Source organism: Vespula pensylvanica, chromosome 7, assembly GCF_014466175.1.
Source record: "Vespula pensylvanica isolate Volc-1 chromosome 7, ASM1446617v1, whole genome shotgun sequence".
NCBI classification, from domain to species: Eukaryota; Metazoa; Arthropoda; class Insecta; order Hymenoptera; family Vespidae; genus Vespula; species Vespula pensylvanica.
The window spans coordinates 4454879-4526967 of NC_057691.1; the positions used below are offsets into that span (position 1 = coordinate 4454879).

General features: G+C 35.2%; 3 protein-coding genes across 6 annotated transcripts in view; 2 read left to right on the forward strand and 1 right to left on the reverse strand.

Moving 5' to 3' along the window:
* The window catches only part of LOC122630428 (homeobox protein dve-1), a 47192-nt gene extending 31193 nt beyond the window's left edge, over positions 1-15999 (forward strand). Inside the window, exons 3-7 of the mRNA XM_043814906.1 lie at positions 9489-9631; positions 9903-10205; positions 13684-14229; positions 14674-15054; positions 15516-15999. Coding sequence (XP_043670841.1) covers positions 9489-9631; positions 9903-10205; positions 13684-14229; positions 14674-15054; positions 15516-15692 — 1550 coding nt within the window. The 3' untranslated portion in view covers positions 15693-15999. The remainder of the gene's footprint in view (positions 1-9488; positions 9632-9902; positions 10206-13683; positions 14230-14673; positions 15055-15515) is intronic.
* A 15057-nt stretch (positions 16000-31056) lies between these two features.
* Positions 31057-34322, forward strand: LOC122630308 (protein artichoke). Its single transcript, XM_043814668.1, has 6 exons — positions 31057-31466; positions 31622-31925; positions 32000-32228; positions 32292-32887; positions 32981-33398; positions 33621-34322. The coding sequence occupies exons 1-6, from the start codon at positions 31281-31283 to the stop codon at positions 34243-34245; spliced, it is 2358 nt and encodes a 785-aa protein (XP_043670603.1). The 5' UTR covers positions 31057-31280; the 3' UTR covers positions 34246-34322.
* A 1117-nt stretch (positions 34323-35439) lies between these two features.
* On the reverse strand, positions 35440-57485 carry LOC122630309 (protein windpipe). 4 transcript variants are annotated; one of them, XM_043814671.1, is made up of 4 exons: positions 57092-57484; positions 55404-55517; positions 41310-41356; positions 35440-39382 (listed from the first exon to the last, which is right to left on the reverse strand). In XM_043814671.1, exon 4 carries the CDS (start codon positions 39363-39365, stop codon positions 37296-37298), a length of 2070 nt encoding a protein of 689 aa, XP_043670606.1. In that variant the 5' UTR covers positions 39366-39382; positions 41310-41356; positions 55404-55517; positions 57092-57484; the 3' UTR covers positions 35440-37295. The 4 variants fall into 4 exon arrangements, with proteins under 4 accessions (XP_043670606.1, XP_043670605.1, XP_043670607.1 ...); XM_043814670.1 differs by lacking the exon at positions 55404-55517; XM_043814672.1 differs by lacking the exons at positions 55404-55517; positions 57092-57484 and adding an exon at positions 54186-54582.
* Between the last annotated feature and the right edge of the window lie 14604 nt (positions 57486-72089).

The following is a 72089-nucleotide window of genomic DNA, read 5'->3' on the forward strand; positions in this document are numbered from 1 at the left end:
GAGAATTAAGATTAATCGTTCCGATCCTATTTGTATTGTTTTATTTTATTTAATTTTCTTTTTTTCCTTTTTTTACTTTTTTCAATTCTATTATAAATATAGCATATCCTTAAATAATTTGTCATCCGCGTTCTGAATTAATTATAACGAAATAATTGTCACGATAATTATAAAACTCATCTAAATCGCGTGTATATTTATTCCGAGAGATAATTACATCAGCATGAAAGCAAAGTACAATAGTTAATTAACACAATTTTTTTTCTCTTTTTTATATTTCAATAGATATCTCTCTATAAATATCTTTTGCGCTTTAATAAATATAATATCATATGATACTTTTAATTTCAAATTCTATACATCGAAAACAATTTAACACCGTCTCGTAATTCGCATAACCACGAAGTATTCTGCCCTGTTCTTCCATGTAAGTTCCCAAGCAGGAGCGAATAAGATTTAGAAAGAAGTTATCCAAGGTGAGAGAGTGAAAGATAGAGAAACGTAGAAAGACAAGACAGGAAAGGGATAGAGCGATCCAAGGATGGTAGGAGTAAGTGGTGGTTTTGGCAAGGGGATGCTCTGATGCGATTTCACGCTGGATTTGCTTAAGATCTCCGCTAAGGAGCCCTTTAACCCTCCCCTTTTACCCTTCCCCCTGGCCTTTACCCTTCCATCGCGCTATCTACGCATTCGTGGCTGCCTTCACCTTTACTTACTTCGGTCACTCCTCTATAATTCTCCTTCTTCATTCAAAATGCCACAATAGAGTAACATCATTATCGATTAAATCGTTCATTAATAATTGCAATGATCGTTAAAAATATAACTCAATTTATATATATATATTAACAAAAACTATATACCCAAATGCATTTGATATGTTAACATAACTTTTTGAGATTATCGATGAAGATCTGAAAGATCTTTGTTTCAAAGATATCCCGTAGCATCGTAGAACATTCTCTCCAGATTCAAGGATAATCCTTGAGAGCTCACCTTCTCCTTCAGAGCTCCACCTACTCCTCCTTTGAACTCAAAGTTCCGTACGCAAGTCGGCCTTCGATCTCCCTAAATATTTGAGATCCGTCCGAGCAAGTGGAATAGCTAAATCCGACGTATTTCTTGGACGGATGGACGATAGGGAGAGTGCCGTCGGAGGGGTTGCGTCTGGGGGATGAGGTGGTTCAGGTTTTGCGTTGGAAGCCCTCGCGGATTAGAAGCGTTCGTATTGCGCACGTATATCCGTGTTTTAAGGATGCTCGCGCATACACACGGCTGTATGCAAACCCTTATGGCTTAAGCTAAGGCTAAGGCTCTCCCTTGAGATTACTACGTCATTCTACAGGACTCTCTAGTCGCCGGAAGGATCAGCCTTCTCTCTCTCTCTATATATATATATATATATACATCTTCTTCCTTCTAAGGATTTCGTCGTTCCTAAATCAGGTTGTCAAGCCACGATCCCGACTCACGTGCGCCGATCTAGAAAGACGTCGTCCAACCTCCGAAGCTTCTTCGATTTCTTCAAGAAAAGGATCGTGTCCTGCGCTTTCAGGATACAAACAAGGACGCGCTACGTTCGATGAATAATCCGTGCTATCTCTTTGGACGAACGATGAACTAATGGACGTCGTAGCTGTCCTCTACCTACCACCCTCCTGCACCCCACCCTCTCACCTCCCCCATGCTTCCTTCTTCCTTCTCGTCTCTTACCATCTCTAAATCATCCCCCGACAACGAGTTCGCGTTCGCAATAACTCGTTACCGAAAATCCAAATTAAGCTTCTTAGCCGAGAAATTTACGAGACGTTCGTTCTCCCTCTTCTTCTTCCTATCTTCTCTATACCTCTTTCACTCTCTCTCTCTCTCTCTCTCTCTCTCTCTCTCTATCTCTTCGAGACGTAACCCTTTTCCTCCTTATATCGTTCCTTCGCGAACGCAGTTTACCAAAGTAATTTTAATCTTCGATGCGTATGGGACGCGCGAACGCTTCACGATCTATATCTACATCGAACAGCTGTTGTGAATGTGTGTGAGTGTGTTTATATATATATGGGTAGACGCGTTCACGTTTTCGATAAGGAAGAGAAAAGAGAAGGAGTGAGAGAGAGAAAGAGAGAGAGAGAGAAAGGTGCGTCCTCCTTCTCGCTTTTCCTTTCTCTCTCTCTCTCTCTCTCTCTCTCTCTCTCTCTCTCTCTCTCTCTCTCTCTCTCTTTGTCTCTTATTCTCTGCCTTGTATAAGAGCTTACTCTCTAAGCGTCTTAGGGCAAGTTTTCACCCTTGCTACTCTCCTACGCGCTCGAATGCGCGCGTTCTTATGAAAGCACGAGCGTGAGCGATCTCGGAAATCAAGTAAATCATAGGCGAGCATACCTCTCGGAGGATTTCAAAGTATTTAGCCTCTAAGACATTTCGATGGATAGGGATAATAACGTTTCTTATCTTCTTCATATGTATACAAACAAACGGCCGTATACACAAACACACTCATAAACGAGAGGATGGATCGATAATATGAAGTATATTAATCATTTTCAATATACATTAGATCTATTTCAGAATATATGTATGTACATGTATATTCGTGCATATTTTTCAATAACAGATCATTTACAATACGAAGATCGAATAAAATCTTTTCGTATTAACGAGAGTGATAAATTTGTCGACACACGTTTTCTCCGTTAATTACATTAATTTTTTATCCGATGAAATGTTTTAATCTCATTTATAATTTTTCAATGAGAAAATATTAAATAATATTATATTCATTTGGACGATACGATAATCCCCGTACTAATTGTTAATTCAATTTAATTACAAAGAAAAAAAAAGGAAAAAATAAAAAAAAAAGATAAACGATCGCGTAAAAGTTCGTAATATACAAACGACGAGTGCGCTTAACTTTTTCAATAATATTATATATATAAGTGAACTTTTATTGGAATAATATAGATATAATAAATTAAAATAAATAAGTTTGGAAACGAGGAAGATAAATTTGTTCCCCGCGATGCGTGATTATGTCGCTAAGAATGGGCTAATGCTCGGATTTAGAAGGTTTCGTCGCGTGGCCGGTGATCTTATAAGTTACACCGGCTGTAATGTTATCTCATTAGGTACGTCTTATCTAGTGCTTTCGTCCGCGCTCGAGCTTAGCTCCTCTACCCGGGCGGAGCTTAAATCGCACGCGAGCTTAACGGGACGACCATTGGACGCACGCGAACGTAACACGAAGCGAGTTTCCTCGCGTCATCCTGAATCAATCCTGAGTTGTGTGTTAACTCGATATCAACGAAATGAATACAACGACTCTAACATCGAGCTCTTTGATTATATCCAACCACTTCGTCATTGAAAATACCCATCTCGATCGTATCTACTATTATTTCGAGTAACAATCATGTGAATAACAATACGATCAAAATAATATTTTGTTGGCATATATCGATATGATTTTAATCTATTGTACAGTAACGCTCGATAAAAGTATATAATGAATTAACAATTTTTCCTACTTTCTCTCTTTACGTATATCTTTAAATAATATTTTTTTAATAATATAAAAAAGAATATATATATCTTTTTTCTTTTGAATATTCTATTAATGCTTATATAAAATAGAATAATATCACAAACCTATGATACATCTTTTTATTATTCTGCCAGTGTTGTATAATTAATTAAATTTTATTTTGCACATTGTGTTTTATAATATTTCTAATTGATATTTAGAAAAAAAAATTCTTTTAATACATTTGATAAAATGATAATATATTTTTTATTATGACTTTTCATTTTTTATTAATCATCTAATATATTTTAATATCATATAATTCGTTAGACGTTATTACATCTACGCTTTTATGATTCATCATACGCTTTTATGATCTGATTTCATATTACGTGTTTGATTAATATAAGGAAAAATTTAACCGAAAGTATCATTCAGGAACGGTAGCGGGAAGGGAACATGGGGTACAGATACGATTGATAAAAATAAGATCAGATATAGTTATCAGAGCTATTGCATATCGTTAGATGAGGTTTCATCGGTTTAGCGATAACGATTCAACATACAAGTAATAATCCATTGGAGATTATCTTGCTTCAATTAATCGAGCTTTCAGACGCGCATTTACTTTTTTTTTTTGACAGAGTATTAGATCGTCTAGTTTATAATATATCTATATATGTATAATAGATTAAAGTTTTTTATACCCAAATATATAAGATGTATTATTTTTTATCAATCCAATTTCATAAATGGATTGGACGGAAAATAAAAATGATCTTATACGATTCATACAAACGTATTTTCCATTTAATTTCCACTTTTTTTAAATTCTAATTGAAAATTAAGTATCCTAGAAACGTCGGAAATTTGTTGAAAAATAAGAAATTGTACGAGATCAATACTTATTTTTACCATTATCTATATGTTAGGATTTTTAGAATAAAAAAGAGAAACGAAGAATAGCTCGTTAGGAAACACATAGGAACATATGTTAATGTAACGAACGATGAAAAGGGGAAATCATTGAGAAGGAAAGAGATGTAGAACACACATGCAAAAGAGAGAGAGAGAGAGAAAGAGAAAGAGAGAAAGAGAGAGAGAGAGAGAGAGAGAGAGAGAGAGAGAACACGAGGCAGATAAACGCGTCGAAAGAGTTGGGTCCTTATCTGTAAAGGCCGACATCCGCCGGATCAGCCCGAGATACCGAAACCACCCACACTTTCCTTCTTCTTCATACACCCTTCCTTCTCCTCTATACACTTCATATTTGATGCTTTAATTAATCTCTTAATTTCTTTCATCGATGAACATATGTATTCAATATGTTTACATATCTCCAAGTTTATTCTCGAAAAATAAAAATAATGTATAATGTCAAAATTGTTGAAAAAATTTCAATACTAGCAATAATAAATTTCTGAATTAATATCGAATTTAGATATATATATTTTTTAATTACAATATAAATAACAATAATGAGATGATCATAAGGATATCAATAATAATGATCATTTTAACGATAGTATTCGAGAAAGATGAAAAATGAAATTTGACATATGAATTGATCATTGAACTGAAAGCAAAAAGAGATATCGATAAAAAGGAAGAGTATGGCTAATGTCTCGTCTTGGGCTGAGGCTTCGTTATACCGACCGGCTGATTCGATTTCGAGAGATTATAGCTGGTATCGTCTTGGATTACCGAGTCACGAAGACGAAGAAGAAACCTTAGGATCGAGGTCCCGCGCGTACTGTGTCTATCTCTCTTTCCCTTTCTCTCTCTCTCTCTCTCTCTCTCTCTCTCTCTCTCTCTCTCTCTCTCTCTTTCTCTTTCTTTTACTCATTTGCATGACACTTTTCCTCATTCGGAACAACGTCCGGTCAGGAACGAGAACTTGCACGAATGATCCAATCGATTGAATTAGTTATAACCACTCATTAAAATAATAAATCCAAATCATTTAAGCATGAATATATAAAATCAATAATAAGTTGATGTGTCATCGATTATACTTTGTATAAATAATATATCGAAATGTGACGACAAATTAAAAAGATATTTAAATATAATAATTAATGAAAATATATTTATAAATAAATAAAGAAAATATAATATAGAAATAAAAATAAAAGATAGAAGATGAGAAATAATCGATACACGTATGAATATATGTATGATCTACACGTTTGACTATTTCACAATCTTGCTTCCATCTCTCCGTCTCTCCCTCTCTACATTTTTCATCATCGTCATCATCTGAGAATCGATCTTTTACATAATCTCCGTTATTAACCAGCCATGAAAGTCCAACTAATCCCTAACAGTATCGCCCGTTTGAGAGATAAGCTCGTTCAAAGCATGTATGCTATATTAATTCTATAAATAACACTTACTAGTAGTCATACGTCGGTAGATAATCATGCTAACTTCAACGTTATTCCCAATCGAATTTTCCTTCTTTTCTTCTTATGATTTAGGAAGACTACGAACTAATCTGACCGATAAAAGAAATCATCTGCCTTATGCGGAAACGATGCTCGAAGACACAGAAAGAAAAATATTCTCAGAAAGTATCTTCCACTTCACTTTCTCTTTCTCTCTCACCCTTCCTTTCTCACCCCTCTCTCTCTCTCTCTCTCTCTTTTTCTCTATCTGTATCTCTTCTGCATTCACTCGTTCACATTAAAAAGAAGAAGCCATTATCGTTGGGGATGGCCCACCGCGAACTCGGACGCGGGGTTGTCGAAAAATATGTTCCAACTTTTTTATCTCACATCCGTGAAGCACCGAGAACTGAAAGCGAGCAGGGAGCCGTTAATTTATCAGCGAAAGAGTGGAAGAGAGAAAGAGAGACAGAGAGAAAGAGAGAGAAGAGAGAGAGAGAGAGAGAGAAAGAAAGAAAAAGAGAGACAGCATTTAAAGAGTCACTCGTTCTTTCGACGAATCGGCACGAATTTCTTCCATTTCCCGTTCATCGAGTAAAAGAAGAAGAAAAAAAAGAAAAAGAAAAAGATGAAAGAAAAAGGAAAAAATGTAGCGAAAGAAGTCTCGATGGAGAATCGATTAGTTTTGCTGTTACTCTCTTTCTCGTCCTGTTCCTCTCTTTCTCTTTCCCTCTCGTTCTCTCTCTCTCTCTCTCTCTCTCTCTCTCTCTCTCTCTCTCTCTCTCTCTTCCTCTCACTCTTAACCGGAAGTGCGTGTTTGAAAATAATGCGACCGTTTCGCGGTTTTAATTGAATATTTAATAAATCGCAAATATAGCGCACGATGCGCGCGGAGATTTAATTAAATTTTAATCGCCTTAATTAATTCCATTACAAAATTATGCGCGCGCTTTCCCTCCTCCCTTCCGTTCCTTCTACTACCCCTCTCCCTTTCATCGTTTCTCTCCCCGTCTTCTCTTCTCACATCCTCACCTATTCGTACTCCTCTCCTACCGATCACGGCCCGTACACGGATAATTCCCTAATTTTGCGTTATGCTCGTCGCTTGGAACACATGCCAATGCGATATTCTACAGGGATTTTCTGTATTTTCGAACGTTCCTTTCCCATTCTTTTCGTTATCTCGTTGTCATTAAAGTTTCGAGTTCCCCGATGGACAAGAGAAAGAGAGAGAGAGAGAGAGAGAGAAAATTACATTTTACAAAACTGATGTTTCATAAATGTAAATTAATAATGAATGATTAAAAAGAAAAAAATATCGAATACGGATACTATTGAATAGTTATTATAAAAAAGGAAAGTATGAACTTAATATGGGTTTAAAATGTAATCGAAATTATTAGTAGCAACTAGTAATTAATAACCTGTTTGACTGGTAGATAAAATACGTAAAATTGATAGAATAAAAGATTACCAAAAAGTTGAATTGTAAAAAGTAATCATCTGATGAATAAAAATTTGCATAATATAGAATAAAATAAAAATTTAAATTTATATAATTTCAAGACAAGAAAATTAATTTTGCAGATGTCAAGATTAAAGTAGTGAAAAAGAATAAATAGTAGAATAAATGAGTGAAATAAAACAGAAAAAGAAAAAGAAATTACAAACGCTTATAACTCTAGCAAAAACTCGATCTTAATAATTGACCCAGAAAAAGGGAAAAAAAAAAATATATTATCGCCTTCTCAAACTCGGTCTTGTTTCGATCTCTTCTTCTTCTTCTTCTTCTTCTTCTTCCTTCGAGGGTCCTTCCGATGAATCTTATCATCCAGCGAGAACTGTCAAAGACGAGAAGCTTGCTTGACGCTTCTTCCGACGTGCCAGTTCCTTCCTCTCAGTTTGCGAGGCGAACGGGGAGATAACCGGAAGTTAGATAGGACCTGCACCAGAAATGAGAAATGTCTTTGCCGTTGCAGAGATTAAAGATTTCGCGGATGAGTTAGCTGCCACTTTCTTTCCATCTTCGCCCTCTTTTTGGACTTTCCTTTTCATGTTTCTGTCATTCGTCTTTTAAGACAACAACTTTTTAGATAATTCGACTTTGTTCCTCATTTATATACTGTATCATAAATTTACATAATCGATCAGCTTACTGATATAACTTATAAATAAATATTTAAATTTATCTCTGCATGAACCAGAAAAAAAGAGAGAAAGAGAGCAAGAAAGAAATATTATATAACAACAATGATTCGAATGTGCAAGATTTCATTGGTCGTTATTGCATTGCATCATATAAACGAATTGGCAAAAGTTAAATACTCATTCAAGCAACTTCTCATTCTTAGCAATGCCTTTCTTAACTAGGTAACCACGTTGAGAATAAAGCTACAAAGATCGTTCTTTAACAGGACGAGTCACGTGGCACGGTGAATCGTAAGATACGAAACGTTGCTAATAAACAGACCGCGTAATACGGTCTACCGCGACTAAACCCTGTGGCGTAAAAGCCCACCTTAAACCAGCTGATCCCGGTACAAAGACGACGCAAGGACCGGGCACCTTAATGAAAACTGTACGTCCCTGGATTAAGGTGGCCACCGGTCAGCCTACAACATCCCTCTAGGTACGACCTGTCTTATGCAACGTAGGGTGTAGATGAGAGAGAGAGAGAGAAGACCTTCTCTATGATGTCCGACCGTATTAGATGGAAGTTTAGAGGCATTAATATCTAATATAGTGGTGCCAGGTAGTAAATCCTTTCTCGGTTATCTTCACTGGAGACTTAACACCTTGCATCGAGGAGCCATTGGCCATCAATCCAGCCGTCTCGAGCTCTCTGGTCTCTTTATACATTGACATTTGGCGTTTAATATTGATTATAAATAAATTATTAAATAAACGTACACGTATACAAAAAAAGAGGAAAGAAAAAGAAAAGAAAGAAAGAAAGAAAGATATGCTTCTTCGTTGATCGTAAGAAAAGAATAGTTAAGGGGTAATAAATTCGGCGTTTAAAAAGCATTTAAGATAATCAAAATCCGTGGACATTGAAAGCGTACTCTGAGAGATTTGGTATTATGCGAATTGGACCTGGTAAAGCACTATTTTCTCTCTCTTCTTCCTTTTCATCCTTCCTCTCTCTCTCTCTCTCTCTCTCTCTCTCTCTCTCTCTCTCTCTCTGTCTTTCTCTCTCTTTCTCCATTTTCTCGGTTTCGGAGAAATCTGGGATTATGATCTGAAGTGGGATAGAGACTCTGGGACTTAAGTCAGGGTTACACAAGGATCGTAGCTATTGTGCCATCGCCCAGCTTCCATTGTCTCGGGTTAGACGAGTGGATCTGCATATGCTTAACATCGGAGTTAGACATCTCTTGGCGATCTTCAACTCCGCGAATCATCTCAAATATCACGATTCTCCAATGTCGATGTCGATGCCCATTGTACTGGTGAAAACGTCTTGGTGTCAGGGTAGCCAACGCGAATTACGAAAGCGGCTTTTCCTTTCGGTCCTTTTCAGTTATCCCTTTGTTGTCTTAATTTTTTTCCAGTTCTCATCGATTTTTCAATTTTCTTTGTTGCAGCGAAAAATCTTCCGGTTCATTGCGTCGTCGAGACTATTCATAACATCGTCGAGAGTCATGCGAGCAATGCACGTGAAAATTGGCGAAGACCTCAGATCGAGACCGATTCTTATGTAATCATACCGGTTGCGATGCCCTTTCAGGTAATTTTTCTTAAAAGATGGTTACTTATGAAAAATTAATTAAATCTTTGTTAAAGTTTAATAGTAATAATTAAAATCATTTAGAGATAATGAAAACATTGTTTGTTTCGCAAGATTCGTTCGATTGTCATAATATATTTTAAATCGAAATTTGCTATGCACTAAATTATCATCTCTCGTCTTAATTGCTTTAAAAATGACGTGGTCAGCGTTAAAATCAACGTTTAAAAAGATAGTTAAATAAGATCGACGTTGATATTTATTGTTTTAGGATTTAGTCGGCGAGGCATTGGTCCGGCTGGGTTACTCGAGCGATTTGATACCCAGCGCAAGAGGTAGCATAGTGATAAGAAACTGGAAACCTCTGCCGATGGAAAAAGTAGCTGAAGGTCCACTTTTAACCGTTGGCGATATCCTTGCGGAACTTACTTCGGTAGCAACCTTGAAGATTCAGGTTTACAGATCGAGACCACCACCTCCTAGTCCAGCAGCCGAAGTCAGAAATAAATTGCTCAGGCTGCTTTTACTTCATAGCCACGCACTTCTCGTATCCGCAGGATGTCCTTTGGACGAGGTAAGGAATCTAAGTCTCTTTCATTAAATAAAATCTTGAAAAATAGGGAGGAACAAAAAGAGAGAGACAGAGAGAGAATGAGAGAAAGAAAGAGACAAAACGATTCTCAAGGTCGACTTGTAAAGAGCCACCACGAGGAGCACTTAAAAATGTATAAAATGTAAATCTAGCCCGAAGAGTGTTTGCCTTCGTGGCGCTTTAATCTCATTAAGAAGTCCTCCTCTTTGGTACTCTTGTTCCTCCTTGGTAGAACCACGCTGGTAATCTTCGCCGTTGGAGTCTCGCACCGGCTGATCCTCGCCTTAAATAAATGTTCTCTTGGTTCCGTGTCGCCGATCGAAAATTCGTCTCGATAAAAGGCCCTGACCCTCTTTTCTTTTTTCTTTTTCCTCTCTCTCTCTCTCTCTTTCTCTCTCTCTCTCTCTTTTTTCGTTATCTTTTTTTTTCTTTTTCTTTCTTTCGAAAGAATAACGATCGCGAGTACTTCTGCAAGCTATTGAATATACATGGATCTTTTGCAAGAGTTATCTTCCCAAGAGAAAGAAGGTTGAAATTCTAAGAAGTCGAGGTTAGATCGATACCAAAGAAAATTGTCTTTTCGAGTTCTTTCTTTTCTTTTTCTTTTTTTTCTTTTTTTTCTCTTCTTTTTTTTTCTTTTCCTTTCCATCCTTTTTCCAGCAACGAAAGCGATCATCCACAATACGTCAACCGGAAAAGGAGAACGCTTCGCGATCGTGCTTTCTCGACAGTAGAAGATCTTATAGCGTGTGATAGGATTACCCTTTACTCAACCAAATTCGCAGCCTTCATCAAAAGCCCCTTCGATATCGGCACAGGGTAGCCACCCTTCTACCACCCTTCTCTCTCTCTCTCTCTCTCTCTCTCTCTCTCCCTTTCTCTCTCTCTCTCTCTCTCTCTCTCTCGCTTACTCGACGAACCGGTATTATCTAAGTGCACTCTCTTTGAAGATCCTGCTACCCACCCATCCCCGAACTTTAATGCCGCTCGCGGTGGTCTATGATTACCAATTTTCCCTGGCAGACGTTACCCGCTCGTATTTCGGCCCGTTGGTTAATGGCGAACGACCGTGATGGAGAACCTTCGTCTCTTATAGATTTGCTTTAATCTGACAACGATTCCTACTCGAGGATTCATCGAGTAAAAGACGTTAGACTCTATTTCGAATTTCAACGTAATAATTTTACTAAAGTAGAATGCATTGAGAAGACTGATGATTAACTTTTTTCTTGGAGGAAAAAAAAGAAAAAATAATACTCTGTAATACTAGGCTTCATTGATACTTAACTAAAAAAAAATTGATATTCTTGGCGAAATCTAACATCGTTTTCAAGCACATCATTTCCTAAGTTTCCTATTATATTTTATTATACATATCTACGATCGAGTCGTTTGATAAATTTATTTTTCATATCGTTCATATCGCCCAACGTCAAAATTTTATTCAAACGTATTGTCTCCAGTAAATTTTCCACCTACTTTCGTAAGCCTTCACCATCGCCGCCTGGAGTAATCGCGTTAGCCCTCTGGTGATACCTATTGTTGACAAAATCACGAATTCGTTCTTCGTACGTGTGTTTGTTCTCGGATTTAAAGGCGATTGATTTACTACTGGCCCGTACCTCGACGGGATCAGCTGACAGACATCACCAACTGCGTCATCCTTCGCGAATAATAAATACGTGTAAATCAGGCTCGAAGAGAAGCGCAGCTACTCGTATAGTCTCAGATAAGCCACTTGCTACGTTTTTGAACAACGACGACAACGACGACGACGACGACGACGAAGACGAAGAACGACGATGACTGTTTACCGAACGATTTCTCAAATCTTCTGAGAAGAAGTCTACGACGACTGTCTGGCCAATGACGCCTTTACCAATCTACACTGCTTTAACCTGACTGAATGATTAAGTGCGCCGTTGTAAAACTCATGGATGAAGATTCAATGTTTTGCTGTCAGTTTGTAATAATGGATTAAAGACGTGTCGTTTGGCGTCTATTTTAATTACAAGGTTAATTGGTAGTCTTTCATCATTTTCTTTTTTTTTTCTTTTGAGCAAACAGAGGCTACCAACAAACATTTCATGATGACTCGTGATACATACATATATATATATATATATATATATATATATATAATTTAAATCTTTCTTAAAAATTTACTTTAAGTAATAAATATTCCTAAGTATATACTCTTAGGTAATTGCAATAGATCTGATTAAAGGTAATCTTATCGTTGCTATTGCTAGTACATTAAATAACAAGACTTTCTCGAGAATATTTGTTATTTTTCGTTTTCGTCATCGTTGGAATTTATGACAAACAATCCGTAATTCGAAGAATTCTCCTAAGTATCCAATTGATATCGTATATCTACACGAAATACGAAGAGAATTTTACAAATTCGCTGTGAAAAAGTCGCTTGAAATTATGACCCTCATATTACGCAATTTTCATATCGCGAATGTAAACTTGAAGACGTTGTACTTAGACGAATAGTTCATACCGAACGAAGCAAGGCCATGCACAATTCTTAGCTGCTTGATTGATATATCAATCCGACGTTAAGTGTTCGCTCGAAGATATATCGCTGAATCATATCGAAAAAACAAGCGTTGTATAAATCACATTCAACATGCACGGTTTTAAATAATACTTATTTACGTTATGTTACATTCTATGCTTGTAGTATTTTTGAGAGAGGAAAGAAAAAAAAAATAAAAAGAAATTTGCCTGTTTGATGATCATAAAATATTTCAATTTAAGATCAATTCGATCGTTATGATTTGTAAAATAACGGCACGATGCGTCAGGAATACGGAATGGATTACCTCGTTTATTAAGACTTCGTCGAGTTGCTTGATCCTCACCTCGCGGAGCCTGTTTGTTCTTATAAATCATCCCACAGATAAGGCACACTCTCCGTACTACTTCCTACGACTCCGAACTTTTCCATAATCTGACTACTTAATGCCCGATGACGATGAGCGCCGTTCTCGGGGACGGCTATCGGCGTCGTGCAACGCCCACTTGTGTCAACACGATTAAAAGAAGTCGCGCGTGCCAGGATCTTACGCGATTCACCTCCCTCTCAATCACACTTATACGTCCTTGCATAACGACCGGTTAAAAAAAAAGAAAAAGAAAAAAAATCCTTATGCAATTATGAAATTGTTTTTTTTTTTTCATTGTATCATGTCATCGTTACTTTAGTAATTAATAATTTTCTTATCTCGCACGATTTTCACTTTTATAATTCTTCGAATTAATTAATAAAATCAAAGTTAAAATTTTCTTAAGATGAAGTGTCTAGATGCGATAGAAATTATTAATACACATATATTTCAAGTATTTAAATACGACGAATGATATACTTAGGAGTCTAATCTTGCACTCGTTTAATCCAAGTAAAGCAGGAATAGCAGGTAATTTCAAGAGGATTCCCATTTTGCCGTAGATGACACTGTTGTCGCTCTGTAGAGGCGGCAACGATCTATCGGAGGAGACCAAGAGGAATTTTGAGTCTTGGCTACAGCAACAACAATTGGGTCTTGGTCTGAATCCGATCGTACCATCCTCGAATCATCATCATCACACTCAAAGTCCTCAACCAGATGGTAGCGGACCGATCGGTGCTGGAAGTGGTGCGATTGGACCACCACATCCAGCTCTTTTACATTACTCTCATAAAACACGTATGAGAACTAGCTTCGATCCAGAACTCGAGTTACCACGACTTCAACGTTGGTTCGGTGAGAATCAGCATCCAACTCGACAACAAATACAACATTACGTGACGGAATTAAATTCGTTGGAGTCGCGACGGGGTAGGAAACCATTGGACGTGAACAACGTCGTTTATTGGTTTAAGAACGCAAGGGCTGCTCAAAAGAGAGCTGAGACCAGGGGTGTCAACGGTTACAGTCCACCAGGACTGAGTCCAAGAGGCGCTAGTATCGTTAGTGAAGATTGTTCCGACGAGGAGGAGGACTCTAGGCATCAGGTATAATATTCTAATTATATATTCTTTATATAAGGGATCGCAACAGCTGAACGAATTATTTCTACCCTTTTAGGACATATGTGTATATAATCAGATATACATAATAAGTAATTTTAATACAACCGTTTGATCGAGACTTACTCTTTGAACCAATTTAATTACGCGAACAAAATTTATTTCCGAATTGATTCTCTTTTATCAATTTATAATTATTTAGACATCTTTGTTCCTGATGATTATCGTGAATTACTACAACCTCACGTCGGTGAACGAGATTTTTTTTTTTTTTTTAGACTCGTAGTTAACAATCCTTAGCTTCTATAATGAATTAGCTCGGCCCAGGCCTGGTCGGTTGCTTTTGAAACGATGAATTTACGATCATTTCGAATAGCCTCTATTAAAAGTCGGCTTCTCAGACACTCTCGTCTCGTCCATTTGCTTCAGTCGACGTCACCGTTGCCCTGCCCACCTAGTAGCCCACCGGTCGGTCCATTGTCCTTGACTACTCGACCAGAGGATCAACAACCGCCACCTTCGACGCCATCTTTGGTCAAACAAGAGGACACCAGAGTATCATCTGGTTCCGAGGACGAAGAAGCTAGACCGACTGGTCCTCTTCCACCAGGATTTTCATTAGTACCCAGTCCAATGTTTGGACACGGCATTATGTACATGTCACATTATTTGCCACCACGTGGACCAGCTGGATGTCCGACGAGTATGCTCGACGAAAGGAGAAAGAGAAACCGGACGTTCATTGATCCCGTAACGGAAGTACCCAGGCTCGAGACTTGGTTTACTCACAATACTCATCCGAGCCATGCGGTACGTTTCGACATTTCATTTTATTATCATCGATGATATTGATATATTTTTCACATTCAAAAATAATATGAATCTCTAAATGTTCCGTTGATTAAATTTTTTTAACAGTCTTCAATATCCTTCAAACAATTCATTCATTTCGAGCAACTGAAACAAATAGGGACGTTGGAAAGATCTTTCATTAATTAGATCGAAAATTTGAAATATACTCAGGCAGTTTAAACACTCTTAACTTTCTTGTTACGTTTTTCACCTGTACAATGAGAACAATTTATAATACTTAATTTTAATCAAAGTATGCATTAATCTTTAATAATTTAAAAACGATCCAATCAACAGATTAATCAACACGTCTTTTTATCTTCAAATAAAGCTAATAAATAGATATATTAAAGAGAGAAATCTCAAATTGTCAAAATGTCTTGATGATATTAAAAGAGTTCATCATGATCGATTCGCAGCTCATTCTCAAGTACACGGAGGAGTTAAATCGAATGCCCTATCGTCAGAAATTTCCACGATTGGAGCCGAAGAACGTGCAGTTTTGGTTCAAGAATCGTAGGGCCAAGTGCAAGCGATTGAAAATGGCCCTGTTCGAAGGCGAGTCACCTCAACAACATCCATACCACGCAGATTAGTTCCTTTTATCTTAATCGCATTAAACTAGAGACACTCAGCTCAACTCTACTGAAGAAGAAGAAGAAGGAGGAGGAAGAGGAAGAGAAGGAAGAGAAGAAAGGAATCGTGAAGAACCTCAAACGAATGCGAATCGTGTTGTTATAAGAAAAAAAAAGCCGAATACTCGAATGCACTATTACTTTGATCGCATCGACATACTGTCGGCCATCTTTATTGTAATTATATCGCGTAATGATTAATATAATTATCATGGAATTTGATCAATGTAAATACGAGAACGATGTCGAATAAACCTGTATGTCACGATCGATCGTCTTCTTTCAGTGACATTTCTATCACATATTCCGTTAAAAAGTTTTTATCACAAGCTGGAGATTCAAGGATTAGATAGAGTAAGTACATCATTAAAAAAATAATTACACTTGTTATTCCACGAGATCAATATTCAATTAACAATACCCAGACGTTATTCTTATAAATTATATAAGTAAATTAAATAAATCGAATATGATTTTTTTATTTCAAATTTAAATATTACAGATTTATCTATCTTATTCTCTTTCGAAAAATTTTTTTTATTCGATATAATTTTTAACGATCAAATAAAATATAGAGATAATAATAAAGGATGATGAAAGACAATTGATAGATATGTATATAGAGACTTGTACTTACAACAGATAACTTTCAAAGTTGAGAAATTGTTAAGATCGCTCTCATAAGTTATTACATTTGCCTAACTTTGAACCAATGCGAAGAGAGACGTATGCACGTATGTATGCATATATATATATATATATATATATATATATATATATCTTTACACAAATAGGTACGTGTCGATACTGTCTTCAAGTTTGTCCTCGCACAAAGGACAACCACCGACCGAAATCTCGTCCCTAAGAGATAAGACAACGAAGCTGTCATCGAAACAACCCTAACTCAAGCGTCACGACGATCAATGAATACTTCTCTACAAACGGGAATCAGAGAATGTTTCTATCGATATAACCACGTTCAACTTATTACACATATACATCGTACGAGAATTTCACGATAGTAAGAGACTATTTCCTACGTTGCTTTGTTGTGTCATTCTAAATTCTTCAATATTTTCCGTTTATAAGTATATCAATACTTAAATATTTCAATGAAGTAGAAGATAACAAAATAAAAGAAGATATTTGAAAGAGATAAATAAAACTTTACTTCTATTGGAAAAATTCAATGTTATAAAATATAAAAAGGATTATACAAATGACCTATTTATCGAAGTTTCAATAAATCGATAATAATCGACATATTATTTTTGTACTTTCTTTTTGTATTTTGCCGACTTCGTCGGATTTCTGATATTATTTTATTTCCAATGATCTTCTTATAAAGAGGAAGACAAGATCGAGAACAGAGTAAATCTCTTTCTTATCTGTCAATAGATGAATAGATTCGTTCTAACTTTTCACTTCGTTCAAGTGGATAGTGACGCACAAAGATGACGAAAGGGATATCGTCGTCAACGACGACTATGATATATACTCACAGAGGATAGGTCTTTCTGGATGCTAGTTGAGAGCGTCCCAGATTTAATGAACGTAGGCGGATTTGTCCAATTAAAACGTCTTACAAGGATCCATTTGGAACCGAGGCTCGTTCCATTCGCAAAACATCGAATCACGACTTCACCACGACCCGCCTCTTCTTATCCCTCGACTATGCAGGTATTATATATAATACATTTGACGGTTATCCCCCTTGTTATCGTTATCGAGTCTCCGCTTTTCGTAGTATCCAAGAATATTATCGAGAGGAACGGAAGAATCGTTTCCTTAAAAATATATAGAAACGTTTATGAAAACGAAACTCTCATTAGATATTTCGATTTCTTAGTTTTATCCTTACATTTTTCTTTTCTTCTTTCTTTCATTTCATCGCATTTGCTTTCACTAATTGCATGTTCATCGATATGTTCCTTGATCTAATCTTCCTTACGATTCCTTACGATTGTAAAAATACAAAGATATAATAAATAAGTCCTAATCTTGATACTATATCTTCGTGAAAGTTCATTGGTTTCTAATACGAATTTAAAACTCTGATCTCAGATGACGGTTAAACAATATATCAAACATTTAATAAAGAAAATCTTATCTGAGAATTTCTAAAGACGAAGTTCACCTAACTCAACTCTGACAGGTAATCGAGAAAAAAGAAATAAAAAGAAAAAAAGGAAAAGAAAGGTAAAGGAAAACGAGAGACAGTGAAATCTTAATCCCATCGAAATAAGAGGGAAGATGAAGGGAGGAGGAGAGAAGAGAAAGAAAAAAGAAAAAGGTAAAAGAAGCATCGAGGAGTGGTCGGACGGATAAGCAAAATTGAGAGCAACGTCGAAGAGAAGTATATAAGGCGAATCGTGGCGAAGAAAAGCGAAAAGATCTTCGTCGTTGTCGTCGTCATCGAAGAAGAAGAAGAAGAAGAAGAAGAAGAAGAAGAAGAAGAAGAGCAGGAGGAGAAAGAGGAGGAAGTAGTAGAAGAGAACGAAAGAGGCGGGAAGGAAAGAAGGGAAGAGGGAATGATGATGGGGAGGGGCTTCTTATGCAAAATCTAAAAGTCAGCAACCTCGGGGATCATCCCTCTATCTGATCTTAATTTGTCAGCCGTTACGAGCATTTTCGAGCGCGTTCACGCAGATGATAAATCGGCACGACGTATAAATGGTTCACCTTTTCTTCCTCGTAAAAGTGTCGTCTCTTACGGTCTGGCCTATTGGGAGACGAATTAATTAGCGAGAGTAAAAAGATGAAGGAGTAGGAGAAGGAGTTGGAGAAGGAGAAGGTAGAAGAGAAGTAGTAGGGAGAAGAAAAAAAGAAGAAGGTGGAGTGGGAATAGGAGGAGTCAATTCTTATCGGCGTATTTCGCGAGTTCAAACTCTCTCTCGAGAAATTTTCGGTGGATACGATATGCGAACGGGAAGAGATAGAAAGAGATAGAGAGAAAGAGAAAGAGAGAGAGAGAAAGAGAAAGAGAGAGAGAGAGAGAGAGAGAGAGAGAAAGAGAGAGTACGTCTCGTTCGTAAGGGAGCATTGTGTGCGCTTCGGCATTCATAGGACGTTCTTATCTTCCTATCCGGAGAGCTGTCAGCAAAGTTCCTGAATAATAATGGAGCGTGAGAGACAGAAGGAGAGAGAAAGAGAAAGAGAGAGAGAGAGAAAATGCGTCGAAAGAGAAGAAGAGGAAGAGCTCGCGGCGTTCTCTCCTATCAGCCGGCTAGGATATGCCTAACTATTCTGTTTCAAAGCGCTTGCCGGACGTTTCGCCATAGATAATGTTGTCCAGGATGGTTAGATTGTTGGATACGACCGATAAGACGACCAAAAAACTATCACAACGTAGCTGTTACAACAAGAGCGAGTCGATTACGTCGAAACTCACTTCAGATTGTTACTTTACGAGGAATGTCTATGCCTTTTGAAGTTTCACATCAAACGAATATGTCAGATATTATTATGATTGAGAGAAAGAGAAAACGAGGAAGAGAGAGAGAGAGAGAGAGAGAGAGGGGAGAGATTTTAAATTATTATTTGAATTTATTATACCCAGAAAATTTGTTATAATTAAAGTGTAGATATATATCCAATTTTATCAGATACTTTACTAAACTCTACGAATCGTATATATCGCAATTTTTTTTTTCTTTTGGTATTTAAAAAACGGACCATTAAATTTATAATATAACAAAATTTGATCCACACACGAATATATATATCGGTGCATTTCCAAAAATTATAAAATGATAAAAATCGTAAAAGCTTCGTCGATAAAATTCCCTTTTCCGGCTATCACAGCGACTTATAAAAAGATTTATAATATATTGTACTCCCTTGCGAAATTTCTAGCTAAATAAAAGATAGGAGAAAGGTTGAGGACGTTATCACGGAGGGTCGCCGAGAAGGCAAAGAAAACAACGAGGATGAAAGAGAGGGAGTCCAGGGAGAGTTAAGAAACTGAATCACGAAGGAGTACGAGAAATCGGGAGTTCGCAAATTAGCCGCAGGATTGGCCTCATAATCCTTGAGGGATGCGAAGCGTTTATTCCTCTCTGTCTCTCTTTCTCTCTCTCTCTCTCTCTTTCTCTTTCTTTTTCTTTTCGCCTCCCTTCAGCTTTTTTCTCAAGGGTAGTAGATGAGGTCGTATAAACGGACTCACTCCGTGACCCTACCGTTTCTCTCTCTTCCTCTTTCTCTCGCACTCCTTTTCGTCCTTTCATTCTTTAATCCCTCCCTCCTCGAATTACTAGCAGCGACCGTAGTAAAAATTATGAGCACCGAGAAAAGGATCGGACGAGGAGAGCAACGATTGAAAGTAATGGGCCGTGTGATAGGAGGATCACCCGAGAGGAAAAAAGAGAGAGACAAAGAGAGCAGACCGTTTAATCCATAAATTAAGACTAATTAATCCCGTCAATTTAACACCACCGATCGAGCTATTCCTTGGACAGAAATGGCTACGTCAATTTCACATACGATGATACGTGGCTCGTATTACATATTTCGGAAAGGAACGAATAAGAAGATAAACCAATCAGAAGGTTAAATGCCCTCGGATACGAAGAGGAAATGCCTTAATTGATCTATAGCGAAAGATTAAGTGGATTAAGTGTTCGTGGTTAAGCCTAAATGGTAAGACGGTTGATTTATAAGACGAAATAACTTTAACAACGTTTTCTTATTTCGATTCTAAAACGAATGATGCTTTTTTCAAAGTGTAGATAGGTAGCCAGAAATAGATAATAAAAATATTCTCGTTTGATTGTTTTCTATGATCTAAGTAGATACTTATATACGTATTTATAGATAAACATAAAAAAAAAACTAAGAATGTACTTGAGATCACCGTTAAAGGACAGGGGTTCCTTAAATGATCTACAGCTAAATATTACACGATCGGACGCAACGTTAAGCTCAGTAAAGTGGTCACTTCTTAATCGGTCATTTGGTACGATCTATCGTAGGAGTAGAGAAAGAGAAGGATCATACCACTTAGCTCGTTCGCTCTTGCCAAAGAGTAGATAGTTAGGTAGGTAGGTAGGTAGGTAGGTAGGTAGGTAGGTATAGAGAAGGTCTTTTCGCGACCGTAAATAAAAGAAATCCTTGTAATGGCTTTTGCCGAAGATCCTCCTCCTTCGTTCGTCCGTCTCACTCTCTTTCTCATGGACCGGTTATTAAGCCCTGAGGCAGGGAGAGAGAGGCATCCAAGTACTCACCCTACTACTATGGCCCTGAAGGGTGAAACGTATCGAAGGTTCACGTTGGTAGGCTCGCAACGCTCTCTCGTCCACTTGCCGGCAGCAAGCTCGCTTAATTCCTTAACCCTTATAGACTTTGAGAAAATTTAGGGAGCTCCGTTCTTGGCGAGCCGATGTAGGACGCGTATAAACTGCCGCGGGTAGGAAGTGGAAGAACGAAGAGAGACAGAGATAGAGAGATAGAGGGATAGAGGGTGAAAGAGAGGGAGAGATAGAGAGAAAGAGAGAGAGAGAGAGAGAGAGAGAGAGAGAGAATGAAGGAGAAGCAGGAATACCAGGTGCTCCTGGGATCTTGGCGGCATCTTACGCCCGGACGATACATAATTTATGTCGCGCTCTGCCGGGCTTAAGACAGTATTAAGATCGAGCGAACACCGACGCGAGCCCTTTACCTCTCTCCCACTCCATACAGGATTCGAGCTTTCTTTTTCTTCTGCGCCTTCCGGATCCTCCAAGATCGAGTTAAGTTTTCTCTTTCTTGAATCAACTGGATAATCCAGATTACGAATTTTTTTGCGAGCAAATCGAACGATCTCGATGATATTTTCCACCTTTGCTACGATTAATTTCGTTTCTGTCTGATTATCAGTCGAATGGACGAAATCGTTTTTGCGTTTCTCAATAGATTTAAGATGATATAAAAGAAAAGATTCTTCCTTTGTTTTGTTTTGTTCCTTTTTTAATTAAAGCTCAATTGTATTTTGACAAGTATAAATTGTTTGTTGAAAAAAATTCAATTTGGATCGATCATTCGATAGTTCTTCGTAAGAATTATCGCAAGATATCGACAAATATTTTCTATTTCATGAGTCTGTAATCGCAAACGAATTGAGAGATATCACTTTTAGTCCTTTTCATTGGAGATCAAAAAAAATTCCATAGGGCTTAAGGTCGGTGCCGAAAGGAGATCAGGATTCGAAGGAAAAGCCGTGCTGATACGATAGCACTGGCCTCTTAGCCTTTTTATGGTCTGCCAAACAGAATCCTTCTTCCTACTTCGCGTACATCCTCGTGTCCTTTTGATCCGATACACGCGTATCTTTTGCAGGAAGGGAGAGAGGGAGAGATAGAAAGAGAGAAAGAGAGAAAGAGAGAAAGAGAGAAGACGAAAAGCTCGAGGTCGTCGTAGTCTCGTACACGCCGAATCGTGGAAGGATCAGGGATATTACGGACATATTTCCTCTCGGGTAGACTCGACTCGATCTTTCTTAGCAGCATGTTTATTCAACGTGGGATTTAAAGCCGGCAAGTATAATAATATCCATCTCGCGTTATCACCGAGAACGTTAAATTAACTTTACGATCGTCCTGCGAGTTCGTAAAATTATTATCAAACAGAACGTTTACGAGCGTTTTCTCTTAATGCTAAGAAACACCTTCCTACGTATGACAAAATAAATGTGTATATATATATACATATATATATATATATATATATATATATATATATATATATATTGTATAAAAATATCTAGATCTTTCGTAAAATTTGACGAGAACAGACGGCCGAGAAAGACCCCCATAGGATTATCGAAGAGAATCCTGTCATCGTCCGGTAAGGATTTTCGTCCAAGGAAGAAAAAATAAAAAATAGAAAAAAGGAACGAAGGAAAAGAAAAAAGAGGAAAAAGAAGGAGGAGAAGGAGAAGAAGAAGGAGGAAGAGGAAGGTAGAAAAAATAATTGAAAATTTTCAAACGGTCAGAGAGAACGTTTGTAGGATGGGGGGTAAAACCGGCAAGTAGTTGGAGGAGGACGTCTTGGCTGGGCGACTTGCGATAAAGCAAAGAGCCCGCGCTAAATACTTACATAAATCTGTATTGCCTTGCGCAGCACGAGAGGAGCTTATACTACACCCACACATACACGCACACATAGACGCGTGGTGATAGGGAAGGAGAGAGTTGGCCGGCTACATCACCCACCACGATGGGGTTCGTTCTCGAGAAATTTCGATGCGTTCTATTTTAAAGAACGATTCCAATGAGTGTCCTTCGAAACAATGATGGATCATCTTTATCCTTCTTTTTATATTTTTGCTGCATTCTATTATAAATTCAATATTTTCTTCAATTTTTCTTTATATTCTATTAAAAATTCAATTCTTCTTTTCACATTTCTAAAAAATCATCAAATGTGATATAGTTAGAAACAATTATTAAGAAAATATTAAATAGATCATCATTTGTGTTATCTATATTATAATTTGAAAGTTCTCTTCGAATTTTGAATATTCTAATCTTCATAAATGATTAATCTCCTTTCTATTACTAGTATGACTATTACACAATTTACTTTAGATATACGTCTAATATTACATACACAAGAGATCCATAAATAGTAAAGTCCAAAACGGTCGACGACGTACGTCAAGTCGAAAGAGGGTGATCGCGTTTTAGGGATGCTGATAGTAGATAGGGTCTCTTCTGGGAATCGTTCGATTGATAGAAGTAAAAAAGAAATAATAAGAATAAATGTAGAAAACGGATAAAAAAGAAACGTAAAACCTTATGGCTTTCTGTGAATAAATAAATCTTTTCGTTCACCGGTAGGTAAAGCATTAATTATTAAACCAAGTGAGAAAGGAGATACAATGAGAGAAAAATAATAAAACAGAAAAAAAGGAAATAAAAAGAAGAAGAAAAAGAAAAAGAAGAAAAAGCAGAAGAAAAAGAGGGGATGGGTGAATGTAAGGGAATAGTGGAAAGGTCTCGCGAGGAGGAACGCGAGGATAGGGAAAGGGGGTTGGGTTTGAGGTTTTCGCAGGATTCGCGGCTGCCGGAGCAATAAATCTGCCGGGTATATCTGAGCTCATGAATGTTATTAAGATACAACCCCCCGCGTGCTGAGCGCGGGAATAGTAAGATGCACGGATGTGTGTGTGGGTATGTGTATGTATATTTGTGACTATGTATCCAGTGTAGGAAGATATAGAGTAAGAGAGGAAGATAGAGATAGAGGGAAGGAAAGAGAGGAAGAGAGAGAAGGAGAGAGAGAAAGACAGACAGAGAGAGAAAGAGAGAGGTGAATGAAGAAGAAGAAGAAGAAGCAGGGAAAGGGAAGTAGCTCGTGTAAGATCGCTAGCTCCTGGCAGGACCAGCCAGCGCAGGGCTAAAGAGAAGAGTAGGGGTGGGGGTTAGAGAGCAACGATGGAAGAACAGAAAAGAGTAGCGACCCGGAGAAACGGTTATGAAGAAATACCGCCACCGGTAATCCTACCATAGATCACCGCTTCTACTGGCCGCCTCTTCTGTCTTCTCCTTCTTCTTCTTTTCCTCCTCCTTCTTCTTCTTTTCCTTCTTCTTCTTTTCCTCCTTCATGTCGTAATATCGTGGACTTAACTTGCGTCGACATCGTGTAGAAAGTTCGTAAGGCGAATATCATATCGATTAGAGAGAATCCTCATCGAAGATAAAAAATATATATGTGTATGTCTATATATATGTATATATATATATTTGTATATATGTAGGTATGTATATAGGTACCTACACGTACATGGACATGGTTATGATTCTCGATTAAGCTAAGATTTAACAACGTCTTGGAGATATGTACGTAACGCTCACGAGCTAGCTCCCATATTGCAGAGGGTTAATTAATTGAACTTTCTCGAAGGAAATGGACCGTGTCCTCTAACATCAAAGAGGATACTCTTGGGGCCTATCCCTAGCTCTTTCTATCTCTCTTCCCTTCTCTCTCTCTCTCTTTCTCCCTTTCCCTCTTTTTCTCTCTCTCTCTCTCTCTCTCTCTCTCTCTCTCTCTCTCTCTCTCTCTCTCTTTCTCTTTTACGATCTCTTAGTCTATCTGTCTGTCAAAGTTCGTCCTGCCTACCAATTAATAAAGGACCAATAATATATTTGTCCAGAATCCGTCATCTTATTTCGTAAAGAGCAAACAAACATCGTACGGAGTTCTCGTAAATCGTACGGTTTCTGATAAATCATTGGTGTAAGATATAATTATAAAATAAAAAATTAAATGAACAATAAATATTACATAAACTATAAAAACATGATCAAAATTATACGATCACGTCAGAAACATCCGGATTTCTTTTTTGAACGATCGTGCTCGTTTCCGAAGTTGGCTCGTCATCGTACGGTCGACGATAACGAGTTAGAGGAGGATGAGGATAAGATGGTGATGGTGGTGGAACAGAAAGGGAGGAACGGCTGTATCACACAACAACATATAACGTGTAAGCCCGAAGGGTGGTTTATGTATCGCCAAGGCAAGATATCCGATGATTTAGCTGTGCTCTCGGGGCTGCTCTAGCAAAGAAAGAGGAAGGAGGGAAAGGAGGAGAACCGAGTCTTCTTATCTCGCGGCTGGCCGCAGTAACCGTGGTGTAATCTTTTATTAATTCGCCGACTTACGAAATTTATCGTGGCTTTTGTTTACCAGAAGACGGCACGTTGTCTTAAATCTCACGAATATAACAGAGCTCCGTTCCTCTTCTTTGCATTATCTTGACAATCTCTTTTGGCGAGAAACTATAAAGGGAAAAAAAAGTAAAAAAAGAAAAAAGAACTCGTTCGAGTCAGTCGCGCCAGTTATTTTTCTTTTACGAAACAAGAAAAAGAAAAGGAAAGAATAAAAAAAGAATCGTCTAAATAATTCAAAGATATTCACTAATTCGAAGAAAGTGAAGTAAGTAGAAGTAAAGTGGTATTGTCCTTAATCGGTTGGCATTTGCCGCGAATGAGGGTGAGAAAAAGGGGTGAGGTTAGGCGAGCTAGGTCTACGAGTCTCGCGAGACTTTTCGGTATGTACAAAATTCCATGGCATATACGCGAATTCCATATAACGGTGCCGGAATGGCGCTATATTATTATTAGAGTCCCTTAAGTCTAAGAGCCTTAAATCTGCGATAAGTTATGGGCACCTCTCGCGCCACCCCGCACACCACCGGTCTTCTCCTTACCTTCCCCCTCCGATCCCCATCCCCTTCTCCTTCTCCTTCGTCTCCATCCTTCCTCCTCTTTCTCCTTCCGCACCTTATACCATTTCCCTGTAATATCTTAGTCTACGACGGCGCTTCTTCGGCCTTTATCTCGCATACATTATACGCCCCCGAACGGGCTGGCCTTCGGTACTGAGAAAGAAGGGGTAGGAAAGGAGGTATACGGTTGAAAAGGGGGTCGAAGGGTAATTGAAAGTAACTGCTACCACAGAAGCTAACCTAATCCTGTCTATTCTAATCAAGATGAACCTATGGAGATCATCTCGCATATTTCCACTTTCATATCTACGTTGTTTCTCGTGATGACTTCATTTCTTATAGATCATCGTTCGTCGACGAATAATTCGGAAGAATGAAAAAGAAGATTTTTTCTTATTTAAGAATGAAGGAAAAAAAGCTACTTTAATGTATATATTAAAAGATTCGTCATTTCATTTTGAATTATACGTAGATAAGTTACAATCTGAGAAAGAAAAAAATTAAGAGAATAATAGATCGCGAATTATTATTAATTTTTGTACGAGAGTAAACACTTATTAATGATAATAATTCTTTAATTTTTTTATGATCGGAAATGTAATATTAATCGATGAAACAATCTAAAAAAATAAAAGGGTTGATTCTAAATACCTATAAAGTGTAGTCTTGCTAATGTAACGCCTGAAACAGTGTTTCACCGTGCGACATCGGCGTCGAACGATCCTCGCGGATGAGCATATTTCACGGCGCTATCTGCAAGCACTCCGTGCACATCCGAGGCGTTCGTAAAGAGTCGAAAAGATGGCGGTCGTACGGCTTGTGGGCAACGTGCCAATCTTGCTCGATGTTTTTTACGGCCGTGATAAGCGCCACTGTCCTCTTACCCCCACCCTCAGTTACCCTCACCAAAGAGAAACCTACCACGACCACCAGCAGACACCAACCCCTCGCGAACCCCGAACACCACTCGAAGAAAACGGTTACGAATGTAATCTTTACCTCTGCTTCGCGCCTTAATGGACGTTTCCTCGTTGACAGGTCGAAGCCCAAGAAACGTCGAGCTCGTTCGTGTGTCTTTGACGTAGGATGCCTTCTCTCGTTTATGGCAGCGAGGAACGAAAAAGTGCGATAAGCTCTCGAGAAGGACGTTTATGTAGACGCAAATACACATATATAAATACCTATATACAATACATACATATATATACATTCGTAGTATCAACTGGAATAATGGCTGCTGCCGCTATCCCCACTCCACTATTTCCCTCCCTCTTGTCTACATCGACATCGAACGAGCACCGATTTATACGTTTCCACCATCTCCCAAGATCAGAATATTTAAACTTGCACCTCGCTTATCCTACCTCCATGTTTATTTCCTATTACCTCGATTAACTTTCCTTTCCATGCGACGTGTTCTAAACATTTACGAACCCTTAAGTCGCGAATACATAACATCGACGAGACCTCGAGCCACGACAAGCTCAAGGAGCTTAAAACTTTTATCTATCTTCGTTGATGAACGTCGATCGACATTCACTCGAGCCAAAAGCCCTAAGATAAAATCCTGATTCTCGATGATCGCATTGAAAGAACAGCCTGTCGTCGAACTTAAATGTGAGCTCGAATACGGATTTGATCAAGACACCGAGAAAGAGACAGAGAGGGAGAGAGAGTGAGAGAGAAAGAGAGATGGATCAGGAAGGGTGTCGCAGACGAGTTGCACACGACGATTAGACAATACGACGGAAACGTGACGAGAGCGCTGAGGTTTTGGCAAGCATCGAGATTCTCATCCTCTTCTGGATGCTTTGGGAGTTCCAACAGATGTGCCCGGTATCACCCGGAAAATACGCGTGCGCGCGCGAGCGCAAGCAACGAAGGCGACGCTTTATCCTTACGGGGCGCCTCCTTGTTCCTGATCTTGTTAAGGATGCACTGAACCACGAATAGCCGGTATTCATTCGCGTTTCAACGAGAGACCTACCTGTTTAAGCCATCCCCACAACGTTGGTATTATTAACGTTCAGTCAGCGTTTAGTCGGACTAACTTTGTATATTTCACGTTTTCTCCGAAAAACATTATATATCATTGTCTTTTAAAATTCTAAATTTCTGATTATGATTTAATAATGACAATTAACCAATATTTACCAACTTGTTTAATACAAATCATTAAACTCAAAAGAAAACTATAGAATCTTTCAACTGCGATTTTTATTTCGAATTATCGCTGAAATCAAATAATAAAGCAAGGAATTTGCTTTAAGGGATATCACCGGATATATTGAATTAATTAGATATTAATATCTCATATTATTTCGTTTCATTTAGAATTTTTTCGAAATACGTTTGCCAATCGTATAAAAAGGAACTGTACGTGGCTTATTTTATTATTTAAATAATTGTTACTGATCATCTAATTTGACATCGTGCGCACAATTTGATTTTATAAAGTTTTAATTTTATAAAAAAAGTTCAAACTTCTAGAAAATATTTTTCAGAAAGGCAAATATTTTAAAGGTCTAATTATTTGACCAAATTCGAACATCGACTACTTTGATAACGCGAGTCACACTAAGTCTCATTGTAATACTACCTTAATTCAAGACAAAAGAATACGCATGAGTAACGAAAAAGCGAAGGAGAGTTCACTGAATTTGATTTAGAAACATGCCAGAGCAATTACGAGTACGCATTTCGAAAGACGTTCTCTGTCTCTTTCTCTCTCGCACACAAACATACACGATCCCTTTTCTAGAAGATATAAAAGGTGACGTAAGGGAAAGGGAGGACATACATAGGGAGCGTGATTTCGGGTTTTGTACGAGACTCTGCGGTGGCGTTGAAGCCAACAAAAGATAAGCCGTTATTTATAACCCGACTTAAGGGGGTTGAGAGATCACGGGGATGGCTTTGAGAAGAGAATGAAATTATTTTCGAATCTCGACTAGAGTTTCGACTAGAACTCGCACACGAATTCAACGTTTCCATTCTTACAAAGGGAAAAAAAGAAACAAAAAGGAAGCTGTAGAAAAATGTTGTCTGACCTTCGGTTCACTCGTCAGACTGAAAGTTAAATCTCAATAACAAAAAGAGGGATATGAAAAAAAGAAAAAAGATGATAAAGATCTTCAATGCCCGTTCCTTCTCGTTCTTACGAGATTCAGTGATGCATGCTCGAGAAATTTAAGAAGAACCGGAGAAAATATCGAAAGATTCACGTTCGCTGGTAAAAAGGGGTGGGGTTGAAGTGTCCCGAGTAGAAGCTCTGGCAGTGCCGCGCGCGCTTCAGCTGGTGGGGGTAGGATGAGGGCTGGATGAGGGTAAGAGGAGTGGGAGGTCGTCGCTGCAGAGAACGTGCATCCCCGTCAAGCTAGGTGTGGTAGTGGTGACGGTGGTGGTGGTGGTCGTGAGCTGGCTCCTCGAACTGATCAATACCTGAAACACCGCGAGGTATCGTCCCGTTATTTCCGGTCTCCCAGCAAGACCGGAAATGAAGGCGTTAAAAATATATACCTAACTTCGTCCTATATATACATATATATATTATAGAAAGAGATATATAGAGACCGGTAGCAAGGACCAAGAGTTTCTACTTGACTACGACAGCGAACGAAGACATTATATATCCTTCCTTCGTTGCTAACGTGGCTGGCCTCAATAGTCCTGCACCGATAGAATCAGAAAGAGTAAGAGAATAAGAATGAGAGAGAGATGAGAGAATTCTAGGTCTTCTTATTGTGTTGGATGCAATCCTGACAGTATACTAGAAAACATGAAAAAAGATTCGGTCAGTTCTTCGATCTCAAGAGGAATTCATTTATATACAAAAATATTCCTAGGGATATCCGTAAGAAAATTTTTATAAATTCGATAAAATTTCATACTTGTCAGGACTTAATTCCTCGGGAAAGGAATTACAGATTTGAAGAAAAAGAAATATCATCATTTCTAGCTTTACTCCCACCAACTTTCGTCGGCATAAACATCAGGAATTTGAGGGCGTGACCAAGAGTCCGGCGTGGAAGTCCGGATTTGCGAAATCGTAGCGAAGGGGTTGGTTTAATATCAACAGGTAGAACAAGCGCATTCTCGTCCCCACCGGATAAGCTGAGGGTTAAGCGCCGGCGCTAGCTAAACCTCTGGCACCCTCCCTGGAGGGTGTGACCTACTCTTCCCATTGGCTCGAGTGGACGTGTGAAAAAGAGAGAGCCTACAGTCCTGCGCGGATAAAACCTTTTTAAATCTTTTTCCTTTGAAAGAGGGTGGAGCCTTTCTCTTCACATTTTTTATTTCTTCATATTTTCATTAACAAAATAACTTATCTCATCGTTCAACGTTGAATAACAGAAGGAAAGGGAGATTAAGCTAAATCTCAGTTCGACAAATTTCGAAAATTCAAATATATAAATGAATAAAGCTCGTCCCTTCTCTTTCACGATTTGTCATTAAAGTAAAAAAGAAAACGTCGTAGGAAGTTTGTCCTAATCGATGCTACACACACGTTATCGATCTAATCCTCAGAAGTAGCTATTACCTTGGAAAAGAAAAAAAAGTGGAAAAAAAGAGTATCGAAGTAGATGCTTCTGTCGGATCGACGTAAAGACGGAGAGGTAGAAAAAGAGAAGAAAAGGTCGTAATACAGCGACGGTAAAAAAGTGGAAGGGGAAAATATCCGCATGGGTCAGCCAAGAGAGGCTTATACCGAAGAGCCGAACAGCCTCAATATCGGCTTTCGAAATGCTTCAGGTATTTATCTAATGTCTTATATTTTCCACAGGATTGCATCATTCGAATTTCCATTTTTAAAGGTTTTACAAACGAACCGTTTTCTGTATCAGCATTAGAGAACTATTGGCAACGAAACGTAGGCACTTCGCTAAAGAAAAGGAAACGATCGAAAGAATTTTTAGGATTTGTACGTAAGAAAATCCTTCTCAATTAGATTTTCAAAGAAAGGCGAAAAAGATGAACAGAGAGAAAAGCATGATAGTTCATAACACCCGCTCTTTTTCTGTTTTCTTATCAGAGACAATAATCGCGCCATTACACATTGCCTGGGTTATCTTACGGAGATATCGTAGCAACGTACCTCACATTACTTATCAAAGATAAGTCCTCAGTAGTTTTCAGAACCGTTCATAGAACTGTCGGGCCAAGCCAGTCATCGATCCACGTCAATTTTCACAGAACTTTAGATAGATCTTTCGACAAAAGAAAATGTGAAATTGACCGATCGAAAGTTATATTTCTATGGTGATAAAAATTAACGATGGTATCGATGAAAATTCCATTACTTTTGAACACGTGGCCGTAAGACGTATCATAGATGCATAAAGATGGAGCTCAGAAAAACGATGGACCTGTTCGTGATTCATTTCCTAGTGATTTACCACCTGCAAAGTTTGCCACTAGCTCACAGTTTTTGTCCCGTTAGATGTCTGTGCTACTTGGGTCGACGCCCGAGAACTGTCATATGTTCGAAACAGGGTCTGACAAAGTTTCCATCGAATGTAACCGACATTGTAAGTGTCCCCATTAAAATATAATGTAATCGTAATCTCGTTGTTGATTCCTCCAACGAATTTAACTGTAGTATATACATATATAGTGAATAAAATAGTATCGTTCCGTTCGCCACGCGATATCATATGATTTTAATCAGCTCGTTATTCTGTAGGTAGAACATTTGGATTTGTCAAATAATCTGTTGACAGAGATCACGAATGATATAGAACGCTTCAAAGATCTACAGTACCTAAACTTAGCTAGAAACCAATTACGCTCCTTACCAGACGGTATAGGAAACTTAAGTAATTTACGTAAATTAGATCTCTCGGAAAATAATATCGACGATGTAATCAATATAGCATCTATCAATCGACTACCTTCTTTGTCGATCATCTTCCTATCTAAAAATCCTATAAAAGAATTAAAAAACTTGAACAATAGTGTCCTCCAAGCAGTAGAAGCGAGTTATTGTGGTAAGATATTTAATCGCTTGCATTTTTAAATGTTATCTTACATCTGCATATTTTTTTTTTTTTTAATTTTCTAGAGATAAAACAAATCGACGAAACAACCTTGAAAGGATTGCCAGATTTGATAAACCTAAGCTTAAGAGGAAATCCATTGGAAACGATTCGGAAGCCATTCAGCAAGAAGTTACGATGGTTAGACATGTCCCATTGTCTTTTGAATTATTTAAATCCTGATACTTTTGCTGGTTTCTCAGTTCTAGAGGAATTACGTCTGAATAATAATCCTACGCTCGTTTACAGTACAAGGTAAGCGTTTAATTGTCATTTTGAAAAATGGTAAAGACGTATCATCATTTTTAATATTCATAGGTATTCTACTCTGCAACACATGAATTTGAGACAACTGGATGTTTCAAATTGTAACTTGGACAGACCAGGTCTTCATGGTTTGCCATTGTTAACATACGCGAAATTATCTCGAAATATGATACGTCTACTTCCAAATCGAATTTTTGCAAGGAATAGGCAACTGACTCATCTATTTTTAAATTCCAATGGAATAGAACATTTGAATATAAGTAGCTTTGAAGGACTGGTGAAACTTCATCATCTGGATTTATCAGCGAATGCTCTTGAGTTAATCCACTCTTCAACGTTTTCTGACAATATTGAATTCAAATCGCTCAATCTCTCATATAACAATCTGTACCAATTTCCAAATGTGACGTCGGTTTTGACGTCTTTAGATTTATCTTTCAATTTCATAAAAACGTTAGAAAGGAATTCTTTGAAAGGTATGCCCAAAATAAAAAGTCTGATCTTAAGTGATAATGGACTACAACGTTTACCCAATGGATTACAATCCTCAACTTTGACAACGCTAAATATCCGAAGAAATAGACTCGTGGAATTAAATAACAGTAGTTTCGTAGAACTACCTGCACTTGAAAAAATCGACGTTTCAGGTAAGTCTATGGAACGATACAGAAAATTACTTCGAATTATTTACAGTAATAACATTCCTATTTATAATAATCATCCAATTATACTAACACCAGGTAATAGTCTAACTGAAGCGATCGATCCAAATATTTTTCAAAACAATATCAAATTAAAAACCATTCTACTGGAGGATAATCCATGGCGTTGCGATTGCATGCAATTATACTTTACTTTTCAATATTTGACCAATCCACCTGCAAAAACGTTGTCTTACTCTTTGATCTGTCGAAGCCCAGCAAACGTCTCCGATTACACTTGGGAGAGTGCCTGCTACAACGTTTGGAACGGACAGCTTGTCTATAGCAATAACAGAATGTGGAGTTTTTTCTTGGTATGCGTATTCGTCCTGGTTGTTTTGGTGGGTACAGTCACGTCCATCAAACACTCGATCAAAATGAAGAGACGAGCTCTCATAGAAAGACGTCGTATCGATAGAATGCAGGGTGTTGAAAGACTAAGGCTCCTACAACTTAGGTAACTTTCTTATTTCCTTCCTACTTTACTTCCTCTTGACACTATTTTACCTACTGAGTAATTTGGCCTTTATTATCGACAGTTGATCGTAATTTCCTACTTTATTTACGATTAGTAATACAGAAAACTGTTTTACCTTAAGAGTAAAACTCATATTAGAATTAATTCCTTTTAAAAATGAATTTTTCAAAGGATTTTGATCGATGATGATTCAATTGGCAGGAATCAAGAGAGACAGGAAGCATCTGAGCAACAACCGGAGCCAAGAATTCATCCTCTAGAATTGATCGGACCGCCCAGTTACGAGGAGGCTGTACAGATGCCAAGACTGACGCACTCGTTGGATACATTAAACGAAGTTTCCGTAGAGAATATTAGTTTGACTAGATTGGGCTCTGTCGATAATTTACAAAACAAGAGAAAAAGATCGAGAAGATCCAGAAAGAGAATCCAAAGCGATGACAATTTATTGAGAAGAGAAGAGCGTAGAATTGAAAGACTCAGAAGAGAAAGAAGTAACTCTGCTGGTAACGTTTCTGAAAACGAACAAGGATTACGAATGACGAATTCCATAAAGTCTAGGTCTTCGTCTACTCGTCGACAAAGAAGGACAAATACTATAGAGGAACTCGAGGAATCTGCAGGTAGTGGTAAAGGTCGACCGAGACCGCAAACGCCAAGTACTAGAAAGAAAAAACGTAGAACAACGATTAGAGACGGGCATTCAACGGATGATGAGGATTCCGACATCCAAAGAATCGCTAATAACAGGTCGATCGTCATCAGAGATCTACAGAGGGAACCAAGAAGTGGATATAGGGAGGTCCAAACCGAATGCGAATCTTAAGACTCAACAAAGTTAAATGTCCATGATGTTGTAATACTTTGTATACTATTTTTATTAAAAACGCTTAAAATTCTCGACTCGGTACTTTCCTTGTCGTAGATAAGAAAAAAGGATTGTTGAACAAAAAATTCAATATGATTTCTAAGCACTGATTTGAAGTAAACCCACAGTTTAAATGTTAAGATTAGAGTAGATACGAATCTCGTACTATTACTCTAAAACACACGTAGCGTGCCTTCGCATAACATTGAATTACTGGGTTAACTGTAACGAATAGGTGTGCTCGCGGAATCATAGCAATTTGTTAGTAACCTTCCAGCTGCGTAAAATACTGCATTTCTACGATACGCGCAACTATTAATTTCATGTATAATTATATATCAAGACATTGAAGAGAGAAAGACGAGATGGTAATCCGCTCAGACGAGCGGCATTCGGATAGCATTCAAGATGAGATGCAAATTACTCATTTCTTCCACGTTATGATAATATTTCATAGATTAAATTCGTTATTCGTAACAAGATAATTCGATCTACAAATTGTGTATTACTTCGATATTATATAAAACATTTATTATCAATTTTGAATTTTCACCGAATTTTATCATTCTTTTTTTCTATTTATTCTATTTTATTTTTCATCCTTTTATTATTATCGACTTATGCTAATCACAACTTACGTCATATTTCCATATTCATTTTATAATTATATCTTATTTTTTTTATATACAAAAAACGCATTTCAACATTCGAAGTATTTTATTATTCGAAGTATATATATGTATATATATATATATATATATATATATATAATGTGTGTGTGTGTGTGTGTGTATAAATATATATATACATAAATGTATTTTTTTCAATGTAAACGAGACAAAACATTTCGTTTCGTTTTATTAAACACATAAAGTATAAATAAAATTTTCATATATACTTTTGGGTCATATACTTTCAAATTACTTATCGTTCGAAAGAGTCTAAAAAAGCAAGTTTTTCCGAAGCAATTAACATGAAAAGATTATTAAATCGATCATATACATTCTTAAACTACTCATCGTTCTTTGTACGACGTTGTTCACAAAATTAGGCACCGTATTTCTAACGAATGATTACCTATAAATTTTATATTTACGCAATCATAATACGTTCGTAGGATGTATAATGCATAATAATACATAATATATAATAATTATAAGAAGAATAATAATAATAATAATGATAATAATAATAATAATAATGATAGTAATAATATATAATCAGCTTATTTGGCTCACATACGTAAACGATCTTTGATTGATATTACGAAATATTAATGACAAAAACTTACAAACTTAATGTATAGGTAATTAAATCTAACGAACGTTCGCAATTCTTAATATTTAATTGAATTAAACTAATTATTAAAATTCGCATAAAGCTTGTACCTTATAGACTCTATCGTATATCTTTCCCATTAAATTATCTTGTAATATCGACGAATAAATAATTGTAATAGTCGACAGAAAGGGCAAAGCGCGTATTGTCCATTAGCAAATAAATTTATACGTAATATTTTCTCTGTCGCTCTCTCTCTCTCTCTCTCTCTCTCTCTCTCTCTCTCTCTCTCTCTCTCTCTCTCTCTCTCTTCTTTTCTCTCTCACTTCATATATATATATATATAATTATAAATGGTATAAACAATAGAAGCGTGTTATAATGATGTCGGTTACGATAAATATAACGCTGCCAGATAATACATACGTTTATCTAACACATCGTATACTTTAAATGTAACAAATTAATCGTTTATCGAATATCAGATTTCATCTGAATCTCGAGTGACTGAGCTGAATTGATGGATATACGTAGATATTAAATAGATTATCATATACATAAATCTTATAGTTGTCGGTCTAGATAGATACACAACTTGGCGAAATCGATGGACATCATGGTAATTACTCTGGCAATTGATTACAGACACGCTCTCCGTACGTGTTCACGTTTATAATCGATAATAGGCCTTAGTATACTCGTTAAATTAATCTCAACACACTTAAGAAAAAGAAAAAGGAAAAAATAAAGAAGAACAAAACGGTAAGTAAAAGGAAAAGAGGAAGAAGAAAAAGAAAAAGAAGAAAAACAGAATCGGGAGATTGTGTCTTTTGACAATTAAACTTTGACAGGTGATTACGCATCAATCGACTAGCAATTATACAGTTTTGTCCATCCGCACTGATAAGAAACACAAGAAAATTACTAACACTTATGTAACTTCTAATCTCTAGAGCATCACGTATTTATATCAAATATCAAACGATTTCCCATTCGTTTGATCGTTCAATATCAAGAATTACGAATTTTATTCGAAGCGTACGGTGTAAAAAATGAAACAAAAAAGAAGAAAAAGAAGAAGAAAAAAAAATTATTATGGCAGGCTTGGAATGTACCCTCTTGAGAAAAAATACGTAAGACAGAGCTAAAACAACGATTTCGCTCGTGTCATCCCTAGTTCTAAATCTTCTCGCACTTCTTCTCGAAAAGGACTTCGTAGGATACTTCGGTAGGATCTAAGATCTGTGAGTGAGACTGACTGACTAGTGTACTAGTACAACGAACGTCTTCACAAATCTCGTATATACGATAGATACGTGTGGTTTTTCGTTTTTTTCTTTTCGTTTTTTTTTCTTTTTTTTTTATAATTATTCATATCATCGAAGAAGAAAACAAACAAAAAAAAAAAGATAAAAGATATATACAAGTCCTGTTAGCTCGTGCTCACTCTTCGTGTTCTCGTCACGTCGTAAAAATGAAGATAGTCCCGCTAAATCAAATATTCGAGTAATATTTTTGCGGAATACGTCTTATAATACATCAAAATTGTCGATATCTCGTCGTATTTCAAAAGTGGCCCTGACACGTAGGGCCTAGGAACCAACCAATCGCATTATCCATATACACTTCCTTGAGTCACTTGACGTTTCTCGGTATTCTTTCGTTTGCATTTCGTTACGTCATTAGTCTGGTCCTTCCTTAAGTGACACGATTCGACCTAGAAGCTCGTTTCACGGTGTCTTGACTAGATTATCACCTACGGACGTTCGCGTTATGAGTATAGGCGTTTTTGGAACGCTATCTGGATTCTCTTGAAGAATAATCTTTACTCTTTGAGCTCCAGGACTCAAGGGTGGACCGTTTGTTTCTGAAAGACGCGGACTGGTCGTTCTTGCTGATTCCACAGGAGTCGTCCTCGCTGAAAATGATTCGTCTTTCGAGGATATCGAGTCCTGCAGAGCCTCTTGAACGGGCTTCGTCTCTTCCTGTGTACCCATTACCTTTCTTGGAGGTTTCACGGGATCCGTATGGTCTAAGTGATCCTGATGACCATTTTGACTTCTGGTTCTCTCCTGAGATCCCGTAGACTCTTTTGTGTCTTCGTGTTCGATTGTACTATCCACCAATGGCATATTTTCCGGACTACCATTCGATGCTATTTTTGGTTGCGTTTGATTGGCCGTATCTAAAAGAGACTTCTGCATATCCTTCATTTCGGTACCATTCTCAACGTCACTCCGTTTTCTTTTCTTCCTACAAAAGTCGCCCTTGTAAGCTGCGAATCCGATCAAAGCCGCAAGAATGACCAACAAGGCAGCCAAGACAACGTAAGAACCCATTCCTTTTTTAGATTGTCTCGCTGGTGACACCTCCGCTAATTCATTGTTTATACTAGCGACTTCGGTTGGTTCGTCTAAACGTATCGTACCCAATTTCGACATGTCGTCGGCCTCGTTAACTACTACTAATTCTGGACCAATTGTTGAAGAGGCAACTGGAACGCTCGCAGTTGTTACTTTCGTTACCGACTTTGTAACGGACACTTCTCCAGCTTCATGGACAATTTTCGTTGGCGAAGCATCTATAAATTCTTCTTCTTCGAGACTAGGTTCTTTTTTGTTTTCGGTAGAAGTCGAGCCAGTAAATACACCAAAGATCATATCGAGAAGACTTTCGCTAGAAGTGGTCGACGTATAGACCTCGACAGATTCTGATTTTTCATCGGCTTCTTCATCGTCGTGAGACGGTATATCAAAACCAGAACCCTCTACACCAGATCCTTCGTCTCCCGATCCTTCAACGGGATAAAACAAACTATCCTTCACTGGCTTTTTCTGTGACATTTCAGTAGTAAACTTTTGTTTCTGTTCCTCGGAATCAAAAAACAACTCTTCGGATTCCTTCATAAATTTTTCAAGAGACGATTCGGTTGTTACTGTTGGATGTGAAGTTCCGTTAATACTGGAAATAATTTCCGTTGTCGTTACCATCGATGCAGTCGTGGATGGTTCCATGCTGGATAACTGCTTTATCTCCGGAGCTGGAGTCTCGATCTCTTGAACCGGTATTTTCTCCGAACTTTCCGAAATATCTTGAAACTCATCATCGGCATCTATCTCGTCAAAAACATCGCCAGAACCTACATCCCCTGATCCCTGGTACGGCTGATCACCTAACATCTCTTTATCATCCTGCTCCTCTCTACAAATCTTCTTTGTCTCCAACTTCAAAAGAGACGAACCTTTCCAGCTATTCGGGCTAACACAAGTAACCTTCTTCGACAACTTGACACCTCTCGTTACCAACAAGTCTCTTACGAGTAACGTTGCGCAATTACATTGAAGCGGATTGCCATGTACATCCAAATGCTTCAGATTCTTCAAACGTAACAATACGACTGGCAACTGAGCGATATTATTCCTTCGAAGATTCAAACTACGTAACTCGTGTAGTCCCTCTAACGATGACAAGTTCAAGTATTCCAATCTGTTGTTCGATAGGTCGAGACTCTTCAAGCTGACCAACGTTCGAAAAGTACCAGGTTCTATTCTTTTCAAACCGCCGTCAGACAAATCCAAATGTTTCAAATTGGTCAAGTTCTTTAAAATCTCCGGATCCAACGCGTCGTCGATCTTTGTGACTTTCAACGTTTCCAATTGAAAGACATCGATGTATTTGACGTCCTCTAATTTGTGACATTGCGCCTCCGTTTCGCTCTCCAAGTTGCACAGACAATTCGTCAAGCTCGAATTATGCAGAATAACGAGGAGGAACGAGATGAAGCTCCCTACTGTCTTCATTTTTTTGTCTGATCTATCTGCAACGAAGAAGAAATCTTCGATTACGTTCGTTTTTGAACAGTCTTTCATAATTACATATCGATCGATATAAATAATCAAAAACAATTACCATGCACATAATAAGATTTTACGTTTATAAGAGTTTAAGAGAAAGGTGATTGATTGAATATGCAATTAATTCATCGTTGGAAAGCGTAATCGTATATCATTGATAAGCTATATGAACACGATGATCTTTGTGATTCCTATCAGTGCTACGATTATCGTTGCCTGGGTGATTGTCAAAGTAGGTCTTGCGATAAGAGGTAATTCACTTTCATATAACGAGACGAGAAAGAAATGTTAAGAAATTGTACGAACGAATTATAAAGGAAGTAAGAAAAATCCAAATTTGATTCGTGATCGACCTTGATATTCTGTCAACGAAGCTCCCTGAAATATCTTTTTAAGCGATGCAAAGTATCATGATTATGTCTTATTACCCCTCCTGTTAAACATTTTCGTATAGTCATCGTCGGTGAACGAAAAAAAAAGACTGCTTTTAGATTCGTCTTGCCTGTTAAGTGCGGATCATCCTACTATACATTCCGTGTATAAATGGAGGAGTTTAAATACGTAAAAGTGATAAAGAAAAAAAAAGAAAAAAAAAAACATGAAATGTAAACGGAAGCTGGGAAGAGAAAAAAAAGGAAGAAAGTATGAAAATAAAACAGAGAGGACGAGAGAGAGAAAGAGAGAGAGAGAGAGAGAGAGAGAGAGAGAGAGAGACGGAGACAGAGAGAGTGAGTGAGTGAAATCGAGGAAGGAAGAGAAGATACAAAGTATTATTTGCATCTTTTTTACATACTGTTCCCGTCCGGTCAATGACGTCACACCGGTGATTCCCATGCAACGCATTACGAGGATATTTCGAAAAAAGACATCGCTTCACGCACGAGGAAACACGATCATTGAACTCTCCCGATCGATCGCGCGATCCTATCGATCGTGAAATTTCCAGTAACTTTGTACATACACGCGCATGTATCGTAAAACGATCATTTTCAATTCCAACATTATCGAAAAATTTAGAATTCTTTCAAAATGTTCACCATTATCGAACGATTAATAATATATAATCAAATTTACAATTACTTTACGCAATGCAAATTACAATGAATTTTACAAAAAGCAATGATCATGATATTTATTATATTTTTTTTATAAAAAACATTTAAAATTTAAAAGCAATGGAATATTTTAGATAGGCGAATTGTTTCAAGATTATCATAACTTTCAAAAATTCTTGGCTTCGAATCGAATAGAACGACTTGAAAGCTCACAAAAGAGATAATGAAATTCTCGTGCCTACGTGCAAGTAGGTAGATAGGACATAGGCATACGTGTATCACGTGTCTACGAAAAGTATTACTTAATCTCGTCGAGCCGAGCGTGTCCGTTCGATTAACGAGCTTTTCTCACCGTCCTTCGTTTTACCCACGTTCGAAGGCCTCGATTGCGTGTTCGCGTGCGCGTGTACGTACGCAGTCGTAATACACGGGACCGTGTGTACCCGTACTGGCTATTTCTACGGTTAATTTGCAAACAGACGCGTTGTTTAATAGGACTTAAGTAGGTACGCGCTGCGCAAAGCAGTCGTAGCATTTTGCGAGATCGTGTGGGCGTTGGCAGGTCATGGCCAATAGCTTTGAGATTTCAATGCACAACTCGATATACGTGGGAGCATCAACCGGGAAGAATCTACTGAGATTGAAAAAAGTGTTCACCGAATAACATAACAATCAAGACAAAAACATATATATATATATATATATAGGAAAGAAGATCATTTTTATATCGTTTTGACTACTACGACGACGACGACGACTACGACGACGACAAGACAAGACAAGACAAAAATTGATAAGAAAAAAAAAAGAAAAAAAAATCCCGCAGGATACTTACGACTTATTTACTCAGACGTCACATCAACAGCATCGCATCGAAAGCATCTGCAATAAATAAAGATATACCTTCGTTAAAAGTTTATTCTCGATAAAGCTTCATACATGGAGAAGTCGTCAATGTTTAAGCAAAAAATCACGAGACGTGATCCACGTGTTATAGAGAAGGATCTCAAGAGATCTTAAGCGAGCGATCAGACACGCTCGATGGACGTGGTACTTTGTAAGAAAATAAATCGTAAGATCCCGACTCCAGATACCAAGACGTTTTTATGAAAGTTTCTTTCCTTCAGAATCACGCCAATAATTTTCGTTACCTTCTTCTTAACTTCTTTCAGAGTACTTCTTCGGAAAGCCCAGCAAAGAGGATCATTACGATCGACGTCATATTAACGCTCAAGCCTCGAAAGTAGCCACTCCGAGTCTTTAATCAAGGAACAATTTTCGGTATGCTCCTCCTCCTCCCTCTTCGTCATTATATTATATATTTTTAAAAAATTCCATAGACCAGCAAGAGAGTCTAATGTCCTTTTTTTTTCTTTCTAATATTCCGTCGACGATCACGAGCCAATTTTTTTTCAATTATACAAGTTTGCAATAAAGAAGAGAGTAACGTTACTTGCAAGTTCTGTATCATGAAATTAAATGAAAAATAAGAAAAAAATAGGGGAAAAAAAACATAAAAAAATAAGCCGTATATAAAACACGACTCTACGCAACCATTACGACTATTTACTAAAAATCTTAAGTAAATGTTTGACGAAGTTCCATTAAAGCAAAGCGTCTCTGGAATTCTTAGCAATACCATTTCTAGAATCTAATCATTGCCCAGTCATCGTCTAAACGTACAATCACCAATCTCTAACTAACTTTTACTAGGCCAGGTCGAACACATTACGCGCGACGAGGCAACACATTTTTTCTTTCTTTTTTTTTTTTTTTTTCTTTTATCTCACGATACAAGCTACAGCATATCTCATCTTTCACGAACAAGCCACATCGAAATGTCCTTCGTTCTCTTACACACATATACTTACATGGTTACGCATGTACACGATCTATGTTGCTAACGTATATAAGTATAGACATGTATAGGTATACCTATCGTATGTTTCTGTCTTTCGAGTCCGAGGGGCAATGTACCCGATATTATCACGCTAACGCACACTATCCTCATGTTTTATCCCACTTCGACATTTAATTGATTTTTACTTTCAAAATATCTATTTAATTTTTATCGAAAGAAGAATTTTATATCCAATACCGTTTGAATTTAATTGTTAATCAAAAAAGGATCTATAGAATCTATTATCAATATTATCGAACGAACAAGAATGAATGAGAATGTGAACGAAAATGATTCAAAGTCGTAATGAGCATGACGAGAAGAAGGAACATGTACGACCGCTTTGGACTCGTTTTTTGCTGGTTCTCTGCTTAACGGTATCCAACACGGCCTCGTGGTCCAGTTCGTCGCGCGTTACGGAAGAGCCGGCAATTCCAGAAATCGTTCCGGGAGGTCGTATACCTTCCTGGAGTCTGGACAAGGAAGTTGAAAGTGACCTCGTCCGGTACATATAAAAAAGTCTCATTAATAAATTACAAATTCTTCCAAAATCGAGTGATCGATCAGTGACTTCGCACGAAGATAGTATGATATCGTTTTTTCTTAATGAATTTTTTCATTTTTATTCGTACATAAAATTTATATAAGTATATATTCATTCAGTCGGTTTCATTGCGAAAAATAATATGATAAAACTTATTAAATACATTTGAAAACTTATTTTGAGATTCTTCAGAAATATTTAATTTACTTTTACAATGTAAATAAATTTATCGTAAAATTACATTGTAATTAATTCGAGAATATCAGCGACATATAATTGTCAGAAATTTTTCGCTAAGTTTTCGAGATGGTTTCATATAAATAATTCTTTTTTAATAAAATTAACGAAATTACCAAATATATATAAGAATTACGTAATATTCTACGTAGAAAGCAAAATTTCGGTAGTCAAACGTTCCCTTTTATCTCTTCTTAGCAAAGAGGCGACGTTGTGTCGAGTGTCAAGCGTAGATATTCAAACGATTCAGGTTAGCTGACAATGCGATTATTCTTGCAAAGTCGTCGGAAAGGCGTCGAAGTCAGTAAATCGTCATTCATGGTGAACGTCGTACACAGTGGTTCGTTTCTTTTGCTTTCACGAATCCACTCGTTGATCCAAACGATTAACACTTTTAATCGCTTCGAAAAGAAAGAAAAGAAAAAGAAATATCGCAATAATATAATCGGTCTCTTTTTCTTTATCTTTCCAATTAATAATTGATCATGATCTCGACAGTCGCACGAATTACATCACAAACATTTTTATTACGAATTTTTTCGCAATTGCTGACTTCCAAAATGAATTCCATTTATGAATGAAAAACGAAAAGTAATTGAAATAATAAAAAAAAAAAAACAACAACAACAAAAATTAATCCGATATGAAAGGCTTAAAATTGATTTTAAAATCAAGATCAAGACTTCACTTGTAACAAAATCATCAGCATCGAAAGAAATCTCGTTAACTGTCTGAAGAAATTTATAAGAATCGGCCAACTCTTCTCGCGAATCGTGTTAGAAAACGAGAAGATCGCGTGAGGATCATGGGATTTATCGCAAAAAATAAGAGAATACCGTGCTAAGTTGCAGACTGAAGACGATATCTCGAATACATAGTAGGTAAATGGAAAGGAAGAGGAAGAGTAGGAGGAGGAGGGGAGGGGAAAGAATGTAGGAAAGTCATTTAAAAGAACTCAAGGAACGAGAAAGGAAAGCTCGAAGAGAAGGCGAGAGCTGATGTATCTAGCTAGCTAGACACAGAGAAGAAAAGAGAAAAGAAGAGAAGAAAAGAGAATAGAAGAGAAGAGAAGGAAAAGGGAGAGGAAAGGGGGAGGGGGAAGCGAATAGACCACACAAGAAGGCCAGAGAGCTTAGCTCGTGTCCTCAATATATACACACATAAATATACATATATCGAGAGATATCGATATCGCTCGGTCGTGCGAAACGATTAGCAAAGCGTAACGCACCAGAAATCGAGCGGAAGCCACGAGTACCAACAGACGGAGCCGATCGAGCCGAAGAAATGGCGGATAACGTTCTTAAATAAAGCTTTTCTCTTTTTCTCTCTTTTCAACTTCTCCAGTCATTTATCTATTTATCTATCTATCTATCTTTCTATCTATCTATCTATTTATTTAGATAGCTACCGAGGTATCTATCCATCTATCCCTTTCTATTTTATAGAGAACGGTTTTTCGAGCTTGATGCACCGTCAGCTCGCATCTAATCCAGGAAGCAAAAGACATAGGATACATGTACAAGGGAAACACCGATGACCGGTTGTGCAAGTTCCTTTAAAAAAAGAAGAGAGAGAAAAAAAGAAAAAGAAAGAAAACGTCACTCTTTCGCAAATCTCCTGTCTCTTTGACCTTATTTATAGCCCCATAGCTCTTTATCGTTGCTTTTTCGTTTTCATTTTTATCTTACAATAACATGCTTTCTATGGATGAATTCCTTTCGTTCAAATATTTTATTCTGATAATAATTATTGTCTATCTTTATGGTAAATGAGCAAATAAATACAAGTTAAATTATACAATAGACATAACGTTACCAACATAATGTTGGAAACACATGTTATCAACTTTCACATTCAAAATCTAATAGCTAATATCTGATCTTACATTTAACTATTCTGAATACTTTGCTTCAAAAAAAAAAAAACTAATGATTCTGACTTATAATCTTCTGCTCGATGATTTTTATACGATTAAAAATTTATTTTTTTATTTTTGTCGCTCCTATGACAATACATTTCATAATTTGCTTCATGTAGACCTTGTAGTTCCAATAATCGAGAGAAGTCATCAAGTAACACGATCAAAAGAAATAAATAAGTTGACAGTAGTCAAAGTGCAAGGTTAATAAACCAGATGTGCTTTTATAACATCGGCCAAAGAACAAACACTTTTATAAGTGGTATAAACCCATGAGGCGATCGATGATCCTAAAATAATTCCTATTGGCAACCAATGGAAGCAATTACGATCGATATCTTCGATACAACATCGTACGATATCGTTCGATCTATCGATCGTTTCGTTTTGATCGTGCACTTACGACAAATAATAGTATCTATATCGGAAATCGTTAAACATGATTCGAAAGATTCGCAAGATGCTGTATCTGTTTGCGGTAAGAATAATTAACGGAGATTGCATTCGTTGATTACGAGTATAATGACTCGTTTAGAGATACATTAGAAACGAATCATCCGACAAAATCGCTAACCGATGACTAGTAGATGAGTCTAGCCTGATTCCTTTCAGCTGAATCGAAACTTGCATATGCAGTTTCGTTCATTCGATCTAAGAATAGTTAACATCGTAATGTTCTTTTAATGATTTTTATTATTTCTTATCGCATCGCAGAACTTGAAACTATTATCTCTTTGATTCAGTTAGTATCTATATATTTATTTATATAGTACGTATTTATACTTTTTTTTGTACTAGAAATAAATAAATATATAGATATGTGTGTGTGTTGTGTATTAAAATATAACTATTATATTTATATACTCTACCTGATATATAAAGTTAAAGAGTAATTAATTTTACAAACGATTACTTTAAATTAAACATACCATTTGTGCTTATAAGTAAACATAAACGCATAAATTGGAAAAAATATCAAGTAAATTCAATCTTCATAAAAAAAAATAAGAGTACTTTCAGTATTACAAATTTATAAAAATATCCTACGGACACTTCCAAATTGGGATAATAACACTTTCGAGAATCGATATGGGTGAGCCAACTTAATTTACAAAGGTACAAGAGAAACATTCGAATGTAGTCTTCTGTTCTTTCTCAAAAACGAGAAGCATCTCGTTATCCTTCGCTGTCGAAACAGCTCGCTCAATCTTGAGACAAATCGTACGTTCGTTCGATTCACTATGCAATGACGACCAGTTATCCTTCGTTCTTAACATACTTGAGAAATAGCAGGAGTGCTTGTACGATAGGTAATTTGCAAATTTGCTCTTGGTGCGGGTAACACACGCGTTTATACGATTTACCATCGCATATTTCAAACGCTTTTCCTCTTTCTCATCTAATTATAATAAAAATTTATATCGTCATGTAATACGCATACAAACATATACATTACATACCTATACATTTATAGAACTACACGTATAGTGAAAAATATCGATTAATATTAATCGTCGTCTTCCGACTCTGATTTTTTTCTTTTCATAGACATTGGTATAATATGAATGGAACGTGAGGATAAATTATTCAAGAAACTCTACATTCTTATACACTGAACGAAAACCAAGTTCCAAAGAAACTTATGCATATTCGAAATTTCAACGGCGCCTCTCTTAACATTTTTCAACATCGAATCGCCCCAACGATCGCGAAGGTTATCGAGATTACGTCGGGAGATTCAATCGATATCCGTTTTCTAAAGTACAACGATGGTTTCCTTGTCGCCTCATTGTATATGCTTATGCATGTGTAAAAAAAAATGTATTTTTACTACAAATAAATAACGAATATATTTAGAACAGAAAAAACTGCATAAGTATATGGTTCAAAAAACACATTAAGTAAAAAATTAATTTTTGATTGATCATATCTGATGATCACGAAAGGACTATATATAATAATTTTATATATTTTTAAAAATGAGTACAATTCGCACTAGGATTCATCGATTTCGATGCACGTTTTTAATAAGAAATCTTTCTTTTACAATATATCCACCATTTAATTGAAATTGAAAAAAGAGCTTGTATATTTAAAATGACTCACTGTATATAGAAAACACGATGGACTTTCACGATACGTGTCGTGAGAAAGGTGACATAAGAAAGACGCGAGCCTTTCAAGCAATAGTCTTTAAAGCTTATTCGACTTTCATCTTTGCTTCGAGGAGGAAGAGTTACTCGAACCGGATTTGGAAGCTTCACATACTTTCCGAGAGTCAAACTCCCGTTCCCCGTTTATTAAAATTAACGAGCTATTTTCTGATGAACTTTCACGATATGCTTGTCACCGACGATTTTGCGGAATCCTCTGAGAATATCTTTTGATCTCTAAAAAAAAAGAAGAAAAGAAAAAATGAAACACTCGAGATCTACGAAGGTATCACAAGAAAATGAGCAACCTCTGTACGCTCGTTAGCTTTGTTCTTGATCCTTACTAAAGTTAATGATAGCTACTGGCAATAGATTTTCCTCATAAGGTGACAAAGATCGTGAACATTGATTTCAATGTGAATAAATCTAGAACAAACCTTTCTCTCTCTCTCTCTCTCTCTTCCTATCTTCGCTTCTCGATTACATCAGAATAATTCAGATGTTGTAAGAATTATATCAAACATTTTCAACGATATATTATCTATTATTCGAAACTGTAAATAATGTTAAAACTATCTCATTAACAGAGCACAATCGATCTAATAAAACACTAATTAGTAACAACCGCTAGAACTAGTAAAATTAATAATAATAATCCTGTGATAATAACAGACTTTTAATAAAAATTATTTCTCAAATTTCAATTTCAACCATCTTATTATTTAAACCATATGCATACTTTTTAAAGTACCGCTTCTTAAAAAATCTTTACTAATACGTCAATTAAATCGACAAAATCATTGAACAGACTTTTTCACAGACATTCGATCAGTAAAAAAGTACATGGCTACGAAGAAATTAACGAAAGGAATCGTTACCTCGCAGATTTCCAAGGTACCGCCTTCTGAAATCGTCCAAATGGCCAAGGTTCTCGGTTTTCACGAGACACAGAGCCAATGTACGTACGCGTTGCGTAAGCCGAAGCATTGCCATGTTACGTCATAATTTCTCCAGTGTAACCCGAGGACCTCCACGATGTAACGATTCGTTCTCTCTTACACACATACGAACTGCGTAATATCATATATTCACAGTCTTGTTTGTGTATAATAAGATACAATAGATAATAGTATAGATATGAGTACACTTGTTATTTTTTTTTGTTTTTCCACACATTCACGTTTTTCTCGTTTTTTCTACAATAATAACTCTTATCATTATGTAGCCGTAATATCGGTATACATTAAAAACATAATTTAAGATTCATAAATTTAAAAAATAATGATTATGAACGCGCCGATCGAGAATCGTTAATAAATATCACATAAATTAAATGTACTCTCTAATTTTCTTGCGATTATTAACTTGTATTATCATTACTAGCCGCTTTATAAACTATTAAATTTGTTAAGATGAATAATATAAATAAATTAAAGGAAATGAAATATGACGATGATAAAAAGAATGAATCAACTTAATCACCTTCAAAAAAGAAAAGAAAAAACAAGAGAAATTAAAAACTTATCTTGGATAAAATGAAAAAGAGAAAGAGAAAGAAAAAGAATTAATTATCTGACATAAAAATTTTCTTTAAATTACTGACTCATAATGACTTCTGAAAAAAATAAAAAAATAAAAAAATAAAAAGGAGAACGAAAAAATACCATCACTCGATATTATTGCTTCTCACTATACGTGTATGTATATGTGTGGTAACTATGTAATGTACGATACGTAACATATATACGTGGACGCCAACGAAGAGAGCAGGACGAAAAAGAGAGAAGATAAAATATATACGAGGAGGTCATAGGTCATCTCTGACCGTCTCTGAGGCATCAGCATTGCTAATGTTGTAGCCAGTGACGTCCTTCTTTGCTTGAGCACCCGACTATACTAAAAATCGACCCTAATCGCCTTCTCTATCTCTATCTCTATCTATCTATCTATCTCTCTCTCTCTTTCTCTCTCTCTCTCTCTCTCTCTCTCTCTCTCTCTTTCTCTTTCTAACACACGTATCAACTCGCTTGTACCTTCTTCCTCGAAGTACCTCACCCTCGCCCATTCCTCTCTGTCACCGCAAAAGGCACGCGACCTTTCCTAGTAGTACCTATACAGGGCGTAAGATACACGAGGGTGAACCAAGAGGTTAAACAGTTATCTCTAAACGTACGATTTACATAATTGCATTAATCGAAACAAACAGATCATTTATATCTGATACCTACGCTATAATCATTCTTAAAAATAAAAATCAAGAAAAATTATTACAAACCATACATATCTTTTCGTTTATCCAAATCGGAAGGGATTCGATAATATGAAAAAAAAAGCTCTGATAAAATAATTTAACAAAAAAAATGTGAAAAAACAAAATGATTCTACTTATGTTACATGAACATTTTTGAAAAGTTCCATTTTCAAATCGGATACTTCTATTCGAAAATACATTCCTCGCTACTTAAGCGAGGAAGGACGCAAAATAGTATTCTTGAAGTACATCGAAAATATCCATTAATGTATATATGTATGTACATATAATACATACGTAGTGTGACGTCAGAATCACATGCAGATAAAACAGCATTTGTTTAACGCTCGCACACGTTACGCTATCGCACATCGATGATAACAGCTAACGATAAAAGAAAAAGAAAAAAGGAAAAGAGGAAGAAGAGAAAGAAAAACTCAAGTCTTTGCGTAAGATCTTCAATGAAGAACATGGTGAAAAAAAAAAAAGAAGAAGAAGTCGGAATCTTGATTTTTATATGAAACAAATATTGAGATAACATATCAAGCTGTATTTTTTCTTTGTCTTCTTTCTTTTTTTTTCTGTCTCTTTTTTTTGGCACGAGCTTGCTCTGGAAAGTTTTATTTGAAAAATACGAATGAAATCGAGCGAATCGAGCTAGAAGAAAATCGATGATCGAGTTTAAACGTCGCTAAGCCACGAGGCGTCTCTACCAGAGAAACGACTGAAAAGGTAATGGCCGGTTCGATGACGTTGCGTAGTCGTAAACACCTGGAAACTCGTTATCGTGTCGATATAGACGAGAATCGTATTGCGAGCATTTGAAACTTATGCGATTCTACTAGATGAATGGATCCAACAAATCGAACATACACGATCTCAGTAAATGTGATAACAAAAGTAATAACAATGATTTTGATCGAAATATAACTGGCAATATAGAGAACTTGTAATATATACACGTATGTATATGTAGGTGAACGAAACAGGAAAGTCGACTAATCATCATAATAAATATGTATTACCTACCTATAAAACGTACATTTTTGCTGAGTCATATTAATGACATTAATCTATCGATTATTCTTGCCTAGACTCGAATAAATTATATACTTTTTGATTTATCATTTTCTTCTTCCTTATAACGTTATATATTTAATATTAAATATCTCTCACGTAATAAATTCATGTATATTTCGATCTTGTGTTTAATCGACATTTCGATAATTAATGAATCTTTCGAAATAAAAAATTATCTAAAAAGTCTATAAAAAGCTTATGTGTGTATATATATGTGTGTGTGTGTGTGTGTGTGAAATAATCGTAAATGAAAAATACGATCAATTAGTCGTTATTATCGGATTATATTTTCATTATAAATTCATGCACACAGTAGTTCCGTAAGACCGAATCGCAACGTGGATCATTGCTTGACTTATATATGGATGTATGTATATATATGTATGTATATAAAGAGACTCCACTGCTCAAACAACGCGTGGTGCTGATCGTTGATTTAACCGACTTAGGAGTCGTAGTACGTTCACCGGCTACGATAACGTCGCTATGAGTATAATCAATGACGAACAATGAAGAAGAAGAAAAAAATATAGAGAAAGACTTTGAACTCACTTTGTAGAGATACATACCTAAAGCGACTTGCAATCTTTCTCTTTCTACCCGCTTAATAACCGTGCCTATCTGTCAGTCGAGTAACGATCGAAATTAATTAAGAACAAGTTAAACAAGCCTATCTGCCATCGTAACGCAAACTAGTCATGCTCTTGTGATAAGCTTCAAAGGAATGTCTTCTTTCTCTACTTTCTCGTGAATACTCTTTTTATCTCTCTCTCTCTCTCTCTCTCTCTCTCTCTCTCTCTCTCTCTCTCTCTCTCTCTCTCTCTCTCTCTCTATCTATCTATCTACCTAACTTCTTTATCGTTTCTCAAAATTACACTAACTGCTACATATACAAGTGCATATATAATCCACACCGTTTTAATTCGCACGTTTGTGCAACAAAAACTCTTTGATAATTCGAACGTTTCCTTTAAAAGCCTCTTACATTTCTTATCAAGTTTCGCGGTAACATTTGACACGTCGAACGCCGAGCTAAACGCTTCAGTTAATTAATACGTTTATCTAATATTCTTGATCGTTTATTTTCCAATGAAGATATTCTTTAGAAATTGTCAATGAAAATTTGAAAAAGAAGAATGTTTTTGAGAAATGATGACGACAAATAAAAATATTCGAGCAAACTTCTTGCTTATTAGATTTGAATATTATTTTGTTTATAAAAAACTGTGCCTATTATTTAATAATATTTTTTTTTCATTCAGCTAAAGAAATATTAGAAAACATTTTAAATAGAGTTTACAAAATCGTATGCTATGATCTTTATGACAGTCAACATGTAAATTGATCGATAAACAAAGTTCTAAGGCAATGGATAATTTTTAACACAGCACGTTAAATAGCGTATACTCACTGCATGATTGGAACGCAGTGTATAAAATATATCACAAAAGACACTTCCGCATTCGTGTTTAAAAAATAATCACATAGTAAGAAGTTATGCGTTTGTGAAAATAATTCTACACATTACATCGGTCTGAAACAAGGCAGTGACGTCGATATCTTGCCTTATCGTTAGACACTTAACATACTTTTCAATAATTTTTTAAACAAATTTAGTCCACTTGTTCGATCGGAATAACAAGTCTTTTTTTCCTCGATTTATATGTTAATACTTGACACGACGTCTTTTATCTTATACTTTTTTATCTTGACGTATGCAAAACACGATTTAGATCTTTAGTTGTTCCAAACAATATTATCACTTTTTTACCGACGAGGAAAAGACTGATTATTATTATTATTAACAGGTAAAAGTTTCCATGCTAAATATATCTTACAATACACCAAATATAAAAAAAATTAAATATCATAAAATTACTACCAGTTATCGTTATTTATATCTCTGACATTTTAATGAGATACCTCGTATAGAAACGTAAGTGATTAAATATAAAGTCAATAAAAAGAAAAACACACACACACACACACACACACATATATACCAACTTTCAAATATTAAAAATACCCTAGTAAAAATGCAAATTAATTTAAAACATAATTTTTTAGAACACAATATTTTAAAGAATTTTCACTGGAATATCATAAATCTTGATCTTCATAATTTTAGGATGAAATCAAAAAATATAAAGAGAGAAAGAAAAAAAAAGATCGATATCTCTTTGGAAAGAGATCTTCGATTAATGGAAAGAGTCCAGTCAGCGTTTGAAGAGACAAGAAGACAAGAGAGCAGAGTACGAACGAAGAGTAAGAGACAGTGCACAGAGAATGTTCCAAGTTATAATCGATTGGTCCCAATTCCGGCCAATTATTGTCCCATCACTGTCAACACCGGTTCTCTTATTGTCGGACGCTTTTTCTATGTTGACAAGGCGCACACTTGTTCACTCTCTCATACATATATATATGTATATATAGATATATACGTATACATATATACACATACATAATCAGATACGAGGACGGCCCATATGTCGAGCTCGATTCTTAAGCACTCAAGGTCGTAGCTTCCTCCTTCTCATCCTCCTCTTCTTCTTCCTCCTCCATCTCTTCATCTTTTTCTGCTTCTCTTTCTCCTCCTTCTCTCTCTCTCTCTCTCTCTCTCTCTCTTTCTCTCTCTCTTTCTCTGTCTCTCTCTCTCTCTCTCTCTGCTTCTTCATCTCATCTTCGTCCACTTGAGAATTTCGTATACAAAAATTTTAGAGTCGAGGCACGCGCTTGGATTTAGCAAAGCTCTGAAACGATAGATTACCTGTCTCTTCACACGATCGGATACGATTACGTAAGAAAGACTCGAGAGAAGACTTCATGCACACGAGAGAGATAGAGAAAAAAAAAGAGAGGTAAAGGTGAAAAAATAGAAAATAGAGAGAGAGGAACTGATACGAGGCCACGCACCTAATCCCGAACGAAAGATCTTGAGTCACGAGCTTTGAATGTTAGACAAACGCAACCTTCGTTTCGCCTAGGATTAAGTTTTCTTTAAAAAAAAAAATAACCGAATCTACCTCAATACTCGAAATATTGGCCAGTTTTCAGATGAAAATTTGATACGATTTTTATAAGAATTGTTATTTTTATATTGTCTTTTAAATGTTGTTTTTGAATCTTTTTGATTTTCTGTATTTCTTTTTTCGTATATTTTTCTCAAACAAAAATAGTTTTTTATTTCTGTGATACAAAGGTGTTTTGATATAAAATAAAGAAGAAAGATCTTTTTATCTCTCTACTAATATATCACGTCCGTAAAAAGTCAAAATCGAAAAAATAAGAAAAGTTCGATTCTAAAATAAAAATATTTTCTATATGATGAATCTTTAAAATGACATGTGAATTTTTTATTATTTTTGATACTATGAAATATCGCTAATTATAAAAAAAAATATCAAAAAACAATATCTTCTGTTGTTTTAAGTATAAATTCTTTTTTCTTTATAAACGAAACTTGAAAAGAAAATCTAAAGAGAAAGCAATAAAATAATATAAGATTCTTAATTTCGATTCGATATTCAAATATTATAAAATCCCTGAAGAAAATAATGAACGTTCGAAGTAGGACCGGTCCTCTCAATAGTTTTTACAAACTTCTTAGTAAAGACAAACTTGCCATTGACGTCATCGAGAAGCAAACGAGTCATCGAGCGTAAAACTTTTAACGCTAACGTTTTATTCAACGTTTCACGAGCGATAAAGTTGATTAAATGAGTACATTCAATAATGATTCTTAGCAATACGAAATGACCTTAAAATAGTCTAATATCTGTTACTTTTATCAGAGTTACGTATATCAGACAATCGAATTAAAGCGATAAGAAACGTTCAAAGCTTACTTGTAAAGCAAATTGAAATTGTATTATGTTTATCTTTTTCTTTTTTATATTTTTTTTTTTCTTCGTGTCTAATCGAAATATAAAATATTACCCGTGTATCATATCCAAGTATTATGTCACGATTTTAATTATTTTAGCACTCATATTAATCCAATTTTTTTTTTGAGTGCATTTACAATAAACGTATGTTATACACACATACACATGTATATATATATATATATATATATATATATATATATATACACACAAAAACTTATTATTAGCGTCGGACGTCATTGAAAAAATGTAAGAATAGTAAATATGTTGGTTTACGACAAAGTTAGTGGGAGGAGTCATACGAGAAATAACTGATGACGTAGGTAAGAATGAAGTGGGGATATTCATGAATGAAGCTTCAGGAGTAACGGAGGGACGTCACACGGGACGTGAAACGCTAAATTTCTTTCTCGTAACGCAAGACGTTCGTTCTGCATATATAAACGATTCCAGATCGATCTACGTAGAAATGAAAATAATCGTATGTAGTCATGCGATGATCAGCTTAGTAATCGTCTTCTATGAAAATACCTCTGCTGAAATCAGCATTATATCTTACAGAAAAAAAGTATTGCAAAAATAAGACAAATGATTTCATTTCGAAATGTCATCTACTTAAACTCGTACTTTTATTATCTGCAAAAAAGTTATTGTAAAATGTCTGAAAAAAATGTAATTGATTTGTAAAAACATCTTAGCAACTTTTGGTTCTCTATTATTGTAAATATATAAAATATATTAGAAATATAATATTCACTAAAGACAATAATTTTCTAACAAATCAATTTCTTATCTTTCACATTGAACAGTTAGCTCTGTATATTTCCAACAGTTCGTGTACATGTATTTAAAATAAAATAACTTTGTAAAAAAGAAACTTAAGCTAACTCATACACAAACGCATTTATACATACATTTATATATATATATATATATATATATATATATATATATACTTAGTTAGACTACGATCCAGGTATAGATTTCCTTAGAACGATTAAACGAGACAGTCCGTCGTCGGTCATAAGAACGGAGAAGCCAGATATACCGCAGACTTCGTCTTCGTTTCGCTGGAAAGTATACAAACGAGATACATCGAGGTGTCTTTACGCAGCTGTCGATATCGAGAATGCAAAGATAGTAAAACGATAGCAAGGTGATACGATCGATAAATCGTTTCGGTGATCCTTGAAAATTTAGTTCAGAAAAAATTACTCTCTCATTTTTTTCTTCAAGTATCTATCTACTTTGTAAGAAGATTAAAACAAAAAGATGTAGATAGAATTAAATGAATGAATGAATGAACGAATGAACCAACGAACGAACAGACGAAGGAATGAACCATTCGAAGATTCTCGGATCGCGACAATGAACGCGTTGTAAATCGTATCTCTTCGAGCTTATACCTCCTGGTTAGACAATAGAATGGAGCCATTCTGTGAGATTGAAAAAAAGTTAGAAAAGAAAAAAGAAAGTACGAATCTCGAGATAAGTCCCCCTTCGAACGAAGAGGGAACGAAACGATCTAAAGTATAGAAACTGAGCAGAGAAAATTCTATCGCACAGTGCTTCGTAACAAAGCGATCGCCACCCGCCGTTTTGACCCTGACTACTACCACGCTAACTCTTGCTATTTGATTTCCAGCATTTCGTTCTAATTTTAGTCAAACCTTCTCGTCTCTCTCTCTCTCTCTCTCTCTCTCTCTCTCTCTCTCTCTCTGTCTCTCTGTCTCTCTCTCTTTTTCGCTTTTGCTTCTCTTTCGTCAGACCGAAACCGGAAAATTCGTGACTACACGGAACCAAAATGAAATTCAAAGACGTTCCTAGTACATTAACGAAATGTAAATATACATTATCCCGAGTTGTCGAATGAACTGGGAATACATATATAATCTAACATAAATTAACGAGAGTCCATTTACAAACTTTATCGTAAATACCCATCGCTGGTTCATTTTCGAAAATTCATTTACTTAAGTAATTTAGTAAAAAATAAAAATGTCATGCATTCATTTTTCTTTCTCTTTTTTTTTCTTATCTCATTTTTTGTTTTCCTAATCTTCGAGTCTAATCCGTCTAAGGAATTATATTTTTAACCTTTACTCGTGTTCCAGCCCTAATCAGCAAGGCTACGTATTAACAATTTACATTAGAAAGAAGGAAACAAGAAAATATAAAGTTACAAAAGAGTTAAAAAGAAAAATATGATAATGAAACGGTAACGTTTACTTAATTACTAAAAAAAAAAAAAAAAGAAAAAACCGATCGTACAAAGTCTACGCCGTACGACAATTGTCGTAGGAAAAAAAAATTACTTTACAAGAGAACGATTTCCTACAATGTCCACGATAAAAAAAAAAAGAAGAAGAAAAAAAACGATATCTATTACCCGTGACGACTTCGATATGATTGTTTTATTACAAAATTTAATTGCATTTCTTTCGACAAAAAAAAAAAGAAATGAATTAAAAGTCTAATGACGTTAATCGGAACGATGATTTCGAAAGAAAAAAGAGAAAGAAAATTAATTCTAATGTTTAAAACATTTTCAATAAATTAAAAAAAAAAGAAATAATAAATTACTAAGTATCCTTATAACAAAGACTTATCCTTGTATTTGTCTGTTGATTGAAATTAGACTCACCTCCGGGAGAACGAGATTCGATGAGAATAGATCCTTATTGGCTCAAGTTCACTTTATCCTGAGTTTTCTTCCACAGCAAAATAAATGAACACAATAGAAAAAGTAGAATGAGGAGGAGTAGGATAAGGAGGAGAAGGAGAAAGAAGAAGGAGAAGAAGGAACAGAAGTGAAAAAAAAAGAGGAAGAAAAAGGAGGAGAAGAAATGACGGAAATAAAGTTTGAAGGGCAAGAAGGATCGCTTCGTAGGACCGATCGCGAAGGTTCGCGCGAGACTGGTTGGAGCCGCGTTCTTCGATCAGATCGAAGCCACCGAAAGAGAGAGAGATACACGTTCTATCGCAGCCTGAGGCCAACTTAGGACTGTGGACTCTGACAGTACACCGCGAGTCCTCCTCTCGCTCTTTTTCTCGCTCCTCCTCCTCCTCCTCCACCTCCTCTTCTTTCCAACTGCTCGCTCGGTAACCCTCCTTCTCTATATCTTTCTCTCCCTCTCTTTCTCTCTCTCTCTCTCTCTCTCTCTCTCTCTCTCTGTCTCTCTCTCACGCACACACACTTTTTCTTTCTTTCTCTTTTGCACCAACAAACCAGCCAACTCTCCTCGCCACGTCTCTCTGTCTCTAACTCCCCACTATGTCTACCATACCGTGGTACACCAAGCTTGGTAGCACCAACAGATCGGGATAGGTGTACAAGATCGTTTCTGCCGAACCAGAGAAACCATTCGCAATCGAGACACGCAGGATTCTCTCTTCGTTATTCTTCTTCCTCTTATTATAAATCACGCTGATTTTATGATATATGTACGTTTCTTCGATTTCTAATATTCCTTTTCCTACTTACGAAATTGATACTCGTTTCGCTCTTATAATAATGTTCGGTAAATCTACCTATCAATTATTTTTAACATAATTCTTTGATCGGCGAGTACGCATATACATATCTACATATATATATATATATATATATATATATATATATATATATAATGATAAAAAGTAATTGAAAAATAATTAATAAAATTATATAGCGTCGATTACTAGTCGATAATATTTCGCAGTTAATCATTAATTCTTGATTGAAATATGATTTATTCCTATAGTACTGTATACGAAGAGCTAAAGATGATAAATGCGTAAAGAATATATTCAGATAACGATTAAAACTTCGTAATAATTAAACGGACAACTATATTTAATTATGATAAATCGAACGAATCGAAATAAATGTAATAAAAAGATTTTAAAACTTACGTCTTCTTCCGTAGAGGCTCCAATTAGAAATGCGTAAGTTTTGTATGTTCTTATGATCTGTAGGTCATGTATATACACTCTTCGATAAACATTGTTTACAAATCTATTCTATAAGCTATTTACAATATGTGACCTCCATGTATTGAAACCCGTGTTATTGATAGGACAAAAGAAGAATACGAGGAAAGAGAATAATGCTGGCACGTTTACCGAAAGACAATTACATTTCTCTTATCTACGAACGAAGAGTGGGGGAAAGTTTAAGGAAAGCGTTTTAGATAATCTTCAATATTGTTACGAACAGTCAAGGTGAAAGGATCAACGACACGACTCGTCGCGATCTAACACGACACGACTTGTTTCATTCATTCTCCGTTAGTTGATTTTCTACCTTTCGCGATCGTTAGACTTACATAGACATCGCCGAAGACGACGAAGACGACGAAGATGAAGATGAGGACGAGGACTCGGCCGGCTGTACGTATTATCCGTTAGTATAATAATCATAGCTCGAGTCCTTCCAAGTCTGTGTCCTTCGTCTTTACAACAGACCTAGTTATTAAATATTTTTAATACGAATCTTACAGGAAATGAACGTCATTCATTCCGAACAATAGAAAGTAATATAGGAATAACGACGATATTTTTCTAGGTGCGACATACGTAACATCGAATATCTAGGTTAATTACTATTTAAAAATAGATACATTCTATCTTTTATAATTCTACGCTATAATGTTTTCTAATAGAAAATATACATATATACGTATTCATTTTCGCGTATACGAAATTAGTTTTACATAATGATTGTTTTTATGTGTAAGAAATCTTTTGAAAGAAATACGTATACATATATCAGAAATGATAAATAGGTATTAAAAGAAGTATGTATATAAAATGAAATACGTATTATAAACATTAACGTGGTAATCACATACATGTAAATGTATTAAATTCTCGATATATATTACAGATTATGAAGACTATATTGTTTCGAAATAATTACTTTCTTCTTCCAAAGTTCATAAATCATTAAGTATTTCAATTAATTATCTCTATAATTAGATTTGTAATTAATGTAATAATATTTCTGGTATAATTACTTTTGAACGAGCAACAACGAGATACCGTTTTTCAAATAGTAATGTAAACAAGTTTAGTTAAAAGGACGTTGATAAGAGGACGTTAATAATTCATCGATTTCTATTGTTCGAATTTTCATTCGTTTCACGATCCGTTCTCAAGTCGAAAGGAAACGATCTAATACGTACGTACGTATGCCCTATAAAAATTCTATACGTAAGTAGATACATACTATGTAATGATTTATTAATCAGGAAGCATATACCTAAACTTCCGATTAATCAAGAAACCGCTGCTTACCGTTTAACGTAACATAGAAGAGACTGCTATTTCACCAAAGTCAAAGCGTCTTACCTTATAGGGATTTCCTCCTTACCTTTTCATTCCTATTACACGTTCCTGTTACGAATGTAAAATGCATAGTTACAGGTGTGTCGAGCACGAGCGTCCTGTCTAGAAACGAATGCTATTCATTGTTTCGACGAAGAACGCGACTGACGTGTCCTACAAAATAATTCTACATCAACTTCCAACCGTCGGAGTTTTCTAAACCTTACGTATGTATGTAGATCATTATGTGATTCAAATTACAATTTTTTATTTCCATATTTTTGTGTTACTTATTATACATATCGAAAGATAAATAACCGGTTAAACCACGTTTATTAGAATGTATTACTTAATTTATTACGTAAAATAATAGATAGAAATTTTTACTGTTATGTATACCATAAGCTAATAGCACATGTATATAAAGATACGAAGAAGAAGACTCGATACATATATTGTATATATATATAGCTTATAGTAGATATATTTATTTTAAATGGCTCATTTCTTACATAATTATTATTCGATATAACACATTAAAAGAAAGATTAACGAAATCGTTTGTATTTATAAATACGAAACTATCGTGAAAATATCACGGATGCTTCCCGGTTATCTTCTAATCCGACCTTGATATACTGATGCGTTGCTACGTAATATCACGAATGTACTTCGCTCGACACTTTTCTTACGAGCTACGACGAATTTATACATAAGGAAGCGCAGTTTCTTCTTAGTACATACAAGTTTCCTCCTTTCTATATATTCGACGATATTTTGTACGATCGACGTCGCACGTTACTATTCCTCGAGGGACATTAAATATCATCTAACAGAAAACTCGTATGCACTTACGTAGAACCTCTTTGGATAGCTTATATATTATAATTCAAATCGATTTTCTTCAGATTAGTATCACGTGTCTGACAAAAATTTTTAACTTTTCTCTGACGAATAATAATTTATCGATCAAGAAATTAGTCGAATAGAGAAATTAATATGAGATACGAATCAAACATAAGATCATATGAAATTTTAATGATATTATCTATCGATTATTTTAATTAAACTCTATGGAAAAGAAAATATTATACCTCTATATATATGTATAAATTTGTAGACAGAACATAAAAATTTCTAGCATTAATATTTATCCTTATAGAATATTAAGAGAAATTTATCGATCTATATATTATATATATATAATATCTTTGATATCTTTCAGCAAATTATTTGAATAGATTTATAACAAGCAAGACTTAAAATCGTAACAAAGGTAATATAAACACAAGACACATAAACTTTCAAAATATATGTATTTTATTATTCGAAATACTAACCATAAAAGTAAACAAAACTAGAAGTAAACAATGTTTATGTATCTCCTGATATTGAGGTCATTAGTAAGTCACTCTTCGATGAGAAAGCAATGTACAAGAGGATCAATTTGAAACAATATAAAACCTTTTATTTTATCTCCCAACGTGTTCGACCGGAACAAAGATGAAACAAAACATGGAATGGTAAACGTTGTAATTGCGAAACGCTTGATATACGTAGCCATTAACACGAAAGCCGTTCTTATCGGCTTCAGAGTTTTTCCTCTATTCCTCTCGATGTGCCTACCCGCATACCAACTGCATATTAAAAATAAAATTATAAAAAAGATAGAGAGAGAGAAATATTTAGGTGTCGATAATTATTTGTAGGATGTATCAAAAATAATTCCGTATACATACATACATACATATATATATATATGTGTGTGTACATATATGAGCAGACATTTAATTAGAAACTTCAAACAATTACAATTTATTCTTACTTAATTTTAAAAGTTATTTTCTTTTCCTAATCATTTAGTTGTTCGACTCGTTCACTTAGCGTCAAGTAGAGATCGTTCTAGTTATTTTCTTAACGCTCATTATGGTTAGACTCGATCACCAGTGCAAGGTGACTTCCGACGTGTAGTTGTCATTGTCGTCGTTGATGTAAGTAGTTGGACCCAAGTCCACGTCGTATATTTTCTGACCCAGAAAGAGATTCTCTCTCTGTACCTATATACGTATATCTTCGATGTGAAAGAGTGAGAAAGATGAAGTCCCATGATGTGGAAGGGGCTGTTTATACCAAGTAAAGCTGAGAAACGACTCTTCGAAATGCGCTTATTGCTTCAGAGCGATAAATGCGTCAACGATTAAGACCATCGTCATCGTCAAGTAGCTGTCACATTTTTTTAAATCTAGATTACCCAAAAAGATATACATGTAGATATACATCTTACACGTATAAAGGAAATATGGGACGTTCTCGCTTACGTCTTTTTTAAGTATGAAATTTCTCTTTTACATAAGAAACAATGAAATATATCAAGTAGAAATTATAAAATCACAATTGGAGTAAACTTAATTCAACTTTCTTCTGTGCATTATTTTTTAAAATCGTCGTTAAGTGACAGGTGATTACGAAAGTAACAGTGAGTAATTGCAAATCATATATTTTTTAATTTAAGATATTGCATACTTTAGTCACGTAAAATTGATGTAAGATAAGATAAGCGATGAATATAAATTCTCTGTCAGATTTCTCACTTTCTTAATTACTATATTATATATTTTTATCTATATTATATATTTTTTATGTAATCATTATTGATGTAATACATTTGTTTAACTTTTAAGAATAACGTGCAAATAAACGTTCTGTTTATTATTCCAAATTAATTTTTTAAGAATTTCAAAAATTATTGAGTCGTTCAGATCAAGCAAATCACAGAAATACCCTTTCTATTCGACTTCCCTAACATGCGTAGATACACGAAGTTTCCGCGTGGAACATCCAATTTTATCGGGCAAGTCATCGGTGAACTGAACGAACTGGTTGCGAAACGGGACACCTTGTAGATGGTAGCAAAGCCGTCGACACCTGCCGTAAATAATCCCGCCATCCACTTCCTCCTGCCATCAGCTCGCTCGCATCCTCGACTTTTTTTTCTCTCAAGCGTTTCTTTATCTTCAATTTATAATTACTAAGACTCTATTAGTCACGCTGTATCTTCGACGACAAAATTGTACCAACTTAGATCGGATCTCATCCATGATAAGTCGAAACATTAAAAATTTTTCGATATCTTGGAATTTATCAACCTTACATTAATATCGATAAACCGATTATTCAGGATCATTACAAGGATCTAAATTAAAGAAAAAGCAATCTCAGGATTGGTTCGTTTACAAATCTCTCGAGACCTATTCACGTTATTAACGGTAAAAACGATAAAAACAAATAGCGGAGTAATTAATTGAGACTTCGATTGAAATTTTAATTAAGATAAGTCAGACCTTAAATGATTAAGTAAGTAAAGTTTATAAATAATATAAATGTATAAGTAAACTTTATAAATATTTTATATATACGTGGAAACCTTATCGAATTATATCTTGCAATAAATACCAAATGTTTCTTGAAAGAAGTGAAGAAGAAACAGAAGAAGAAGAGGAAGAAGAAAAAGAAAAAAAGATAGAAAAAGTAAGATGTTATGCTTTAATCCAGCGAATCGAAGATCAAAGGATTCACCGGTTCCGTGAGACTCTCACCATCGACTTCGCATTGCTATCGATTCACGCGTTATCAAAGCGCTTTAATCGACTACGATTCTTACAAGGCGTAACCACCTTGATTCTATAGAAAAGCATTTCTCGTAACCGTTATGTGAACCGATAAGAGGAGCTTCTTTTTCTAACGGTCGACATTGTCCAAGATAACTAAAGACAGGAAAGGCAAACTGGTCGTCAGGTTGCATAAATGTACGCGCTCGATTGGATTCTTTATAGCAAATGAAGATTATGTTCTTAAAGCTGGTAAATAGAAAAAATGTATTTCAAAAAATTTCATAATGATAATATAAAAATTTCAAAAATAAATTTATTAATTAGACCCTGTAAATGATCACTTTAAATAACTATTGGTATATATTATCGTTCTTAAATTAAAAATCTATTGTCGCATATACATAATTCGTTCTATGCGGTAGATTTAAACAACGATTCTTAACTGATCTTATTTTTAAGTATCATACGATATAGTCCAAATTGTAATTATAAATGAAAAGAACTTAATATTTCTATGTAAAGTAGAATAATTGCAATGGCATAATTAAGTGACAAAGTAAAACATAATTTTTTATCGAACAAATAAAAAGAGAAGGGAAGCGTCTAAAATAGCGAGCGATTGCGAGCAAAGCATCTTAATCGGGCATCTTAGATAAGAGAGGAGGAGGAGGAAGAGGAGGAGGAGGTCCAGGAGAAGAGAAGTCACTTAGGTAGAAGAGCAACAGAGTAACTCTATAACATAAACGTGCCAGTTGGTGGCAAATTTGCGGATGCGTGCAATTGGCATTGCCTGCTGCTCTGCAGCTCTACGCTAGCTCTACTTGCTCTTACCTACGTTCGTTTGAACATATGTACCGATACATGTTGCACGTATATACCTATAGATGCATAGATACATAGATATGTGCGTATACATATATATATATATATATATATATATATATATAAGATATATAAGATATATATATAATGTGCATATGTATATCTATATCGGTAGATAACACGTAGAACGAACACGGAGGACAAATCGGCAACTATGAAGCAGTTAACTTAATATAGGTTGGCGCGAGCGAGCGCACTTGCGCAAACGTAGAAGCACGAGAAATATATGCCATCGACGACCTCGGGACCTTCCCTAGGTCAGTGTTAATTCTTCGGAACGGATCGTCTCTTCCGAATATCCGATTGACCTTCGAGACGACGAAGATGACGAAGAAGGAAAAAAATCTCGTTGCACATCTTACAGTTTCCACATTTTTTTTTCTCCTCCTTTATCCCGAAACGTTTAATGTGATTGCGTTGATAAAATATTTTTCCTTCGACTAGTCTATCTCTACTTTTTTTTATTCCTTGAAGAAAGGAATATTTCTTTTTGCGAGATTTCTTATAAGAAGTAAATCATTTTATGAACTTTTTCTATATACGTTTGAGGTTTTGTTAAAATATAAGTTAGTGATTCAATGAAAGTAATCTAAAGTGTATTCATCGTTTTCCCTATACAGTATAGTATAGTAGAATAAGATAGTATAGCAATTAGGATAGTATAGTATCGTAAAGTATTATATTCGGTTGGTCCTAAAAAAATACTTATATTATTTATTTACAATTAGATATAAACTAAAGTATCTAATAAAAATTTCGAGAGATTATTTGTTGATATATATAATTATGTAATCGAATATATTCATTTATGCATTTAACGAAGTCAAAAATATTATTTGAAAAAGTAATCAAATCAAAATTAATTTCAAAGGAAACGATTCATTCACTCTGTTAATTCTCTCTCTTTCTCTCTCACTCTCTCTCCCTCTCTCTTGGGTGTGAAACTTCAAGAAGACCGCGAACATGGTACAAGATTTAAGATTTTTCTTAACAATGACTCATGATAAATATATAAGTATTGCTTACAGATATCTCCTATCTCTTATTCTTTTTTAACTCTACTTGTAATCTCATGGTCACACGTCCGATTTATGTAGTACTTATATGTGTCTTATCTCTCGTCGATCGTAAAGAAAATCTCACTTCATTGAAACAAACGCTTAAGTACAAATATAGAGATTGAAACAATTTGAAACGCTACTATCGCTAATAGCTTAATAAATTTCAAAAATATCAATAATTCCTTTGATTGTAATAATAAAAAATGATATATTGATGCATTGTTCTAAATTGTGAAAATACTTTTTATTTATTTTTTATAAGGACATCAAACCATAAAGGAGATTATAAATTCTGTAAAAAAAATGTTAAATATTAATGATCATAAAAATTATTAGAAAGATATTGATCTTGACATGATTATCGTTCCTATTACTTTCTGTAGAAATCGCAGAAAAGCTTTCTTTTATATATATATATCATGATTTTTAGTTTTGCTTGTAAAACTTTCTTGCTTCCTTCATATTTTCTTTCTTTCTTTCTTTTCTTTTTTTTTCGTTTTCTTCATGTTCGGTCGATTTAAACCATGCACACGTGGAATGCCGTAATGATACCGAGCTTGGTATATAATGTCGCAACTATGGATATACCGTGTAACGGAGAAAGTCCGTTTGTGAGAAACTATTAAGTTTGAAGAAATCAGAGTGCCTTCATCGAACGCCAATAGAGATATTACTTAAGCGATAGACACGCTCCGATTTCCGTTTGGCGAATTCGCAAGCGAATTTGTCTTTATTTCTTATCGCATGTATATCAATAAAAATCTATAAGGATCGTTTTGTTCGATTTAAATGGTACGTTGATATTATTTCGATAACATTTCAATATATAATCCTTATAATAATTATTAATCATTATTATTTAAAATACCAGAAAGAGTAAATAATTTTATAAATATTTAAATTAATTTATTTTGATTTAACAAATCACATTAAAAGGTTTTGATATCGATCATCTCACACGAAAAAAATATTGTTATTATCCTTGTCTATAATAATTTTTCACAAATAAGTTAGTATACATCTTCGTGACACTCTATTCTATTTATTAGACGATCTAAACTCTCACGTTTGGTCTTACTTCCAGATAATAGTTCCCCCTATTCTCAAGACGACTGCAGTGGATATCTTGTTGCTACGACTAAACCCTTAACTGCTAAAGTGTGAGTCAATTTGAGAGTGCCGGACATTATTATTTTGTAGAGAGCTGTTAACTGGTTTATATAACGCGGGAAATGACATTAAAAAATTAACGTAACTTAATAACGAGTGAATTTCGACATTTCTTATATCGTCCAATGTCCATCCCTTTAAGGAACAAACGATACAAAACGATATATAGATCTTTCGAAATTCGCTTTTGCGTGTTTGCAAGTGATCATGAAAATAAAAAACAAATATATATCTAATTGTAAATAATATGCGAAAGATGGTATTAACATGATAAAAAGTAAAATAATATGAAAAATAAAAGAATAATTGTTGGTAAAGAAAATAGAAAAAAAGATGTTCTCATTACATGATTTGATATAATTGCAAAGTTAATAAATCCTTCAATTCGTTAAATATATACGGATACACGTACACAATGAAAGTGATACACATCGGCCTTACATTAATTACGTTATTAAAATCGTATGTTACATACCGTTAGTAATAGAACTCGGTAATTATATGTATGTATGTATTCTTAATAACATACATATAATAATCGTCCTCTCACTTTCTTTTCACATATGTATATAGATATACCTTGGAGATTTACAGTGTTCAATTACGTACAACGCGTGTCGTGTGTAAACGATCGCCTTGCAACCCACGTAATGATTGTGTATTCTGAACCATATACGACAAGCGTACGACAAGCGTCAAGTCGATCATTAAAGAGATAGAAAGAAACAGCGGGAAGTTACGTTCGATGACGCGAAAGGAACAACCGGCTCCTTCCTGCGTACCTTTAAGTCGTCCTTCGAGATGAAACGGATCTTGGTGATCGAACTATTCTAACGTTCTACCGAGCAATAGAATTTCAAGTAATCTTAACTCCAAGTCAATCAATAAAAATGAAATTTTACAAATATAAAAATATGTATTGTATATATAATAAATAAGTTTAAAGGATTTTTAGACATATACATAATTCACCTATATTTTTAGCTTTCAATCATTTTAGCATGCAATGATATATCTATGTATATATGTATACAGATATATATATATGATATATTTTAATTTGTTTCACTGTATTTTTATATTTGTAAAGATCGCTAAATTTTTGACAAAAATAAAAGAAAAGAAAAAAGTTAAAAATTATGACTAAAGAAAAGCTGAAAATTGTACATATAAGACTTTGATCGACTTTGAATAAAACCTTGGTCACAAGTTAAATAATTTTACAGTTTTTCAAAGGAAAACTCCAAACGAGGAATTTCCTTGCACCTTAATCGCAATGCTCCAAATATGTGCACCCAATAGATTCAAATACATCATTCACACTATCACAGAAGCCGGAGATAATCTCTGTTACATACTAAAGACACGTTAAAATCGTTACGTAACGGAGACCGTGTTTTATTCAGCTTCATCTGATAGAGATCCATTGGTGACGAGAAATAAAGAGAGGAGAAAGATATAACGCAGACCTTTCCATCGTCGTAAATGATAATAGCTAGTCGATGAATAAATAAAACGACACTCGGCAAATAATGTACTATAGATTCTGAATTCTTTGAACGATTATTATTAATTGTTCGGAGAAGGATCGAATTTTTCAAGGATATTAATAATAATTCTCTTGTTATATTGATATATTATATTATATAGTGTAATTAAAAATCATCAATCTCTTATAAAACTTTCTCGAGATAAAAAGTAACTCGACCAAAAAATGAATAGGAAGGTATATGTAATAGAAGAAAAAAAATACTAACTTTCTCCTTTACATAAAAGTTTCATCGTTTTAAGATAAATAATTAAATTTAAAATAGAAAAGAAGCTACGATGATTGGATAACAATAAAAAAGTAAATTTAATTTGGAAAAAAATGTTTTCCCTTTTCATAAGCTCGTCTCTTTTCTTTTTCTAAAATCATTCAGCAGAAATAGTTGTAATTAAAAATAGATATATAAAGGAACATTTAAAAAGACGTTCAAAAATGACGGAATCTACGTTTCTTATTAAAATAATGTAAACGTTAAAGTTAACCTCGAGTACTTGACGCGAGTTTCCCACGCAAAAGGATACTTTATTAGCAAGTTGAAAAGCTTAGCGTGACAATGATCAACTTCTTAAACACTTTTGCCGAATCAAGCGATACTGGAAATGTGGCATGATAAAGTGGTGGTACCGCGCGAAGGTATTACCTTACGCCCACATAACATCGTGTATGGACATTATACAGGCGTTGCCACGAGAATGTTAAGCGTTAATGGTTCAACTTCCCGGACACGACGAGTTTCGACGAGCGTAACGCGAATCACCGACTGACAATGACATTGCTATCTATCATATGTATGTAAGTACATCGATAATAGTTAATATCGATATCGATTTTTCTTTCTGACTCATCATCGATATTTAACGAATCCAAAGTAGTATCTATGTACATTTTATATACTATTATATGTACATACATGCATGCATATATCATTATTTATATATCATCTTACTTAGGTTACTTAACAAGAGTCCTTACCTCCATATAATGTCAATAAAAACGTACATTTTACTCACTTTGAGTATATCGAAGCAGTTTTCTTTTGCATTTCTCCGAATAAACATCGGAAATATCGCTTCTCATCCGGTGAATCTTAAATAACTTAGACTTTCGATTATTTTATAATTATTTAAACAATCTATAATGTTCAGCACTGTAAATTAATATTTAATGGAATATGAATAAAAAACATATTCATATTCCAGATGAATAGATTAGATAGATCTGTAAAATAATTTCTTAGATCTATTTCTATATTATTCGTACTTGTTCTTATTTAAAACTAGTAGCTGCTTAAATAAACTTCAACTTTAACATCTACATTGTAATGATTTGATAAATTTTATATCATGTTTTCATTTTATCAATAAAACAAGAAAAATGTTTTATTATTATTCGAAGAAAAGAGAAAAATAAGGAATGCATTGACGAGAAGCTGTAAATAAAATGTTTCTTCTTTCTGACTACGACAATTATTTTTCTCTCGTTTTTTCTTTCTTCAACGAATACGATTTCGCATATCTCTATCGCACAAAAACGAGCACTTTGCGTCCAGACCTCTTGTTTATCTTCTTCCTCGAAAAGGAACGATGAGCTCGCTAAAAAAAAAACACTTAGTTTAATCTGTTGATCCTTCGAGCTTTTACGTCATTCAAGGTCAGCCACTGACGACATGATCAACATATACTTACTTTCTTTTAAACTTATTGTAAATAACATAATTAAATTCATCGACCAAATCATTATAATTGTTTGTATAATTTATTCATTTAAAATTAACTTTAGTGATAAATAATATATAATCTTTCATATCTTCCTCTCTAATTTAACTTGAAATATCAAAAAATATTGTTTTTTAAAATTGTAATATTTAATAACTTCTTTTACAGATATTTAAATTATTTATTATTATTTATTATAATTTCGCTTTATGTATACTATCAGTTATCACAACAACGTTACCTTGTGGCACTAAACGAGCATAAAATAACGAGCGAAACACTTTCGCTCGCTCGAAACAAAAAGCAAGTCGACCTATAACCCCCACTCATTTTCGCCGACCTAAATAATAACCGATTCTAGCCAATCCGCCAATTCGTCGTGTTACGATCTAACGCTCTTAACAAGCATACGTATATACATAAATTATATTCGTAGCTGCAACGAGATGCAGTGAACCACAATAACACGAACACTTCTTAGAAATTTAACTCATATAATCGATCTTATCGTTACCAATTTCGTCATTTCTATTTCTATATACTATTATACATGATTTTCTTCTCTCATAGAATTAAGGATAATATGATCAAAAATATTTCAAAGTATTTTTCAAAGTAGATTTGCTCATTTCTATAATACAGAATAGACCTGAGATTTTTAAAACAATTACTCTTTTTCTGAATGTTAAAACTAACGTTTTTGAAATTGTAAAACTACTTACCCAATTAAAAGCCCAAAAAGTTTGATTGATTTTAAAAATCACAAACTTACTTTTGGTCCCCATCCTGTGTTATATAAGTTTCATATATATAGATCTTTATCAACGAAAAATTTTTAGAAAAAATTGAAAGAAAGAAAGAAAAGGATAAAAGATTAATTGTCGAAGATGAAATTTGAAAAGATTAAATTAAAAAGGAATATAACAAGAGAAAAAGAATAGAATATTAATTAGCACGATGAAAATTTATTTATAGTTCATAATATAAAATTAATTCAAAGGAACTTAGAAATGATATTTAATCATTGTAATTAATGAATTACCAATCATAACAACACTGAATAGAAACACGAGAAAATGGAATGATCTCGACCAACACGTTACATTCGATCTGCCTGCGGTGAAACGACGATGATGACACCGACAGGTGTTCGAAAGAAAGCAAAGTCATATCTTCGGCGAACCGATCTACTCGCACCTGCTCGTACAAACTTCGACTTTTTCATCGAGCATAAAAATTTACTTTCTTATGAACGGAGTATGAATGATTATATTACGATCTATATATTTTTAATATTTCAAATATATTTGTAATACTTCATTGTACAGAGTAGACCAAAGGTTCCAAGATGATTATTGATAAAGTATCTATAATCTATCAATAAATTTTTCTTAGTTTCACTCTTCTGAAAAATTCGATAAAAACCGATGTACTCGTAAATTCAATTAAAATTAATTTCTTTTAATGACAAACGTGTGTCGGGATTTATTTCTTGATGACCTTGAATGACTCATTCGGAATGACTTTCAATTGCGTACAATGAACTTTATAAAATGCATCGATTATTTTTCCGATGAGGATAAGACGACTCAAATACCTATACACGTGTATAAGTAACAAGAAAAAAAAAAGAAAGGAAACGGAATAGATACAGAGAATATTCAGAGTGACATTATCGATAGACGATTTCAAAATAATATCAATCTCTCAACTCCTACTACAAGGTAGTCACACGTATAAGGGGATCAACGACTAGTGATCGTTAAATATACGAGAACCCACGTGCATACATGAAAGGTGTTAAGAAATCATTCGAGGAATGATTCAAACTTTTTTTTATGTAAGTAAACGGCGAACCAAAGGGAAAAGGAACAGAAGAACAGAAGAAAAATTACAAGTACTTACTACACGAGTATAGAATTTCTTGCTCTTTACCCGATCATCGAATACATTCTACACTACGATCCTTTTCAATCGATACTTGGAAATCGTGGAGAAAGAAAACTAACCTTGAAAGAAGCTTCGTAAATCGAAATAATCGTTTCTTCGAGATAAATTATTTTCTTCTTTAGTTCATTCTTTCATATCATCGAAAACTAAAGAAGAATTTCAAATTGTTCTCATCGATTCTAATTCTTTTGGTAAAATCTAAATTGACGATTAATTTTTAAAATGATTTCGAAATTTAATCCTTAATTTAAATAAGGTATTTCGATATTATTTAAATTCTATGTCTTTATTTAATCAGTATTAAAGAATAATACAAATTATATATAGGTATATTCTATAATAAAATTAAATAATAAAATTATTTAAATATTAATTTAACATGAATGTAAATGATAAT

Excerpts from the sequence above, each read along its gene's own strand:
- LOC122630308 (XM_043814668.1), top strand. The coding sequence starts at position 31,281 with ATGGAGCTCAGAAAAACGATGGACCTGTTCGTGATTCATTTCCTAGTG. Across the intron at positions 31,467-31,621 it reads CATCGAATGTAACCGACATT|GTAGAACATTTGGATTTGTC; the intron begins GTAAGTGTCCCC and ends GTTATTCTGTAG. Across the intron at positions 33,399-33,620 it reads CTAAGGCTCCTACAACTTAG|GAATCAAGAGAGACAGGAAG; the intron begins GTAACTTTCTTA and ends TTCAATTGGCAG.
- LOC122630309 (XM_043814673.1), bottom strand. The coding sequence starts at position 39,365 with ATGAAGACAGTAGGGAGCTTCATCTCGTTCCTCCTCGTTATTCTGCAT.